The sequence below is a fragment of the Notothenia rossii genome (assembly GCF_949606895.1).
Source record: "Notothenia rossii genome assembly, chromosome: 11".
Classification (NCBI taxonomy): domain Eukaryota; kingdom Metazoa; phylum Chordata; class Actinopteri; order Perciformes; family Nototheniidae; genus Notothenia; species Notothenia rossii.
In genome coordinates, this window is record NC_136910.1 from 25,136,869 (window position 1) to 25,208,957 (window position 72,089).

Here is a 72,089-nt window from a genome sequence, read left to right on the forward strand (position 1 = left end):
ATTCACACTAGTTTTTAATTGTAGCCGAGCGTCTTCCTTCCCTCCTTGTTGACATGCATGGGCTACAAAAGGCGCCTTCTGTCGCCCCGGTGGATTGTGGGAAAGGTCAAAGTAATTCAGCCGGATGTGGATATGATGTGCAGCATGTAGCAGCTCCGAAGATGTTCTCTAATAAGGAACCCTTTCCTTAAACGGCATAGTGCATGCGACAGCGTGGTTTTAAATATGAATACCTATTTACAGACTCTTAGGAAGCCTAATTATCTTTACACTGTGCCAGAGATGGAAGAAGTACTCATATCTTGTACTTGGGTAAGAGCAACAATACTACATCGTAAAAGTACTTTGTTAGAAGTAAAAGTCTTGCATTCAAATTTGTACTCAAGTAAAAGCACAAAAGTGTTGACATCAAAATATACTCAAGTACAAAAAGTCAAACTACTAATTGTTCAGTATTGCCCATATATGGTTTCAAAATATTACATTTTAGTATTATAATTATTATGTATTAAGTCAATATTGCACTTGGTAAAGGTGGGGAATATTTAAATGACTAGATATAGCCTATGGATAGCTTAACCTATAATAGTAGATAATGATTTATTGCTTCATAATTTAGAATATAAAATTCTATATTATTAATCCATACCTGGAAAGTAGCTAGTTTTCTACAAAAAAAAGTGAAAAATGTAACATAACATGAAAATGCTCAATTGAAATACAAGTACCTCAAAATTGTACTTAAGTAAAGCACTTGGGTAAGTTTACTTATATTAGTAACTTTCTACCACTGCATTCTGTTAATCTTATTATCATTATGTTTATCTTGTCCTATTTCCTATCTTTTCCTTGTAGCATTATTTCTAATGGACTATTTAGACTTTTTATTTTATGTTCAAATTATTGTATAGTTCAAAGAGGTTCAAAGAGACTTTTCTAAACTGTCATTGCTAAAACTAAGCTGTGCATATGACATAAAGATTTGTAATCCTTTAATCCAATCATTGTCTATGCCACATGTACATAGGCAAGGTCATTAAACAATGTAATAATAATCTTTATGTAATACTACAATATCAATAATTGTCAATCTAAAAATTATAGCAACCTTTCTCATACAAAATTGCAGTTTAGTTCAACTTTATTTAACTGATATTTGACTGTTAAGAAGAATGAAATATAATAATGAATCATGTTTAATGTATATCACTGATGTTATTATAATGGTTACTGTTGCACACAAAACATTTGATATACTATATTAGATATTTGTGAATGATTATGAAATTATTTGTAAACCTTTTAAATGTTAAAGCTTTGCAAATTTTAGGCCCATCTCCCAGCTACCATTTTTATCTAAAGCCCTGGAGCGAGTACTCTACTCCCAGCTGCAGTCTTTTTTAACCACACATGGAATCCATGAAAAGTTTCAGTCTGGCTTCAAACCCATGCACAGCACTGAAACAGCCCTTTTAAGAGTTTTTAATGATCTGCTCCTAGCCGCCGACTCAGGTAGCCTGACGTTTCCCTGTGTTTGATTTTTATATTTGCTGTTGTAATTTATTGTCTTCTGTTTGTGACTGTAGTAATGTGATATTTATTATTTGCATGTACAGCACTTTGGCTCGGCCAAAAATCGTTTTTTAAATATGCTATATAAATAAAACCTGATTTGATTTGAACAAATGAAAACGCAAATGGAGCAAATACTTTTTACAATTAGTTGATGATTATTAAACTGTGCATTATTTGGATGGCTGTAATGTTAAAACTTATAATACCTTTAAATGTTTATAAATACTTATAGCATCTCTATACATTGAGATTGGTCAAAGGTAAATATTAGTTATCTGATCTATTTAAGGATTTAATGTTTAAGGTTATCATTAACAAATACTTAACACAGAATCTAAACTGTTATTAGTAATGATCTTTTCTTTTTGCTAGAAGATACAACACTGAATTCAGAATACAGATGTACTTTTGGAAATATGCACCATAAAAACATAGCAATGGTAACAATAAATGTATAATACCTTCACACATCAAATTAAGCTCAGTGATCCAAACCATAAAGTCGGGATAAAAACGGTACCTTTCTTTAATTCAGTACAAAAGGTGCCACACAGGCCTCAAAGACACAAGTGAGACTATTTACACAGGAAAAAACAAATACATTTTCAACACTTTTATAACATAGATGGATATATAGATGAACACATGTAACCCTTTATTACAGGTCAGTCAGTCAGTGGATTCAAATCTCTTCTTTGTTCCTGTGTAAAACCAACCAAAAAGCCAACGTCACTTCTACTCTCAGGGGAAAAGAGGACATCATTTGAATGACAGATTTACATAGTGATAACTCTAATTTAAATGAAATATCCAAGACGATTTTAATGCTATACAATTAGTAATACGTGACTTGTAATTTCTCCTGTTTTCAGGGAAACAGTACATTGTTTCATTCCACTTCGTCTGCTACAAGATGCAAAAAAATAAATAAATAAACCTTGATCACCCACTACATGACATGTGTCAGAATGTTGGGCTCACATATTTGGCATTCACCCATCCACATTTCCATGGTTGGGGGTTTTCTGCAGCTGATGCTGCAGCAGGGACTGAACGTGGGCTATTCCTCTCCAGGAGCAGCTAGCATGTATGCTACTCAATCACTCGGCTCCTCTGGAAAAAAAGGCTTCTCGCTGAATGGCATCTGTTGGGATTTAAATCCTACAATCTACTAGTCTTACTTCAAAAATGAAGAATGCAATTTGTAATAACTTGAGTTATAAATAAAAATTCCTTGATGCAAGAACAACATGCTTCTTAGAAACATCATCGTCCATATAGCGACCGCAGGGAATCATTCTCTTCTGCTTCCTTTCAAAAACAATCAATGTACATGTCATGGATTAATGATATTGTTAATGACAGTTCAGTTTGATGGAAGTTACCTAGGATTACTTAATGATTCCATACTATAATGTACAGTGTGTTGTGACTTTAAAAAAAAAGGAAGGAAAAAGGAAAATTCTCAGCATGTTTTCTTCTTTTTTTCTTTACATGGCGTACTTTTGGGTCCAATCTTTTGCTAGTTTGTTGTATCTGAGGAGAGAAAAGACGAGAGTGGATGATTGGACAACAGGTCAACACATGTCACATGATTGATATCAGAGGACGTCTCGTTGACACTCACTTGTCTTTGTCGTTCTTGTACATGTGTGCTATATCTGGAACTAAGGGGTCATCTGGGTTCGGATCACACAGCAATGAACATATGGACAATAAAACTGCAATGAAAAGGAATACCAATTAACTTTGAGGGGATAAAAACTGTGATTATTGAAGTTAAAAAAAGTTCATTGTTTTCCTTGTAAACACCTTCATTTAGATTTTGTTCATTATTTAAACATACTGTAAATACATATTGCAACATACTACCTCATAGGATATATGAGAGAGTACACTCTGTTTATATGTTTACTTGTAGATTGGTATATTCTAAATTATTCACATTTATTGCGTATATTTTATAGTGTTTAGATACTCCTTTGAAAATCTATATTTTTTACTTAGAATATGTAATTATATTTTTTTAAATGTGTAATGTTTACCTTTATTATATTTGTATTTAATTCTATTTTGAAGACATTTTGTAATTCTTGTTGATTGACTTTCAAAATTCTGCAGAGACCGATTTCCCAACTTGGGATAAACAAAGTATTACTATCTTAAAGCAAATATATTTTACAAATGTATTATTCATGTTGTATTTGTTCTTATTTGTGCACGGCAATATTGTATGTCATTTCAGTCTTGCCAATAAAGCTTTTTGAAATTTGGATTACAGGATATTATTACATTAATTTAGTAATATAGATAGGCCCTGCTGGAAAGCACCACCACTGCTTTTATAAAAAAAAATTAAAAAAAGTACAGTTTAATAGGTTCATTATTTTTCCTTTTACAGACAAAAATAAAATAAAACTGATAACATAAAAAACACAAGACATTAGATAAAGTGGATAGCACAGTGCTGTTGGAGTCGTAGTTACCTTTAGACACTGTAAGTGCTGGAGACCACTGGGACCGTAGAATGTCCAAACAGATACTCCCGTTGCTGTTTATATTTGGGTGATAAATCTTTGTTGTAAATGCTACCTGTAAAAAGATAAGAGATATACATTATAAATCCTATAATGTACAACTTATCAGGTGTTATGGTTTACATCATTTAGGTCAGTGGTTCCCAACCTGGGGGGCGCGCCCCCAAAGATTGCAGGGGGGGGCGCCAGGCCTCAGATGATTTGAGGCCAAATATCATATTTTAGACTTTTCTTTTACATATAAATTGTAAAGCAATACATGATTGTCACTAAAAGCCTTGTCTCTACATTACAATAAAATATTAAAAATAATTGATTAATTAATTTGAATAACAATTCAAGTTAGTAGCTATTAAAGGCATAAAAAGACAGAAATGTATAATTCTTTCTTTAATAGAAATGTTTCTTCTGCCCGTAAAGTGTCCAAACCGAGCTTTTCTGGATAAGCGCATTTTTAAAACAGTCATTGTCCATGCCGGATTTAGTTGGATTATTTGTCACAGTTGCTCCGATCAGATCGGTCTCCTCCATTTTGTAGATTATTTACGACTTTTGAATTCACATAAACACATCGGCAAAATCCGGCTTACTTTGAGCATGTGTTTTAAACAGTTTAATCCCTTTGTGAATTGTTTCCACTTGCGCCGTCCTTTAATTTATTCATACAGCGGGAATCCAAATGAATTAATCCTGAGTCCAATAACCATCAAAGTCACTCCAATAGTGCTCCTTAATTACGCTTTCATCCTCCTTTAACAAAATACTTCACATTCATCCAGTTTGGGACAGTAGTTGTAACATTTTTGAGACTTTTAAACTGTAATTTCGCTGGGGCGCAACTTCCAACAGGAGTCATTTGGGGGGGCTCTTGGGAAAAAAGGTTGGGAACCACTGATTTAGGTGATAAGAGAGAGTCTAGGACCAGAGGACTTCCTGACAGTAAGGTCCACAGTAGGACTCTCCCTTAGGTGATAAGAGAGAGTCTAGGACCAGAGGACTTCCTGACAGTAAGGTCCACAGTAGGACAGAAACGTGAGCAGCTCTTACCTTTGGAGGCTTGAATGGGTAGTCGGTGGGGAAGTGGATTGTGAGGAAGAACACTCCTCCTTGGTAAGGACTGTCACCCTGACATGAACACATGGGAGTCATAGCTGATAGTCAAACATGGAAACAGCTGCTAACCAACTTGAGTGTGTCCACATTGAAAAAGTAACATTCGTTATTACAAGCACATAACAAACAACGCTGACAAATCCAGAGCAGTAATCTGATTAATCAATTCATGAAAATTACTTCAGCAGTGTACAATATTTAGAATTTAAAAACAACTAGAATAGAATAACATGCAACAAATACCAAACATGACCTATTTGCCAAGCTTAAAGAGGGTCTGTCAGTGTCATGACTAATAAGCACTTCATAGGTTGCCATGGTAAAGGTAAGCCAGCTGTGAAATAATGATTGTAGTAAAGCACATTTATACTTCTTATGTATATATTAAATGTTTTATTCTATTTGATCTTTTACTGGATATTTGATTTCATGTCTTATGTTTATTAAATATGTTTATTTAATGTTGTTATTGTTAAAGGACACCTATTATGCTATATTTAAATGATATATTGTAGGGCTATGCCTATAAGGTATATTTATATGTTTCTGTTTTCAAAATACCAAACAGATCCTGCATTTTAGCCATGACTAATTTCGCTCTATTTGCTGTTCTCCAGCCCTGTTTTTGCAGGGGGCTGATTCTGTGAGCTGCAACTGACCACACCCCCCTGCAGGAGAGGGGAGCGTGCTCTGATCAAGTCAGAAGAGGGGGAGAAAAATATATGAGGGGCTATACAGGAAATTATTCAGAAATACCGTTCACACTAGGGCTGTGCGATTATGGCAAAAATCATAATCACGATTATTTGGGTCAATAATTGATATCACGATTATTTTGACGATTATTCATTGACCATTTATTGAACTTTAAAACAAATAATATTTTACCAATAAACAAGATCAACAAATATGTCGGAGCGCACTTCCAAAACCATACTAAACATATATTAATATGATAAATAAAAATAAATTAGACCAAAATAAATTAAATCAAATATGTTGCAGTGCACTGTCGCAACCTACTGAAAACTCCTTAACATAGCCAACATTTTGGTAAAAAATATTCAACATATTCCACTCAGTTAAACGTTGAAGGCTGGCCAACCGTCGTGGCCCAGAAGTAACAGGAAATAAATGTTGAACTACAATTTAAGACCAAATACAAATGTTTTGGCCACCATGGCAAATGCTGGTAGGGCTGCTCATGTCATCTCTTAAAGATTTTTTGCAAGAAACACCAACCTGTTTACATGGTCTGATTTCAGAGATGAGCGCAGGCAGGTGACAATATTGCCACCTGTACTGAAGACCCTCTCTGAAGAGGAACTTGTGGCAGTGCTGCCACATATGACACAGGGAAAAAAGAAAAGACACTGAACCCTTTCTTTGCCATAATATAAAAATAGTGTTGCTACAAAAAAAAAATGCCTTTAAAATAGGATGCAAGCAACACTAGTTTCTTAACCTGAATTGATAATAGACTATAATCAATTTAAGTTTGCATTCTTATACCATTTTGTACAATAATTATAATGAATAAGTTCAAACAAACTAAAACTTACAGCTGATTAATAACGGTATCTAACTTGAGTTTTTATTATATCAAAAACCTGTTGAAATGCTACTGTTATTTTTACTGTCCCCAAAAGCGCGTCGGCAGCCTCCAGGAATGCTTCTTTCACAACTTCGCCGTCTTTGAAAGACTTCATGTGTTTCACAAGAATGTGACTGACACGATAAGATGCTATGGTTGCAGCCTTGCTCTTGTTGTTGGGCCTGGTGAAAATAGACTGCTGTGCATTTAGCTGTCCTTTCAGGTCCCTCCCCTTTTGGGAGCCTAGGGCAGAATTAGGAGGGAATTCCGTCTCGTAGCGTTTGTGCACTGTTTTGAAATGCCGCTCCTAAATTACCCTTCTTCGATAAAGCCACGCTCGCATTGCAGATGAGACAGATGGACTTTGAATTGGAATAGATACAAAAATAATCATCCTCCCACTCGGAGTGAAAATGATATATTTTGGGATTTTTTGCTTCTGCCATAATTGCAGTCTTGTGTGTGTGCGGACTGTCACTCCTGTTGACATGGACAACGTCAGCGAAATAGTGCCCACTGCCCACCAGCCACGCCCCGACACATGGGGTCACGCCGGCCAATCACAAAGCTTTGATGCGTTCAAGTGCATTATTCTGGCACAGGAAGATTATGTTATAGGACATTAACGATAAAACAGAATATTCTTGTTCTATTTTTAAACACATCTCGCGATCGACTGGGAATCTCCCCGCGACCCTTCTTTTTAACGAGTTGCTGCCCTTGTTCTGACATCTTCGCTCGCGCTGAACACTCAACACATGTCACTCCCACGTGGCCAAGTGGGCTTTTAGGGAGGGGCGAAAGCGCACCCAGCAAAATAATCGTATTTTGTAAATTATGCTGTTTTCATAATCGTCGCAAACCATAATCGCGATTAAAATACGATTAATTGCACAGCCCTAGTTCACACACACATATGAAACACACTCACACACGAAACTCACTTATATATTCCACACACACACACACACACACACACACACACACACACACCACACACATTTCAGTATGATGTGTGAGAGGGATTTCAGTTGAAACGGAAGGCATCTCAGTTGAAAAGGAATATTTTTCGTATTTTCGTTTGCAATTGTTCCATTCCATCATGTCTGCTCAGCAGCCTGCAAAAAGCTTAACTGATGCAGCAGCGTTGTTAAGTAATATCCTGGCCTCAGCTGAGACTTTTCGAACGCGGCAATAACCGGGCCGCAAACGACTGTTGGAGCTGCAAGTGGGAACACCATGGACGGTCAGCTGTCGTCCCTCTTCCCGTCCCGCAACGGCCCACTACAGCCCACTACAGCCCACTACAGCTCCCCTTGTAGGGAGAGACTGTGCACCCCGATATCAAGCACAACTCTGCTTTGCTCTGCAATTGATTTAGTGGTATTGAGGGGAAACAATAAATAAAGATTAAAAAAGCACAAAAGCATTATAATGGAGAATCATAGATAAGAGACAAAGAGGAAAGATGATAAATGCTAGTCATTTCCGATGTATGACATCTTATTGTGTTACCTGCATTGAGTTTTTTTAAAACTTTTTCTTCCATATTGAAGAATGAAAGCATTTCTTAATCGAATGTATACACTTTTATTCTACTGCGGTCAAGCCAGCCAGCCGCCCGCATGTTATATTGCGGTGCGCGAATATCCTATGCATTACGGTAGAGGCCTGGAAAAACTGCCTTCAAAATAAAAGTGCTTACTCTGTCAATAACAAATATACCAAACATATTCATATATACTGGAGATTAAATTAAGAAATATGTACAATATAATGAGATCAATAATCATTTAAAACAAACTACGTATAACTAACACATTCTAACTGAGTGAATGTAAAACTTAAGGAGTTTAAAAATAAAATACTTTTGAAATCTCATATGGGCCTTCTGTTTTTAGATAAGAATAAATACAAAACTGTCAATCATCAAATACTTATTTCACTTCAGGGTGATAGCAGGACACCCCACTCAGAGAAAATCTGAACATTCTGGTGTAGAGTTTCAAAATAAAAGACCTTTGAAATCTCTATTATATGAGCTGTCATCCCTCTGTTTTTAGATAAGAATAAAACAAAAACCCTCCAGTATCAAAGACTCATTTCACTTCAGGGTGATAGCATCATTCACCCTGGAGTGAAATAAGTCTATGATACTGGGGAGTTTTGATTGTTCATATATAATAGAGATTTCAAAGCTGGTCTTTTATTTTGAAACTCTACATCAGAATGTCCTGATTTTCCTTCATGTGACAGGGAGGCCTTCCTTTTTTAACTGAAAAGCAAATTAATTCAATACTGAACCCAGCGTTTCACATGTGTGTGTGAGAGCGTTTCACATGTGTGTGTGAGAGCGTTTCACATGTGTGTGTGAGAGCGTTTCACATGTGTGTGTGAGAGCGTTTCACATGTGTATGTGAGAGCATTTTCACATGTGTTTGTGAGAGCGTTTCATGTGTGTGTGAGATCGTTTCACATGTGTGTGAGAGCGTTTCACATGTGTGTGTGAGAGCGTTTCACATGTGTGTGTGTGAGAGCGTTTCACATGTGTGTGAGAGCGTTTCACATGTGTGTGTGAGAGCGTTTCACATGTGTGTGTGAGAGCGTTTCACATGTATGTGTGAGAGCGTTTCACATGTGTGTGTGTGAGAGCGTTTCACATGTGTGTGAGAGCGTTTCACATGTGTGTGTGAGAGCGTTTCACATGTGTGTGTGAGAGCGTTTCACATGTGTGTGTGAGAGCGTTTCACATGTATGTGTGAGAGCGTTTCACATGTGTTTGTGAGAGCGTTTCATGTGTGTGTGAGAGCGTTTCACATGTGTGAGAGCGTTTCATGTGTGTGTGAGAGCGTTTCACATGTGTGTGTGAGAGCGTTTCACATGTGTGTGTGAGAGCGTTTCACATGTGTGTGTGAGAGCGTTTCACATGTGTGTGTGAGAGCGTTTCACATGTATGTGTGAGAGCGTTTCACATGTGTACGTGAGAGCGTTTCACGTGTGTACGTGAGAGCGTTTCATGTGTGTGTGAGATCGTTTCACATGTGTGTGAGAGCGTTTCATATGTGTATGTGAACGGTATTTCGGCCCCTCATAAAAATAGATCTCCGTCCTCCGTGTTTTATTATATTATTATATAGAGTCGTTATTCATTTGTTTTAAAGCTCAATAAATAACAAAGAAGATCTTTGACCGGCACTTTTCTAATTTTGTCCGGAAGATATAAACTTTAACTGGGTTAGGGTTCAACTGAAACTCTGCCGCACTGTCCCCTCGTTCCTTGGAAGAGGCGGAGAGGTGGGTGTTTGTCATCTGCTGGTGGACTACCGGAGAGAATTACAGCGCTTGCCTCGACGGGGAAGGATTGCTTTGAATTAAAGCAGCGGGAGCAAACGCTTGAAGGGCAACCATGGCAACCATGCGCGGGAAGTCTTCTTCGCTGCTTTTGTGGCAGACTACAGCGCCACTTACAGGCCTGGCATATGTACTACAGCGTCTCCAGCGCTTTCGAGCCGGCAATGGCCCAACCCCAAATTCATGTACAAAAGACGTACAAAAGTGCATTTTGCATGATAGGTCCCCTTCTTACTTTAACTTTGTATGTCTTTAGAAATATATATATTTTTGAATAATTAGTATTATTTTCATTCTTAAATGAAGCGTATGTCTAGAAATCCAATTTCCCCAGGTCAATTTTATTTGCTCATTTCACTTTGGTAAATGTGTTCAACCTGTTCAAACACACAGTCGGACTGTGCAATTCATCCTATTTTAAACGCAATTACAATTTTGGCCTGCCACAATTACGAAAACAACATAATCGAAAAAACATTTATTTTGCTTTGCTAGGTTGTGACAGTGCAACATATTTCATCTCATTTATTTTAGTCTAATTTATTTTTATTTATCATATTTATATATGTTTAGTAGCGTGTTGAAGTGCGCTCCAAAATATTTGTTGATCTTGTTTATCGGTATTTATTATTTTGATATTATTTATTTAAATGTGAATATAAATGTATCATTTATTTTAGTATTGGTTTTTCAGTTGAATTATACGTCCAGGGTAACCAACAGTTAAAAAGATACTGTTCAAATTATTATTTGTATTTGTTTTAAAGTTCAATAAATGGATGTTTTCAAAGTCAATGAATAATTGTATTTAATAATCATGATATCAATTATTGACAAAAATAATCGTGATTAGAATTGTTGCCATAATCGAGCAGCCCTAACACACAGGCTTATATTTCAACATTACATTCATGTGAACCTGTCCACCACAGTATTGAATCAGTTTTTCATAGTTCAGTTTTTATATGAGCATCGAGAAAATATGCTTCTCAGTTCAACGTGAATACAATAGCTTGTTTAGATGCCTTACAGCGTAACCGCAATGAGCCAAGTAATATGAGGAGATGCAAAACTATTAAAAGGAAATGCAAAAGTGTTCCAAACAAATCCCTACAGTGGTTTTAAAGGCCTACGTCAAGCAATGGTAATCATTTCCAATAGCAGCAATTAAGAGACTATTTCCAGTGTAGCAGAAGTGTGTATGAGAGGACTGATGCTGTGATACTCACCGGACCCATTATGGTCGCCTGCCAGTGAAACACTAAAAGCATTTCAGGGAGAAAGACAGACAGAGGAGAATTTAAGACACTATGTTCATCATCCATCATCCATCAGTTACACCGCACTGTGTCTAAAGAAGCTCATTACTCCCCACAACTATTATTTCTGTTTCAAACTTTCAGGTGAAGCTAACCTTATAATGTACCTCTAAGAGAAAGTCACATGCTGCAAATAAAGGTGAGCTAACATCCTCACAGCTCTAAGCTCATTTAGTCAGTTCCAATGGTGATTCAGTATAGAGTTGCGCAGTGATGACGTATTTTTGTACGCCATCAGGGAAGTTAGCGTTGCATCGTCAAAAAGCAATGGGATTTTTTTTGTGGAATTCAGAAAATAAAATCTGCGGCAAACATGCATTTCTGATACACTTACAAATTTTGTTAGCAGGATAAAATGGAAAAATGGGAATGTGTACTACACTCAAAGTAGTTTACAACACTTGGTGCTGTCTCAGATAGCATTATCTGCACAACAGATATGCTGGATTGGAATATTCATCCCCACTTTCTCCATTGACTATACCTGTACACCATTTAAAAGAATACAATGACAAAATAATCATTTAAAAAAACACATGACATGCATGTGTACTCACAGTCTTCCCCCACTGGTCCAGCAGAGCACTGAGCTGGAGGGTCTCTCTGCAGGTCATGCAGCTCCTGCTCAATGCAACAGAAACACAACTCTTAGTTATTCAGCTCAATCATATCTATTACTTAGTCTTTAATTTCAATAACAAGATGAGATCACATTTTGAAATTTAAAATTGTGCAGGCACTCAAGGTCAACTAAATGTGACTTTTGCTCTCCAGTTCATCTCATGGTATTCCTCAAGTGAAAGAGAAAGTTGGCACTTGAATCCAAGTTCAAACCCCAGTTTTCACACAGGCTAACTGTTATTATTTCCAAGGACATTTCACAGCATGTATATGATGCCCCTTAGGAACAAAATGTTTGTAAAACAACTGATCCAGCAGAGAACCATTGCCCAAAACCAGCTCAGATGGACTGGCCATGTTATCTACATGCCTGACTCTCGCCTCCCAAAACAAGTCCTTTATTCCCAGCTTGTTAAAGGGAAACGAGCCCCTGGAGGCCAAAAGAAGAGGTACAAAGATCACATAAAAACAAACCTAAAGAAGTGCCACATAGACCTAAAAGCTTGGGAAGACATGGCAACAGACAGGGCGACCTGGAGAAACCTTGTCTGTGAGGGTGCTGCACTATATAATGATGACCTAGCATGCTGCACAAGACAAGCGCAGACTCAGGAAGGAGAGAGCAACCACCAAACTGGTCCAACCCACACAGGTCCAACCCACACCCTCCACCAATACATTCCCCTGTCCACACCGCACAAGAATAATCGGGTCCAGAATCGGCCTCTATGCCCACCTGAAGACCCACAAGGACCAAGAAGTAGGACAGTCATACTCGACTACGAGTGACCGCCGATGATGATGAATGTGACTACTAATTCACAAACACTAGCAGAATCAGCTGGACTATGCATTAACTACTGGTTATTGGCGGGTATCAGTTTTTAAATTGCCACTTCACCGAATAGCAGACATTGCTTCTTGATGATTCAATGGCAAATAACTTGTCTCAAGAGGCCTGCACTTTGCCTCAGCCCTCCTGCCCTCAGATTACTTCCTGGTTAGAACGGAGCGGCATGAAGGAGCAGCTATACCTATTAAACCTATATGTTCAAGCTTATATTAAAGGTCCCATGTCATGGCCATTTTTACTGATCATAATTCCATTGTTGGGGTCTACTAGAATAGATTTATACTGTGCAATTTTCCAAACTCACATTGGTTTCTCATACAGCATCTCTGTATAGTATGTGTATTCACTCTCTGTCCTACACGGCTTGTTGGAGCGCCTGTGTTAGAGTGTTACTCGCTACAGGGTGTACTTTGAGGGTTTGTGACTTTGCAGACCGTTTACATGCATAAAAACTAGGAATGCACCGAATATTCGGCCACCGAAAATTATTGGCCGAAAATGGTTAAAAAGGCCAGCACCGAAAAAATATCACCGAATGTCAGAGAACAGGGTTACGTTGATCATACTCCGCATATTTGTCCGGTGTTTTTGATTTCAAGTGGTGGAATAATTCCGAAGTGGTGAAAGTCTTTGCAGTTACACCCCCTCGAGAAATGTCAGCTGAACACGTTTTACAAATCGCTATCCGCGCCTCTTTCTCTGATATTTTGAAATGTCTCCAAGCGGCAGACATGTTGGCTGTGAGCCAGCCGCGAGCATGGTCGCGCGCCGTGCTTGTCGCCGCGTTTTGATTACGTCATCATCACCACAACACGTTAGGTTACCAAACTTATAGGTGCATTTGTTGTTGTTGAAGGCCTAGCTGTTACAGTCTTTATTTACACTATTTTGTTGTAGGCTTACTGGCCTAGATGTTTATGTAGTTTTAAAGCAGCTTGGCTTTGTTGTGAATGCACTTTGTTTTAGTTATCCTACAGAGAAAAGAAAATGCACCTGACTTGGAATTAATGTACTGTATGCATTCAAAAGTGCTGAATAAATGTTTTATGGACCCATAATAGTTAAGTTAAGTTAAGTTAAGTTAAGTTAAGTTAAGTTAAGTTAAGTTAAGTTAAGTTAAGTTAAGTTAAGTTAAGTTAAGTTAAGTTAAGTTAAGTTAAGTTAAGTTAAGTTAAGTTAAGTTAAGTTAAGTTAAGTTAAGTTAAGTTAAGTTTTGCCATAATCATGTCTTTTTCCATAATCAGGTAGCTGAACAACATTGGTAAAAAATGTATACATTATATATATTTCTATTAATCATTTTCGGCCTTTCGGCATTCAGGCCAACTGTTTCCTATTTTCGGTATCGGCCAAGAATTTCCCATTCGGTGCACCCCTAATAAAAACCTTCATAAAACACAAGGGGACGGGTAATAACCGGAAAAGCATGACATGGGACCTTTAAGGGATTCATTTCCGGTAAAAGTTCCTTCAAAATAAGAGTCCCGATCTTATTACTACCAAAATAAAAGTGCAAAACGAAACTTTACCATAGGAAAATATTGGCATACAAATGTAAATCACTTCCATTTAAAAAGGTAACACATTTTAAATATAGTTTGACATATTAAAAGGTAATTTACAGTATTAATAATTAATATCTAATTCTGTGAATGGTTTTCATTTATTTAACATTAGAAATGTATTAGTCTGGCCAATCCAAGACTTCAATGCTGAAGGGCCAATGGATCTATGGTGGGGATCAGTACAAAGGTCAAGAAAATCCACATTTGAAAGGGAGACAACAGATGACCAATAAACTAGTGATCTGTGAAGAACAGCTGCACTACTGGTATTTAGTATACCAGCAATTGAGGGTGGACAAGTTTCCTACCACTTTAGTTTCAAATAATTGTGTTAATTACTTATTGTAAAGCATTTGAACATTCTTTTGTGTCACATATTCATTGTTAAGTTGATTTATAAATGTATAGTATCTTAATTATTTAAAATATAAGGCGACTAAAAATGGCAACCGTATTTTCAGTTTTGGCAACCAAAAGCAGATGCCAGGTTGCCAGCCGGGCAACCACTTTTAAAAGTTAGCGTTGAGCCCTGAGTGGTGTAATGTAGTGAAGGACATTTACTTAAGTATTGTACTAAAGTACGATTTTGGGCTTCTTATACTTTACTTAAGTATTTTTATACTTCTACTTCACTACAATTTGGAAACCAATATTGTACTTTTGACTCCACTACATTAACTTGACAAACTGATTTACTAGTTACTTTACAGATTCAGATTATTAGCAAATGCACAATATAGATAAACAAAGAAATAAACTATGCTATATCGTTATAGGTACAATATTCAGCAGCAGTATATAAAGTGATTACAAGTTGCTCCACTTTTACCAGCTGTGAAGAACACGCTATTAATAAAACAATTCAAATCTAGTTATTTAGTACACTTTTTTTTAATGAAATGGGACAGAATAAGTACTTTTACTTTTGGAACGTTAAGTATTTTTCTGAGGCCAATACTTTTGTTCTTTTACTTAAGTTAAGATTATGAATACAGGACTTTTACTTGTCAGAGTATTTTTACAGTTTAGTTTTTCTACTTTTACCTAAATCAAAATATCTGAATACTTCTTCCACCACTATAAACAATAAAATGGAGGACAGTGAGGCTTTCTTCTTAATGCAGTATGTGTTTACCACAAAGAGGAAAAGTACAAATGGACTGTTGTCCTGTTACTTTAAAGAACACACAGTGACAGATTGTCAGGGAGTAGTTACTGCGCTAGCTAAACTGTTAGCAGGCTAGCCCGAAACTTTGAAGTTGACACCGGCTGTTAGCTGTTCTAGGCGGTGTCAACAGACAAGTTCTTTGCAAAAAGCTAAAAAGTTAGATATAAAAATGCTTCAATGCGAGGGTAGCGTTGAAAATGTTGTTAATAAGCCTTTTTGTGGAAATTAACTCTTTACGTTAGCCTCTGCTGTTAGCTACAGTTAGCTGGCAACCGTAGCTAGCCAGTCACATTACCTTCTGTATTCTTTTCAGTGCCATGATGCCCGGTGCCGTGTTCTCCTCCACACAGGTCGACTCGCTTTTTATCTGGTTTTAATATTATTGCTGGCGATTTCAATGGCTGTAGTTTATTCCCTGAGTGCTTCGAGAGCCGGTGATGTGTTTTCAGAAAACCTCTTTTGTTTCCGCTTTTGTTTCCGCTTTCTCCTTCTCCTTCTCCTTCTCCTTCTCCTTCTCCTTCTCCTTCTCCTTCTCCTTCTTCTTCTTCTTCTTCTTCGTCTCCTCTGGTTTATTGTAAACTTCAAGATGCATACCGCCACCTACCGTCCAAAGAGTTTAATATCCTGTTTTAAATTCCATATCAGGTCTGATGTCTCAGTTGTATTCGTTTGAAGAAAAGGTGTCTATTAACTTTGGTTGCACATTTTCAAAAATGTACTTAGGCCAAACGCAAATGATACAAAAAAAGTAGTTTAAATCACTCAATTTCCCCATTCACAATATCTCCGAGATAAAGGCAATATTTAATACATATACTTACCTTTCTACATTTGTCTTCAGTAATTTCTTCAAATTATGCAGATATTTATCATCTCATGAAGCTTGTTTGTTTTTTGTAAATTCACAGTTGACTTCATGTTTGTGTTCTTTATTGTCAAAGTGACATTACCATTTAATCAATTGTTCATCTCCTCATAAAACACAAAGAAAGAGAAATGTAATGAAATTCATTGATTTGTTACAACTTACTGGTATGTATTTGACATTGTAACATTCAGAATATAATTACAATTTGTTATTTGTTAAATAAAATACAGTAACCACAGCAACAACAAAACAACCAGATGCAAAGGTAATGCCATGTTGATTGTCTACTTTAAAGGGCCAGTGTGAAATATATATGCAAAATAATAATATGAGCACTTAAGGAGTGGGTCCTCTTCTAACGCCAGCCACCGGCTGAATTCCATTTCTTCTAAAGTATGGTGTCATGGTCTTAACGAAGAGGCAAAGGTCCTCGACAGGCCCATGTCGTAAACACTATCATGATATTGTTTGGAACCAGAGAACTGACTGTAAACAGAGCTGCAATCTGTTTACTGTTCCCAGAACTTGTGTTTATGGGACTGCATGCTGGTATGAGTGATAACATAATCGTTCTAACAGATAAAGGCAGCCTAATTGTCAGAGCAATTATGAACATGGACCTTTCTGGATGTATGAGGAGTGGAAGCTCTTAAAGTGTCTGACAGAGAAAGTCTCATGGGGGATCATTTGATGTCAGGAAAACAGATTATTTATTTCACATGCATTCCACACTAGACTGTCGTGCTATATTTCAATAAAACAGTTGTTTTGTCAAACTGGGATAAATAATCAACAGTTATCCATCATAACACTGAGGTGTTTTATCGTAAGAAAAGGCTACCCTTGCTTCTTACATGTTATTGAAGGGTCATGAAGCAAACCCCAAAATGAAATGCATTGTTCAAAGTTTAAACAAATAAGAGGCCCAGAAGATTCAAACCTATCCCTTACAAGTTATGTTCATATGCAGTTAACTTTGAGTTGAGACTCATGATCACTCACAACATTCAGTTTCAATTCAGGAAGAAGTGTGACATGTAAATGGCTCAATCAAACATATCTATGACATGTTCTACTCCCACAGCAGGGAGAAGAGTAACATATTAAATACAGAGGGAAGCTTGAGTTAATGAAAGGAAATCAAATAACTAAACATCCATTGTAAATTATAATATATAAGTAAACATATATTAGTACTGAGGTAGCAGCAAGTGACAACATTAAGTGTGTAAAAAGTGTATATTCCACATGGCAAAGTCTTTTTTTCAACCGTGGTGTTACAATCGGAGTATTGAAATAGCATCCAAAAATACATTCTATATATTGCACATAAAGTGGGGTTACACTCTGGTTTACCAAGGGCTGTAATGGTGATACAGTCTGACTGCTGCAGGGAGAAAGGACACCAGCCTGCTGTTGCTGAAGGAGCAGAGTACCCTCTGGTGGGTGGGACATGATGTCCAGCAGTGAAGACAGATTGGCCATCACCCTCCTGTCCCCCACCACCTCCACAGTGTCAAGCGGGCTCCCCAGGACAGAGCTGGCCTTCACTTTTGACAGCTGGACTATAGATTTTATATTATGAAGGGCCAAGAGTGAGAAAGGAGGCACAGACCGACTATAATATGTACTGATGTTCTGGCTGATACAAGAGAGAGACATCTCAAACTCACTGTTGAAAACATACAGTATTTTACTTGATACAGTGTTTGAGAATAGCTTCTAAAATATTGAGAGTTGCTAGATTTCTTACGAATTACCGACTAAGTGTTTCTTTTAACTTCATGCAGCATAGAGAGAACACCCAGTTTTTCTTTGGAGGACTTTCAGAATGTCTTGCCTTATCAGTTAACAAGTCCACAACTGATTACGAGGGTGATTCATTCAGTCATTCATCTTCCACTATTTAGCGACTAATCATTGCCTGCATGTACTAGCCTATGTGTATATTTGACCACTAATCTCCATTTCCAACATTAACATGATGAATCATCTTCTGTGGATCTGTTTCCTGCTCCTCTCAAGATCACCTGCATATCCAATAATCTACGTTAAATTAATGAATTTACAAAGAGTACTGTAAAGGCTATAAGGTCTCTATAATGAAGTTGTCATTTGGGATATGTTTTGATTATTTTGCGATATTCCTCAGCACAAAGAGATTTTACAGTTACTTCTCAGTGACTGCCTTTTTCCAAATGAAACACAGAGAATCACATAGGCATCAACAACATTAATACATTGATTCCATACTCAAAAATGCTTATTACACATGGGCGACATGTCCCCCCACTTTTCAAAATCCCATTTGTGTCCCCCCCCACTTTTTAAATTTGTTAAATTTGTTACGCAAGCGGTCATCGTCACGGAGGAGTGTCTGTGCGTGTGTGTGTGTTTGTGTGTGTGTGTGTGTGTGTGTGTGTGTGTGGCACGAGCGCATCTTGTGTGAGAGAGATAGAGAGATAGAGAGAGAGAAAGATAGAGAGAGAGAGAGAGAGAGAGAGAGAGAGAGAGAGAGAGTTACGGGGGGTGTTGTTAGCATCTGGTGCTAGCTCGGAGCTAACTGGTTCAACAATAAGGAGAGGGAGAGCTCTCTCCTGTGGGACTGAGAGAGATAACGTCAGCTCAGGGAGGTAAAGGACCCTGAGTGATTAGGTTGTAAACTTTAGTCTAAGTTATCTCAGCGGGTCTCAAACGGTTTGGTCATCTTTGTAAACAAATATTTCCATCTATGTAATATTAGTTGTATATAAAATAAGTTAATAAATCCTTCCAATGTGTACTATAGGTCAGTTTGATTTTTATGCATAAATAAAAATAAAGAATGCAGACTGGTAAGATGAAGATAGGAGAGGAGTTTATCAATAATGTGTTATTGGTTGTGAGCATACTCTGGTTTTTTGTTTCTTGAAATATATATACAGTTCTGTATCATATGAGTGTTGAGAACTATCCGTAAATCTCTTAATGTTGCCCTCAAAGTGCACCAGGTTGATGCTTTAACTTCAATTTAAAGAAAAAAATCTTCCCGGGGTTGCATGCCCCCGGACCCCCCTAGAGGATGTGAGGCCATCACAAATAAAACAGGTTCACATGGACAGGATACTAGATAAGTGTGCACAGTCATTATATACACTACACATTTGTCTTGGATTTGTTAACACTATAGTCCCTAATATATTTGTAGAAAGGCAGGAAATGGAATTAAATTGAGAAAATGTTTAATCCCCGACACTTCTCAAACCAAAGTTACACCTTGTCCCTTGTTATTACCCATCATTCACCAAACATAAACAAATGTGGAAATGGTTTTACTGGTAACAATAATATCCTTAAAATATAGATGTATTATTTTGAGAAATGAATGAATGGATTAGAAAAGGAGCCTACAATATAAAAAGGCACTATCGTTTCCATGCAGTAGACTTGAAAGAGCCTCCTACGTGAGGACCATAGTTGTCAAATTTCAGAGTGGGTGGAAAAAACAGCAGCAGTCTTTACTGCGGACCCATTGTTCATCAGTCCCTCTGCTGCACAGAGCTTTTTGCTATTTCACTTCCGAATGGAATTCCATTGCCATTTGAGGCCCAATGTACCATGGATGATCCAGTGCCTACTGGAGCCACACTGAATTGTCATTATTCCTCTCTTTTGAGGCGTGTTGCCTTTACAGTCCAACTACTAACTGGAGTTCCACTTTTGCTTGGATACCATTGATTTTGCTCTAGACTAAAAGGCTGCTGAGATATTGCTGGAGTTTTATCACCAATGTAGGTTGAGCTCACGGGTTCCATAGCTCTATTGGACATTTTGGTGTGGTGGTCAATGTAATAACGTAACCAGATGAGTGATTACAGCGCCCGGTATCATTTTACACACATTTGTATCATACAGATGCAGGACTTACACACGCCTGTTATCTGACCGAATGGTCCGCACGCACTCTCCAGCCGAAACTCTAATAAGCATTCATTCACAAACTAAATCAGGAGACCTTTAACGTTTTACGTCCGGTTCGCTCCTTTGTTCCTCGCTGTACACAGTTACAGTTTGGGCATTGGCCTGTCATCAGATTGTATTTGTTGTTGCTGCTGCAGCGGAAGTTTAGTACAATTATTTTTGATTAAATACTCCAAATCTCCACCCTCCATAATTGCACTTGCTTCAGTTGCTTGCTACTTTCTAACGGCGGTGAAAGTGGTGCAGTGACGCTATCTATCTTCTATAGATTAGATTTATGATTCGAAAATTATAAAAGTAGGGTAGACATGTGGGTATTATCCGACTGAACAAAACGTGCATTTACCTAACAGGTTCGTTTTCCACTGACCTTTTTTCGAGCTATTTTCCAAAATCCTATGGAGAAATCCCATTGCTATTTTGTCGAGGGAAACCGGGCGCAGCTTACTTCCGCTTTTTGGGACGCGTCACTGCACCACTAAGTTGATGCGATTTGATTGGATTGTGAGGCAAGGGAAGCCAGCCGCCTCTGGCTTCCCTTGGCATGGCCCTGACCAATCACAGGTTGGCAGGAGCATGACGTGAGCCTCATCTGATTGGTCAATCCCTCCATTTTTTTTCACCAAGGGAAGCAAATTTCGGCTGGCCTCCTCTCGCAACAGAGAGTGCAATCTACTGGTTCACCATAACATCTAGAGGGGCGCTGTTTCACTCCTTGTAAAATACTCAATGAGAATGGGGGAGAGACGGGCCGGCAGCAACACACAACAAAGAATTTCCGAAACTAAACGAAATGTTTTTATTTATTTATTAAAATTATAACTACAATCCGAAAAAACAGGGGAAGCCTGGCTTCCCTTGGCCTCCAGGAGAAAACGCCACTGATTATAACCTCATATTTTTTTTAACTTAGGATCATACCTGTGTTTAGTCTAGAAAAAGGTAAGCGTGTGCATTTTATTATAAAGTTGTGTATATTTACAGATTGTTGCAAAAACTAAGAAGCTTATAAAAATCAGGTTTAAAACTAAAAGAGCTTTACAGAAGAAGTAACACAATTAAAGATGTTTGGAGTTTTATTTTAGTTATTATTCTTTATTTTTTGTCAAATAAATGCTGATTTGACACCGTTATTACACACAGTTACGGCATTTCCTGTTTCTGCCGGAGAGAGGGGAGGCCGTCCCAAAGCTTGCCGCTGTATTTACTGAGTGTCACTAATGGGCTGCAGTCGAATAGTCCATTTAGCTTAGGAACCTTCCTAACCGAGTGAAATGACCCGGAAGTCCCTCAGTGGCAGCCATGATAAGTGCCGTTCAAATTCTCTAGAATGATAGGAAAGGAGGTTTCAAACTTCCTTTATAACCTCCTTTAGCTTAGGAACCACTGGACCTCCCTAACCGAAAGGAGAGGAGAAAATGCTGCCCCACAATGCCTTGCAGCCGCAGCATTTGACGTCACACAACAGTCGGCCGTTCACGGACACAAACGATTATGACGGAGAAATTATATCATGAAAGATACGGTGCTTATTAAGCATTTAAAAACGTATGTGGTAAGTTGCCAAAGTGCTTTTTTTTTTAACGTTAATCAGTATTATCATCAAAAAGAGAAATAGGAACGTTAGTTTTTACTGAAATTATCATAGAAAGTCAACATTTCACTGAGCTGTGTGGGGTTTGTTCAACTTTTAAAAGATGTTTGAATGGTGATAGGCCTAGGTGTTAAAGACTAACGTTTATAATAAATACATTTGTATTGATTTTAAGATATTTTCATAGTTCATACAATCATACGTATTGGGATCATTTGTATTAATGTGGACTGGAGGGAGAGGGTGATGAGCATAAGTTTCACTTTTTTATCTCAATTCCAGCTTTGGTCATGAAGAATATGTTTCTCTGTTGTTCATAAAGCATAAAGCAACAGCATCAGAGCACGGTGCAGTCTCTAGATGAGTCCGTCGTTCTTATTATACATCCATGTTGTAGTCCGCTGTATAGAAAAATGTAGTTTCCATAGTTTCCCCACAGCAACAGACGCACAAAATGACGTCCGCTGGCTCATCATAAACAAGTCGGATAGTGAAAGTACATTCGGATTCTCTAAAGTACCGCAGTCTCTTCTCCTAAATCCTTTTGAATTCTCCTATCCACTATCCCTTAACCCCGTGACGTTTCACTCAGAGGTCAAGGAATTGGAGATAGGGTTAGAACTTAGGAGCTGCTTTTTAAACTATCCGAACTCAACCATGGTGTCACTCCACGGAGTTCACTCCGTCACGGAAGGGTAGTGTGTAGGGCTTGGTTTGGGATTGGGCCGAACGGTCAGTTGATGTGAAGGAATGATTTGCGGCACTATTGGAAACTGTCGCAAACGTGTGGGAGGCTTTGGGCGCTGTTCGGTAAGGAGAGGTAGCCGCCTACTCTCACCTGGATATCTATAACTGAGATACAATCCCATACAATATGATGGATTTAAGGACGATAATGCATATTTTTTGTGATCATCTTGAACGGGTTGCCTTTCGTCTAGAGGACGGTTGTACAACAAGTGTCAGGTCCCTCTGTTGTGCCGAATTGTGACGCGAGGAAGGGCTCGCTTAGCAGCCTAATGGACAGTATCGATGACTTAGCAAACACAAGGACTGATGAATGGCCCTTTATGCAATTTCGACACTTTATTGTCTCCATTCGCCCCACCTGCTTCTCTATTTGATGACTGGAACTGGATATCACTGATAAGTGTGTCGTAATATCACCATTACTGAGAGACAACAGTATTTACTTCTCTGGACCGAGGAAGTGAAGTTGCGTCAGGTTAGCAGAACGTGATCAAGTTGAGACCGGAAGTGGGTGGACCTTGCCTTCACAATAAATGTGCCAAATATATTTGGTTTGCTTTTGATCAACATCGTTTGAGATTGGACAGAGTCTAAACACTTGGACACAACGACAGGCGGCTCCAATAGCAACATACATCTCCGATGTATTAATACCGTGGTACACTGCAGATTCGATATATATCTCCATTCGCTTTATTTTGGAAGTTGCAAACGGAAGTCGGCCTTGCCTTCACACTATTTGACACTAGTAGGAAGTGGGATGTGGCCAGGGTGTATTTATGCTTCTGTTTAAGATATGAAAATCACTCAATTCACGCTGGTTCGGGAGCCCTGTTTCGCAACCGGACACAGCGGGGGGAACGACACTGTTGCCGCCCGTGACTGTGCCTGTTGTCGGTGGTCGAACACGGCAGACACGACCGAAGCTGCTGTGCTGGTTTCGCCTGGACCGGACCATTTCCATGAGGGCTTCTCAAACTCACGCCCTAACAATTTGTGTTCTAGGCTGTATTGTGTGCTTACATAATAACATTATGTGAATCAATTCAGTCACCAGGTTGATTTTTTATTTTATTTTTTTCTTAGACAAAGACTGTTTCCCCCATTTTTTAAAACATTTTTTTGCAAATGTCAACAACCCAGCGTCAAATGATGATGGAGTCCTCTCTAGCCCTTGGAAGACTGGAACTGACCCCCAGCTCAGGCGCTGTTGGGGTCAACCTGACCCCGCGGCTCTCAGCCGGGCACCCCGGGAAAGAGAAGTCCGGTCAACGGCCAACGGGGCTACAAGGCCAGGCTCACCTGAACGGCTGCGTCCCGCTGTCACATCAGGTGGCGGGTCACAAGTATGGAGTGGATACAGTGGGTAAGTAACATGGACAAGACCTTTCCTATGATTAAAGCTTCTGTCATTAAAATAATAGATCAATTTGTTTACACCTGGCTGCCAACTGTTGCTTGTCACCCTTGTGAATTGGACAATATATTGTTTTCAGATTGGGGGGAACATTTAGCCCACAAACAACCCACCAACTTTTTTTTATCTACAACTTTCCTCAGACTGCACCCCCCACAGTGTGTTATTGGAAAACCTGTGTGGGAAGATCAGTTAACCTAAACAATGAAAGAGAAGAAATTCACAAAAGGCCTAACTCTACTAATTCTATAAAATTGCTGTCTGCAAGAGTGAATTAGGAGATGTCATTTAAGGGGGCAGCATGCAAATTGTATCAGAATCAGGTTTATCGCCAAGTAGTTTTACACTTACAAGGATTTTGCTTTTGGTGTACAGTGGTGCATACATAAACACAATGTGAGGAATTCAGTTGTAAAACAGGAACAAATATAAAAATGACGCAAGGCTACATCAAAGGGTTAAACAGGTGCTATTCAGCCAGATCAACTTATGGACAGAGCAGGACCAACTTGTAAAAGCTCTAAAAGCTCTGCACTACATATGATCAAACAGATACTTTGTGCCTTTGTAGTCACCTTTACTGTCTCACACTCCTATAGGCTACGCAGGACATCTGACACTATTAAAGGACCCATTATGTGTTATCAGGCGAGGTGCAGAGCTGAATTGGTTGAGCATGATACTGGAAGTAAATGTGCCTTTCAGATATGTGAGTCATAGCTGATCAGTCGGTTACCTCCATGAATGGCAACCAAAGACTGTATATATAAACTTCCTGGAACACACATGGTAATGGTGTGTGTTAATCGTCCTCAGGAGTGTCCTGTAGCCTGCCCTCAGCAGGACCAACCTGTCTGTCCACAAGTTGATCCGGCTGAATTGTACCTGTTTAACTTGAGCCCTTTGATGTAGCCTTGCGTCACAGTTTTCTTTGGAATGACAAACATTTAATTTCCTTTTGGTTCATCTATGTTCACTGTGTTAAGTTAATGGGCTTTCCAGCAAATCTTTCCTGTTTTGACCTGTATGTTATTAATATGGTGTTTTAACTCCAGTTTCAGTCTAATAATGCTACTAGCAAATCATGATCCATGTTTGTTTAATGTATCTTTGCTCTGGGTTAGTTTGAAATGATTCGGTGTGTGAACACCGAGTGGGACAGAACTAAAAGGCCATAATATCACTAACACTACTTCTGGAGCTAAAATGATTGAAAAAAAGCCTTACTTTTAAAGTGTAGTTATAATTCGTTCTCTGGTTCCAGCTTCTCACTGTGAATATTCACTTTTTTAAATGTTATATTTATTTAATTAGTGCATTGACTATTTCTCTGTCATGCCAAACACTTGCCCTCTCCCACATGGTAGCACATGAATACATTCTTTTTCATTTTACATACATATACGTATATGTTTTGGGCTGTTTTTCAGGCAGAACAAGATATGTTAAGACATGCCTCTCATGTGGGGATTTCTCACTGTATTCTCCCTTTTGAACTTAACAAAAATAATGATTGATTGAATATATAATAATGAAAAATAATGACAGGCTATATATAAAATAATTTCAGCCCAAAGTGTGTAATATTGCATTTTATTTATTTCCTAGTTGATTTCCTACCGAAAGTAAAAGTGACAGCTAAAGCAGTTTTTGATGAAATGAAGCAATAAACTGCCATGGAACATGTTTGCACGCAGTAAATGAAACATCAAATGTATAAGCTATCTTAATATGTAATCTGATCAATGCAATCTAAATGTGTGCAATGATGCGTGAGTGTTTTTCTGTAGATTATAGCTGTGTTGATTTCTCCGGAATGTCTCATGTCTCATCTGCATGATCCACCCGCAAACAGGAGTAGAGAATGCCTTTCTAACAGTAATGATCTTATCTGAGTCCCTCCTTGGGCTTGGTAGCGAACAATCATTAACACAGGCCGCATATTATAGCATGTTGAAACTAACAGCCAGGATAGAGAGAGTACATTGTTTTGCAGTCTCTGTAACCAATCAAGCAGTGGATCCTGTTCAGCTTGAACCGATACTGACTGAGAATCAGCCTGTTTCCTCAGGCCTTCAGTTTGTAGGTCTGTGTTTAAATATGTGCAAGTGACGGGCAGTTATTTGCCATAAAGTGCAGAAAAGTGGAGATTCTCATAGACTGAGGCAGGTTTCATTAGTTCCAATGAAAGCAGGGGCAAGCAGTGTTTAACAAGCTATATATAAAAAGGGTTGTGTCAGGAAACGTGCCTTTTTACATGCAAATCTGATGTGTGTGTGTGTGGATCATAATGTAGTTACAGGATCTGATGCAACACAGAAAGGCAAAGGTGAAAGTCCGGCTGCCGCTGTGTTACTCAGTGTTCACCTGTCCGCTGCTGCATGCTAATTCTTAATGGTGAAGGCGGGGCAGGACTTTAAATCTCAAAGCTACAAACTACTGAATTGTTGCCACTCAGTTCTGTTTTACACTTTAAAATATCTCACAAGAATGGCAAAATAAGGTGAACCAATATGAGTGCTTTCATAATAAGGCTGCAGACATTACAACCATTATTGTGTTCTCTGACCAACCTGGGTGGCAAAGTCACTGGGCAATAATAAGATCCACTATAATGCTGCAGGAAGGACATCTTTGTGTGGGTTCAACCTGGAAGTTAGCATCATACTGGTCATCTCGACAAAATATCTAATATGATTTTGGATTATTGCAAAAAATGGGCTAGCATACGTTTATGAAACTCACACAGTTTGTCCACAAAGGAAAAGCACTTGTTTTTGCAGCCTAAATGCCTTGGTTGCTTGACTGACTATTTCAAAGAAAAACATGAATCAGTTCTAATGCAGTTTTACTCAGGCCATCTGTTCATTACTGATTACTGCAGTTATTAATTGAATACAACACAACACCTTTTTAAACTTATCCTCATTCTCATATAAGAAACAGTTATATTGCAGTGTTCAAGTAATGGCTGGATCTTATAATAGCTTGTGGTGTGGCCTGTACAAACACATTATGAGTTATGTTTACACTTTGGTCTTATTCGCAGTATTAATCTGGACTGTCAGATTCCCTCCTTGCTTAATGTACAGTTAAAACACTACTTATTCAGTTAGTAATTTGACTCTTTGCAACTATTCTAGTAGGCCCTATAGAATCTCCGTGTCTTACATCCCTATATTAGAGCTATATATACTGTTACTTCATACTGAATGATGTGGAAGTGTGAATTGCTTTAGTTGTTTGTGTGAATTACATTTTGATGTATTCTTTTGAAAGTGTGACTGACCCAAGTCCTTGCTGTTGAAAAGCTGCATCCTGATGTTGGACTGTTAATCAGGCCTGACCTGGCAGATTACTTGAACCTTGCTCATCACCTGAGAACTCCTCACAGCTGTAGACCTCAGTGCAATGTGTTGTCTGATAAACCATAATATTCATGTATCTGTCAGTCAACTGGCATCCCTGGTTGTGATGAATGAATACAACCCCACCAAATCAGCCAACATTTATTTGCCTGGTGGTAACTCTAAACATTTTAGGATTTCTCTGCAGCTCTCCTACATATGAACAGAGGAAGAAAGCAAGCTCATGACACTTCCATCCTAATCAAGCTGCAACCTAGGAGTCTAAACATGGATTCCTTAAACCCTAATTATTTCTAATGGCCAGCAGGGAGCGACTTCACTTGTAGCTAAAATAGGTTTGATTGTATAGAAGTGTATGAGAAAAGGACCCGACTTGGCAGTTGATTAACTACATGGGTTAACATTGTACAAATCCGTTTAAAGTCTCAATTGCTATTTAGAGTCTTGACTTCATTATGTGTGTCAGCAGGTAGTGTAAACTAAAGGGTAATGATGGCATGAGAGGTTCTCTTTGAAAGCTCATCCATACAAAATGTCATTGGCTTATCTCTTTTAGAGATAAGTCCCTTATGCTGCTCTCTCTACTTCTTTGAAATGTTCCTCTCAGTTAGACATTTCCTAATAAATACAATCACCCCCATATTGACGGATTCTACTCAAACTGTGTCTACATAGTGCTCCTTCTTTCTCTCTTGACTTTAGTGCTGCTGTCCATGTTGTGTTTGATAGATGACAGCAGGTTGTATGATTCACTGTGTAACATTAACCTCACACACAGTGAGAACCCAGTGAACTGTTAATGTTTACTCTTTACAACCACTCCTGTTCTGAATAAAGTGCTGACCACATTACCAATGATACAGTCTGCTGAGAACGGATGACTAACTCCTCATTTCATTAACTGTTACTTATTATTTGACTGTACTTTAAGTTGATCAACTTAGTTTTTTTTTTTTTTCACTTTAGTTTTTATTACATAAAAGCATTACAACAACAGCTGTGCACGTACATAGCAACCAAAATAAACAATGCGATACAGCTAAAGATACAAATACAGAGATAATACAAAATAAAAATGCAGTCGGGAGTCACATTCTCATTTGTCAGAACAGTTCTTCTTATTCAATCAGTCCGTATTCCTTGTCGCTTTTTAGTATCTTAAACATTGACCATTTCTCCCATTTCTCTTCATATTGTGTTTCTTGTAATCTCAGTCGATATGTCATTTTTTCCATTATATGAATCTCCTCCACGATCTCCATCCACTGCTCCACAGTAGGAGGCTCCACCTTGTACCATTTCTTAGTTATGGCTTTCTTGCCAGCAATCAACAGTATTTTTACAAGATCTATGTATCTATGATCTATGTAGTGAACGATCAACTTTGTTTTAATTATCAGTGGGGTCTTTGTATTTGTTGCAGGGATTTTGCAGCACCCAGATGGGACGGTCCTGAAGCAGCTCCAGCCCCCACCCAGAGGGCCCAGAGAGATGCAGTTTTACAGCATGGTAACACTGATGCATTCAATACTACTCTCACACAGTCACATGCTAAACAATATCATCACCTGCAAAATATACTTAAGGCTCACATGTAGCTTCATTATTTCTTTAGAGCATGAGCTGTCATCGTGTTAGAAAGAACGGGTGAAAATCAATGTAGTCTGCAAAATGAATAGATTTTGAACCATCTAAGGTTAAAGGTTTGTTTGATGACTAAGCAGTTCAGAACAGGTTGATATTGCAATGTATTCATCATCACTTTTTGTATTGCGTAATATCATTCTTTGACATTGTTAACCCACTTCTCTAAAAAGCCGTCATGAAATTTATTTTTTAATTATTATTTTATATAGACAATATTATTTTGCAAAACACGCATTAAGCACAAAGACCAGATGCACCATGATTAATGTTTAAAGCGAAAAGCCAATTTACAGCATGCATGTAAATAGATCCATAAAACTACATGCACAAATACCAAAAGGAAATACACAAAAAACAGGTGTCTGCATCTACATGTTTGTTAGATCTCTTTCAGCTTTAATTGAATATGTATTCAAATCAAATTGTTTTGTATTTTCAATTCAATTTGTAAGAAGAGCTTTCAGCCTTTACATACAGCTGCAATACAGTTTGAATTATAGCCACTTAAATACATGTTTTACATCACTTTCCATACGCAGTGGCTGCTGGAGAATTGTACAGTCTTAATGCTCAGTAAAGATATCAGACATCCCATAGCGGACTATGTCATTCTCTGTGACAGGTGTGTGTGCTGCTCAGTATTTGATTTAGAGCTTAGCATCTCTGTCAGCCTCAGCAACTCTCAAACAAACTGAGTGAGTCATGTTATCACGTCCGCCTTCACCCAACCAGCCCCACTAATCCCAACATCTCAAACCACCCGACTCACGACTCTAGGTGAAGTAACTATAACAGGACAAGCTGCTGAGAAATGTTCGCAGAATTTTCCCCATTTTCATCTTACAAATTCAGATTGTGCTTCCTGACCAAACACCCCTCTGTCATTAGTTCAGTGATCCCATGAACTGAAGTGTATCCATGTTTAATGTCTGTCAGAAAAAGGGCACCGTGGACTTAAAATTAAAAAATATTTTCCAGAATTTTCTTATTTTCCTATTTCCCAGATTCCTTTCAGAATATCTGTTAATAGGCTGAACTAACACTGGGGAACCAAAAAGCAACCAGAGTAAAGCATAATGAAGAGAATGGTTAGTTGCAGCCAGTGTTCCATTGTATTTACCAGACTCTGACCGGGAACATCTGTTGGAATCTGACATGTATTAATATAGTGTCTAGTTAAAAATCATAAAAAGCCTGCTGTATAGATGAGTCAGCATGAGATCCTTTCACTGACGCCACAAGCATGCAACAAGATACCATCACTGTGATGACAGCGTTATGGAAACTTGGATTTCTCAACGGCCTGTGAAGTCCTCAGAAGTGCCAGACTTGCTGTCAGCTCGTCTCTAGTGCCGGCAGAGAGAGGATTCTGCAAAAGCAACCCTAATTCAAATATGATCAGCCAGACAGCCCTACATGGTTTGTTTTGTTTGTTTACAAAGGGGTTTTTATTCAGTATATTTTATATTAAAAACAAAATGAAGGCTTCAAACTGGGTTACGGCGTCATTGTAAATAGCCTTCCTATCAATTGTTTCTAAATTCAATTGTACATACACTGAACAAAAATATAAATGCAACACTTTTGTTTTTGCTCCCATTTTTCATGAGATGAACTCAAAGATCTAAAACATTTTCTATATACACAAAATAAGCATTTCTCTCATATTGTTCACAAATCTGAAAAAATCTGTGATAGTGAGCACTTCTCCTTTGCCGAGATAATCCATCCCACCTCACAGGTGTGGCATATCAAGATGCTGATTAGACAGCATGATTATTGCACAGGTGTGCTGGCTACAATAAAAGACCACTCTGAAACGTGCATTTGTGCTTTATTGGGGGGGTCTGGGGGGGTCCGAAAACCCGAGGGTTAAACCAGTCAGTATCTGGTATGACCACCATTTGCCTCACGCAGTGCAACACATCTCCTTCGCATAGAGTTGATCAGGTTGTAGATTGTGGCCTGTGGGATGTTGGTCCACTCCTCTTCAATGGCTGTGCGAAGTTGCTGGATATTGGCAGGAACTGGAACACGCTGTCGTATACGCCGATCCAGATCATCCCAAACATGCTCAATGGGTGACATGTTAGGGTTAGGGTTTAACCCTAGGGTTTTCGGACCCCCCCAGACCCCCCAATAAAGCAAAACTGCACGTTTCAGAGTGGCCTTTTATTGTGGCCAGCCTAAGGCACACCTGTGCAATGATCATGCTGTCTAATCAGCATCTTGATATGCCACACCTGTGAGGTGGGATGGATTATCTCGGCAAAGGAGAAGTGCTCACTATCACAGATTTGTTCAGATTTGTGAACAATATATCTGAGAGAAATGGTTATTTTGTGGATATAGAAAATGTTTTAGATCTTTCAGTTCATCTCATGAAAAATGGGAGCAAAAACAAAAGTGTTGCATTTATATTTTTGTTCAGTGTAGATAATATTCGACCAGAATTTCTCCTCCAATGTCCAGGACTTTAACATCTTTCCAGACAAACTGACTGGCACCAATTTTTTCAGAACAGAAATGACGGTGACAGATATATAGTTTTCTATCCATCTGTATGTACTGTATAGTAAAGGTGGCTGTGTGTGTGTGTGTGTGTGTGTGTGTGTGTGTGTGTGTGTGTGTGTGTGTGTGTGTGTGTGTGTGTGTGTGTGTGTGTGTGTGTGTGTGTGTGTGTGTGTGTGTGTGTGTGTGTGTGTGTGTGTGTGTGTGTGTGTGTGTGTGTGTGTGTGTGTGTGTGTGTGTGTGTGTGTGTGTGTGTGTGTGTGTGTGTGTGTGTGTGTGTGTGTGTGTGTGTGTGTGTGTGTGCGCGCTAGGTGTATGCAGAGGACTGCTGTGATCCATGCCTTCTGGAGCTCCAGAGCCATCTGCCCAAGTACTACGGCACCTGGTCCTCTCCTGACAGCCCCAACGGTGAGACTCAGAGATGGAGATGTGGAGAAACCTGTTAACATGCAGTCCATGTTCAGGGAAAAGCTTCTTTCTTACCATTCACATGAGTCATATGTTTTTTAAATAAAAAGCCAACATCAGTCTCCTATAAAAACACTATCGATAACTTCCCATCACTACTCTTCTACACAACCATATCAACATCTGCAAAGTATACCTTGGGCTCATTCTTTATACGTCTTTATAAATATCAGAACATGAGCTGTCAACATTTTAAAGAAACCATGGGAAAGGAAGTTCTGTGTGAACAGTTTTTTTCTTAACCAACAAATGGACTCAGCAGCTCAGTACAAGTTGATGATGCATTCTCTGTTCAGTATGACTTTGCATATTAATGCTTAACTTGTAATAACATCACCCCCCCCCCCCCCCCCCCCGCCTCAGACCTGTACCTGAAGCTGGAGGACGTGACGCGGCGCTTTGTGAAGCCGTGCATCATGGACGTGAAGCTGGGCCAGAGGAGCTACGACCCGTTCGCCTCGCAGGAGAAACGGGAGCAGCAGATCAGGAAGTACCCGCTGATGGAGGAGATCGGCTTCCTGGTGCTCGGCATGAGGGTGAGCGCACGTTGAGCCTCAATAACCCCACCAGGGGGGCTAGGTTTTTAGTTAGGTTTACAGCAGGATTACTGTAAACATTTCAAGAGGGGTTTCTGCTCTGAAAAAACTGAAACGTTGACTTTAGTTAAATGTAATATGTCAACAGATTTCACATAACTGTAATAGTATTACGTTTAATAAAACAAAAGATCAGGTTCAACAGAATCAGGTTTATTGCCAGGTACATTTACACATACAAGGAATGTGCTTTGGTAACGGGTGGTGCCAACATAATAACACAAGAAAATAAGTTGCAAAAGTAGGTCAAAAAAACCACTACATTTAAATATACAAAGAACCTTAAAAGCTAAAACACTTAAGACAATGAAAATATGACAATACATTGCAAACTACAGTGAATGATATTTGAAAGTGGAGGGCTGTGCAGATGTGCAAAAATGTCATGTGCATACTATTATTGCTTTTAACAAACCTAATACAGTTACGTGACATTTGTTGACATAATACATTGAATTCAAGTTAACAGTTCAGTTTTCTCAGCGTATGAAGTATGCCCAGATCAATTGGCGCTGCAGTTTCTATAAAGGCAACTTAGAAGAGCCAAGAAATGCTGAGCTTAAAGAGCCTGTGACACAAGTTTCCCCCATCATCTAAACCCATCAATTTGAGTAAATGTTGTCCCCTTGAAAACCGTTACTGAACTGATTTTGGATATTTGTACTTTGATAACCATTAATCTGCCCTTCAATGTTGACAATTTTCTAGATCTTCTCGGGGATTCTTCAAGTCCCGCCAAATTATATGTGACGTCATTGCGGGCACAGCGCTCCAGCTGCACCGTTCAGGATCCCAGCATCTGCATGTAAACGCACGATGCAAGCTCAGACAGCGATGACAGTTTAATTTTGAACGTGTCTGAGAGCTCATATGAGGCTGAAGGATCGGTTTATGTTGTATCTGTTAGAAGTTTAGGAATTAGGTGCGTCAATATGGGCGATCATACGGTCATGTAGCCAGTGGTGGATTGGGACTAAAAATCAGCCCGGGACTCTCGACCGGCCCACTTCGGTACCACTAGTAAATTGTCAACGGGGGGAGTGGGGGATGTGCTAGTGACTTATCCGACCGGCCCACTTCGGTACCGGCCCATCGGGATTCGTCCCGATGGTCAGTCCGCTACTGCACCAAGCCCAGCCCACGTAAACTGTCAACGGGGGGAGCCTCGCTGCGGGGAAACGGTGGACCTAGTGTCCCGATCGGAAGTGGGAATAATAATAATAATCCGTGCATTTTATTCATTAATTTCCCCAACATTGTGGTAAAAAAAAACACACGTTTAATCCATGTTGGTGTACTACTACAACCAGTGGTGTAGTGAGGATGTTTTTACTGGGTGGACGGGAGACACTATGGACGCGCTCGTGAACTGTCAACGGGGGGGGGGGCTTGGGGACCTCTGTGTCGCCTGTCAGCGCAATTTACATGATGCCGTTTAGACAATATAATAATAAAGGGCGGTGCCGGCTGTCAGCGAACCGATCCGGCCTTTCTGCGCGACTATCACTCAAATGCGGGACATAGTCTCAATGTGTGGGACGCGGGACAAATAATAAAAATGCTGTGTGTGCAGTCCCGCACAGTGTGGGACACCTGGTCACCCTACACACACAGTTCTGCCCCTCACACACACACGCTTCAAATCAAGTTGCATAAATGCTTGAGCTACGTTTTTATTATAATTACTGTGAAATCTGCCTATTATGTTTTCGTCATTATTACAACAAACACACAACTGCAACTGATTACACTGGCAATGATTTTAGATGTATTAGACTATTAAAAAAAGAAATCATGCTTCAAATAAGTGGGGGTACGGCGTACCCCCGCGTCCAACGCCCACTACACCACTGACTGCAACTACAAAAAGCTAAGGTTTGTTTTTTCATCAGGAAATGGAGACCGGCTCAAACAAAAGATTTTTAAATCATCATCCTCACGATCATTTAATGTATCATATGTTCGCCGAATTGACATGAAAGCACTAATAAATGTAGTTTCATCCACTTGAGTTTACAACTACAAAAATAATCGATTTGTTTTTATATCACATCCTACGGGAGGAAATTCAGCAGCTCTCACTACCGATTTGTAATCCTAATTTAATCATCATCTTCACCACGAGCATTTATGTTTATGTTCGCCGAATTGACATGAAAGCACTGACAAATATGAATATACTGTAGTCAACTTCATTAAAACGTTATTAACGTGCCTAAACTCAGTAATTCACCATTTCTACGCATGACAACACACTTTGTCCGTGTTTGGCTCTCTCGCCGCACAGTGAAGCGTTCCCGCATTGACGTCACTTCCGGCTTCCCCCAAAACCTCAAAATGAGTCGAAGGAATTTTCCCGCGACGTTCGAAATTATTGATATTTATCGGAATGGTATCGCTTTTTCTTTTTTAAACTGACGGTTCGAGATTACTAGTAGCCCACTATTTCATTGCACAACAGTTGTTGGGTTCGTGTCACAGGCTCTTTAAAGGGCCAAGCAGGAGTCGAGTCTCTAAGAAACATTTCAAAGTATATGCTGAGTCCTGGTTTGCTGTCATTATGTCCCTGCTAGGTTCTCCGTCCTCTCCTCACACGCACACAAACACACATGTAAATATCTGTTGTTGATCTGAGCTGTTTGTTGACTCAGGGTGATGAGCAGCATCATTTATTTTTCCATATGAGTGAAAAAGATATATATCAGGAGAGAAACAGAAATTCTTATCTGTTTGGAAGGAAGAGAGTCATAGTGAAACCATTATCGCTCTGATCAGTTTCCATTGCAACGTTCATCAGTATCATCATCAGTAAATATCCTGCTTTGGGTTTGTTCTGCCTGCAGCGGGAAACAAACAAAAAACACCCAACTGTTTCTGTGTAGAGTAAGAATGTCTGTGAAGTTATTGGTATGTTTACAGTGATTTCAAACACTGGACATGGTTTGAAATCCGACTGATACCACACAGTTTTATACTGCATTTTCAATCCTGAAGACAGAATGATACTTTTGAATACTTTTATCCGCTGAGTATAAACACACTTTATGACGTTTCATTAAATATAGCAACACCATCGTTTCATAGGCAACATTTGTGTTATATGTTAGTCATTTAATTCATTTTGTCATTGGACAACATTCAAAAGTTATTCAGCACTTAGAGCAGGTGATAAACTGTGTTTCGAGGAAATAAGTGATATATTTCGACCTGCCCTTCTTTGTGTAGTATGTGAGAAACGGCCCATTGATTGGTGCTCTGTGCTCAGAGGCTTGGCAGTGTTTGTGTAAGCTAACCTTAGAGTAAGTGACCGTGACTGGTGAGACAGCAGCTTTGTGACTGTATGTCCGCACCCTACGGATCATAAACGTCCACTGAATGACGTCTGCTCATACGATCTCTATAGAGACCAGTGGAGATAAAGACCTGAACCTCTTCTTAGATCTGTGCTCACTTCCACTAAGTTCTGTAGCTGGAACTGTAACAGTCTTGTTCCTACAAATTAAAAGTGAAACCCATCAAATCCAGCAAAACACAATTGTGTAATTCATTAAACACATGAGTTGTTACAGCTTTAAATGCTCTGATATGCTCTGGGGCTGCACGGTGTAGAAAACGACTTGCGATCATTTTGACTGATATTACAATTAAGATATAATTAGTAAAAATAAGAGGGAATGATCATTTTTAAAACATTACTATCAATGTAAGATATAATAACACTTGGAATGATTTTTTTTCTGATATCTTCGCCTTTACCAAAATGTTTGTGTTGGGTAGAATTCTTAACAGTGTGATTTTGATATTGCACTACTCCATATTACCATTTAGAGTGACATGTTGTCTATACACAGTAGTTGATGTTGGCTGATTTCAACACGTCTTAAAGAGGTTTATCAGAGCGGTGTAACTGGTGGTGCATTGCAGCATCACTTATTCTCTGTTGGATGAAGACTCGTCTTAACCTTTAGGACTTTATATTTATTTTCATTTAATAGGCTGACAAATCTGCTGAGACACTTCTGCATGAAGAGGTCAAAACTCCAGAAACACTTGCAGTATAAAGAAGAACACTTTTAGTATTAAGAAGAAAAATGTTTAGTATGAGGAACAATTACAATCTTCTTGTACATTTTGTAATTTATTCTCAGAAAATCTCAGTTTTTCCCTTCAGAACATATCAAAGTGTTTTTCTTGTAACTATATAACTTTAATCTGAGAGTTTTCAATAGTACCCAGCGAGGCTGTCTCCATCACTTTGTATTGTTATTAACATGCATTCATAGCATTCTAATCTGATGGTTTAAAAAAAAAGGAAAATAAGTGATATTGACGTACCTCAGGACAGGGAGGGTACTGGCACTGGGAACATTCCCTTACTAATCTCTGCATTGTGTTTGTTTACATAGAGGAGACTAATTGGTGCTAATGATCTTCCTGGTGGAAACATGATAAAGTGGGAGGAGAGAGATTGAAACAGGTGATTACGAGTCCTTCTTCCTGCTCTGAATAACTGAAGCTGCTCTGACAGCAGAGACTCCTGTAGTGTGGCTGTAGTGTCACACAGGGGCGTCAGCTGACCCAATACTATACAGGGGCACAACAGGGGCACAGAAAAAAAAAATGTTTTGCAGTTATTTCTTTGAAAAAAGCATGGGCACAGATAATTAATGCAAGCACGCGAGCAAACATTTTTTTGCACTTATTTATTATAATAAAGTGTCATAAATAAATAGTACAATCAGATTGTTATTTTCTGCATCATTAAATATCTAGCCTACCTGAACCAAACTGAATTGAATTGGCCTACTTGTGAACTTAACTGTATACAGTATCTCTAAATCACTAACTGATGAAGGCAAAAGAGGCACAATGAATCTTCATGAAATATCTGTCAGCAAACATGGACTTGAAAACTGAAAACTGAAAGAGAACCCCCCATCCTATGATGGTGTGATGGTGACTATCCTATGAGGTGTGTACATGGTCAGAGAGATGGGAGAGGTCTATGTTCATTTTTTTAAAAGTAAACTGTAACGTCTCGGTTTCAGTTTTGCAAAGCTATCAATCAATTGACAGTGGCTTAACTTGGAGAGTGCTCCTCTCTCAACAGACATGATGGCAAGATGGTGGAGTCTGTCTTGCCCCATTGTGCTTCTTAACCACGTGTGGAGGCGTCTCAGCACGCTGAATGTACGTTCACAAGTGCAGCTGGACACTGGAATGGTCAGAGATATCTGAATGACCTGTGTCAATGTTGGGAACATGACATGATCCAGCAAACTGAAAAGACATTGCATGTCAGTGATTGGAAGGCTTTCCTGCTTTCTGGCCAGATAGTTTTTAGCCACCAGCACTTCCTCTTGCTTTAGATCCACATTATAATGATCTGCCAGACCTCTGAGGTCCTCCTCACAGAGAAAGTTGCTAGATCCTGGATTACAGGCCTGAACACCTTTTAGAACTGTGCTGTTGAGAGATGAAAAACGCTGCTCCATCTCAGCAACCATCCTGTCAAGGCAAGGTAGATACACTGCGGTTCTCAACTTCTCGGCATTCCCTAGGTCACTCGCTGCCCCACAACTAGACTCGACTACATACTCCTCCATGCGTCTCTGCTTCTGCCTTTGTCTTGGTACAGCACATGACTCAGGGATTTGGTGTGTTTCGCACAAGGCCTTTGCGCGGTCATAAACCTCAGCTACTTTGTCATCAGTGCGCATTTCTTGTAGAGTGGCGCACACAGCGCATTTGAACTCCTCAGCTTTTGCCAGGTCCACAGTTTCACTTTGTAGGTATTTGTGTAGACTTTCTGTCACAGATAAAAAAGTCTTGAACATCATCAATAGATAAACTGTGGAGAACCTTGCAAGGTTGGCATGCAGACCCACAGCCGTAGGGTTGCTGATATTGGACAGGCACGTGAGAACTGCTGGGAAATTCTCTATCATAGCGTTGATAGACCTCAGCTGGCAAGACCATCGGGTCTTGGACAGCTGTACAAGCTCAGAAGCTTGTAAGCCAAGCTGTTTCTGAGTCTCCTTAAACTTGTCATGGTTCACAAGGGAGCCAGAAAAGAATGTATAGACATTCTGCAGGAGGTCAAATAACTTCCTGGCCTCTGGTATGGCCAGACATGTGGAACAGAGCACTAAATTCAATTGATGTGCATAGCAGTGCACATAAATGGCCATGGGATGGTTCTCTCGGAACTTTGCTTGGACCCCTCCAACAGCCCCACTCATGACTGAGGCGCCATCATAAGCCTGTGCAACCACCTTCACATGGTCCATGCCATTCAACCTTAGCTGTTGTTCAATGGCAGTTGTAATGGACTCCGCGTCAAAACCCTTCAAATCTACCATAGCTAGTAAATGTTCTTGCACACTCCCCCCATCAACATATCGGACACACACAGCTAGCTGCTCAGTGCTGCCATCTCTTGCTTCGTCAGCCATCACTGAAAACATTCCAGCCTCCTTAATGTCTTTACTGATAGCTTTTGTTATCTCCTGGGCACAGCACTGAATTACTTCATTTTGTGATGAAGGTGACAAGTATGTAGTGTGTGATGGTGCTGAATATGTCTGAAGGAAAGGGTCGAACTCTTTCAAGAGGTTCATGCATTCCAGAAAGTTCCCCTGGTTGTCGCTGGACATGCCCTCATCATGGCCACGGAATGGGATATTTTGTTTTCCCAAAAACTTGGTAACAGCTACAACCCGGCTGAGGTACTCCCGTCTCTCTTTTATTTCATGCTCACTGGCAGAATCCAAATGGTCGACAACACTGCCATGAGCCTCACTGGCTTTATAACTACACCAAGACTGCATGCTTGCCTTATGTGCTGGTGATTTCTCATGCTCTCTATAGACATCCAGAGCTTTTTTCCAATTTTGAAAGCCAGTGTTTACAAAGGTGTCATTCTTCAAATGTTTCCCAAATATTCTACAGGGAAAACAAAACGCTGCATCTTTAGCCTTGGAATATTCCAGCCATGTAAAGCTTTCAAACCAGTTGGCGTTAAATGATCGATTCTTTGCACCAAAGTTGTGCTGGGGATATTTTGACAACTTAACTTGGTTTGGGCCAGACTCCTTTCCCCCAAGATCACTTGTATGTCCCTCAAGATTGTGGACACTGCTTTTTTCTCTTGCCCCCAGTCTAATGTTCTCTGCCACTGTGGCAACTGTTTTCTCAGTCTCATCTCTGGGGTGTGATCTCTCCGGCCTGTCTGTCTCTTGTTGTCCTTCCTTCTCTCTCTGCCTTTCCCCTGCCTCAACCAGCTCAATCTCTTCTGCCCTCTGACTCTCCTGTCTGGTGCAACGTACAAAAAAATAATATGCTCAATAGTTACCTCAGATAACCATTAAAAGTTCAAATAACATTCATCACATCTATAAGTAGGGACATTTACAGTAGCTAACTACATTGTCAGCTGAGTCTCACTCTCACCTGTCAGTGTCATCTCTCAGTGTCATCCCTTCCTGTGTCCCTTCAATCTCCTCCTCTCCTCCTCTGCACTCTGCTGCACTGAGTCTTGAAACAACATGAACATATTACAGTCTAATGTCTGCATTTTCATTATCTACATTTTTACATATGCAGATGTAAGGTTACTTGTGTATAACCTGTTTGCAGTTATTCCTAATTAATATTAAATTAATAGCCATATCACCTCTGCTCGTGCTCATCAACATCCCTCTCTCCTTCACCTCCTCCGACACTCTGCTGCTCCTCTTTGTCTGGACAGATATGTAACTGTTAGGCTAGTGACCAGTGGTGAACTCAACTTGTGGGTTGTTACCTAAAAGTGGTTTGGGTTGCCTTGTTACCTAGCTTACCTCTCTCATTTCTCCTTGCTGCTTTATCCCTGCTCCGAGCAAATAACTTTCTGATGTCCATTTACAAGATACTAAATACTAAAATACAGAATACTATCAAATCAATCAAATCGTGAAGTGATAAATAATGGGAAACCAACGCCGGAGCTAAAAGGTATGTTTCAAAAGACGGTTAGGATAACTCCATCGACTACTCACGTTCAAAGCCACATTTCTTTGAAAATGTTTCACCTCAATAATAGATTTCGTGATTTAAGATACTTGGGTTTATATATTTCTAAATCTGACACTGAAACTATCAGTGCCTCACCAGCCACGAACCTCAGCGCATGTCACTGCTATTCACATCTCCATCCATTTAGCCTAGTCTATTATGTTTTATAAATTATTAAAAAGTGCTATTTATACAAATCACATAACATTTAACAGTGTAGCCTATACGATTAGCTTCCAGGCAAACTCATAAAAAATATATAGCCTACTCCTGTGTGACCTTCACTTCTAAAACTAAGATTATGTTCATCGTAAAATTACGTTGCTTACCAGATTGACCGCAAGCTTTATTTCATGGTATCCTGAACTACCAAGGCAAAACACGCATCAACACTACGGGTTATCAGAAGGGACAAAAAACATTCGAATAAACAAATGAAAGCAGCGTGTGCTGAATAGGACTAGTCTTATGCTGTGCAAGAGAGGTTTACAGTAGCAAAATTGAGCTCGCATTGACGGCCACAATGCTTGTAAAAGACGCTCCGTGCAAAGGGGTTATAAAGTTACCAGACACACGGGCAGGCAAGTGCATAGAGTTACTAGTCCGATAGGAAAGTTACTAGACCCGGGCGTGCGGGCGTGTCGCCATTTCGAACCCTGAATAAATTCATAAATTAATTAAAAAATCAGTGACCCAGGCATACCGGGGCACCTCAGATCTACAGGGGGGCACGTGCCCCCGTGAAAAGGGTCTCGCGACGCCGATGGTGTCACAGGCAGGCTGTCGGCAGGCAAATGATCTTTGTCATTTGCTAATTCTCTTATTTCAACATAGTTTGAGGATGTCATTGTTAATCCTGGATTACGTTTTATTAAATAATAGTTAGACTTATTTATATATTATTATTTGTTCCTTTTCCCTCAACAACATAACAGCTTGATAGTCCATTCAGTGCATAATACAGAACTGTGTGTTTTGTCCATTTGTTTCTATATCCCCCACCCAAAAAACAAAAACATGTCGTTAAAATTGAATAAAAAACTAAAAATAACATTTTAGAGTTGAAATAATACATTGAAATAAATATATGTACAAATACATATATGTACAGACACAATAATTATTAACAAACAGTATGTACAAGTACATTTTCAAACATAGATAATTTGCTCTTATGTTGTTGTTTTTTAAATTCATTGAGCACAGGCTTAAAGGTCCCATGTCATGCTTTTCCGGTTATTACCCGTCCCCTTGTGTGTTATGAAGGTTTTTCTGCATGTAAACGGTGTGCAGAGTCAAAACCCTTACAGTACACCCTGTAGCGAGTAAGGGTGCGTTCACACCTGTCTTGTATAGTCCGGTTGAATCGAACCCTGGTGCGTTTAGCCGCTTGGTGCGGTTCATTTCGGTCGGTGTGAACACAGTCCGAGACCTCTTAAGTGAACTAAACAACCGGACTCTGGTCCGCTAAAATAGGTGGTCTCCGAGCGCTTGCTTGCGAACTCTGGAGCGGTTAATTGCTGGTGTGAACGCAGTCCGCACCAAAACAAAGGAAGCGCAGTATTTACGTGTCACAAGAACGCGGATATCTTCAAAAATCTTTAGCGAAAGAGTCTTTCAAGACATCCGCGGTTGTTTAGTTAAAGAGTAAAGCAGAATTAATTGTTGAACAGTGTCGTGTAAAGTAAAAATTCTCCGTCAGCTACATAAACGTAAGAACACCTCTCATCGGTGAAACGCCCCTCCTTACTGCAGAACGTCTCTCATGAACAAGAACATGCCGATCTAGATCCCTCCCCTTCACGTTGGGCTCCTGATCAGCCTGTCGGTGTTATTTTCCCCATAATGACCGCGCCGCTGCACATTATCCCGCTTATTACATGGCCACATTCTCAACAAACTAACGACATGACTCCCAATATTAATTGAAATGCTTTTGTGGATTTAGAAAATGATTATTTTATGTATTGATTTAAATTGGCACGCATCCGCTAAGAAAAATAGTCCGTTGTTACTGTTTGCACTAACGTAGCAACGGCAGGAAGTGATTCGATAGCGTTTTTGAGGAGCTTTTTGATTACAGATTTGAAAACATCGTTGCTTGCTTTAAAAGTAGCACAATTCATTATGTCAAACCTTGGAAAGTATCTAGATATCCCTGCCCTAATGCCAAAGTAACTGGCAACTGAATATGTGTCGCCGTCTGATGTCTGTGTCTGGACCGTTGCGTAAAAAGGAGGATTTCTGCCCGTTACTTCTCCGCTGTTTTTTAACGGACGTTGTCTGATTATATAATCATATGCGCGGGCCGCTAGTGTCTGTTGATCTCCAGATTAACAGCTGCATGAGAATAACCTGCCGAAAGTGCCGATGCTCCATGGCGGAGGCTCCGCTAGAAATTGCCGGGATTTGCGTTTTTCCCCCCTTAATGTCTGACCAATGGTTGAACAGCATTTCCGAGCACATGACTTGTGTTTAAAGTTTATAGTCCGTTTGAGTTTTGCCCGTGTGAACCTGGTGTGAACGCAAACCGAACCTTCTGAAAAATGAAACAATGTAACAAACTGTGGTCTGGTACGCAACAGAGAGCGGACTATTAGGTGTGAATGCACCCTAAAACTCTAACACAGAAATAACCTCCCCAAAACGCCTCGTTGGTGAAACGTCATCATCCATTTGATTCTTCGGGGTACTATAGGTCGATTATTTTAGTGTAAAAACCTATATTTGATTATATATAATTATAGGAATAATGTTTATTGACTTTCATCCATCCATCCATCTTCTCCCGCTTATCCGTGGTCGGGTCGCGGAGGTAGCAGTTCCAGCAGAGAGCCCCAAACTTTCTTTTCCCTGGCCACATCAACCAGCTCCGACTGGGGGATCCCAAAGCGCTCCCAGGCCAGCGAATAGACATAATCCCTCTGCCTGGTCCTAGGTCTACCCCTTGGTCTCTCCCCAGCTGGATGTGCCTGGAACACCTCCCTAGGTAGGCGCCCAGGTGGCATCCTAACTAGGTGCCCAAACCACCTCAACTGGCTCCTTTCAACGCGAAGGAGGAGCGGTTCAACTCAGAGTCCCTCCCGGATGACCGAACTTCTCACCTTATCCCTAAGGGAGACACCAGCCACCCTGCAGAGAAAACCTATCTTGGCCGCTTGTACCCGCGATCTCGTTCTTTCGGTCATGACCCATCCTTCATGACCATAGGTGAGGGTAGGAAAGATAATGGCGCGGTAGACAGAGAGCTTTGCCTTCTGGCTCAGCTCCCTTTTCGTCACAACGGTGCGGTAAAGCGACTGCAGTACCGCTCCCGCTGCTCCGATTGTCCGACCCATCTCACGCTCCATTGTTCCCTCACTCGAGAAAACAAGACCCCGAGATACTTGAACTCCTTCACTTGGGGTAAGGACTCATTCCCTACTTGGAGTGGACAGTCCATCGGTTTCCTGCTGAGAACCATGGCCTCAGATTTGGAGGTGCTGATCCTCATCCCAGCCGCTTCACACTCGGTTGCGAACCGATCCAGTGAGTGCTGAAGGTCGCAGACCGATGAAGCCATTAGAAACACATCATCTGCAAAAAGCAGTGGTGCAATCCTTAGTCCACCGAACTGCAGACCCCCTCCCCCACGACTACGCCTCGAAATCCGATCCATGTATATTACAAACAGGGTTGGTGACAAAGCGCAGCCCTGGCGGAGGCCAACCCTCACCTGAAATGGGTCCGACTTACTGCCGAGGAGCCGGACACAGCTCTCGCTTTGGGAGTACAGAGATTGGATGGCCCTGAGTAGAGACCCCCTCACCCCATACTCCCGCAGCACCTCCCACAGTGACTCCCTGGGAACCCGGTCATACGCCTTCTCCAAGTCTACAAAACACATGTAGACTGGATAAGCGTACTCCCAGGCCCCCTCCAGGATCCTTGCGAGAGTAAAAAGCTGATCCGTCGTTCCACGACCAGGACGGAATCCGCATTGTTCCTCCTCAATCTGAGGTTCGACAATCGGCCTGACCCTCCTTTCGAGTACCTTAGAGTAAACTTTCCCGGGGAGGCTGAGTCGTGTGATGCCTCTGTAATTGGCACACACCCTCTGATCCCCCTTTTTAAAAAGGGGAACCACCACCCCGGTCTGCCACTCCTTCTGTACTGTTTCCGACTTCCACGCAACGTTGATGAGACGTGTCAACCATGACAGTCCCTCAACACACAGAGCCTTCAGCATTTCTGGGCTGATCTCATCCACCCCCGGGGCTTTGCCACTGTGAAGTTGTTTGACGACCTCAGTGACCTCCCCCCGGGAGATTGGTGTCGATCCCCCGTCATACTCCAGCTCTGCCTCTAACATAGAGGACGGAGTTGTCGGGTTCAGGAGTTCCTCAAAGTGCTCCTTCCAACGCCCTAACACTCCATCAGTTGAGGTCAACAATGTCCCATCCTTACTGTACACAGCTTGGATGGTTCCCTGCTTCCCCCTCCTGAGGTGTCGGACAGTTTTCCAGAACAACTTTGGTGCCGCCCGAAAGTCCTTATTGGCTTTCGATCATGAAAATGAATTTGTGATATTTAGCTGATAGTTCAGATGATCTCCATGCTCCATGCTCCATGCTCCATGATTTAAAGTCCTCATTCTTTGGATTTGAACGTCAGAAAGCGAGCCAGAGTTCTGATCCAGCTGACTCTCACTACGCTGCACCCTAGCCGCTTTGTGTTTAAGGACTCATTTTTCTGTTAAAGCGTCAGAGAACCAAAAAATTCCAGACACAAACTTGACCGCTCGGGTCCCGGAGTCAGCGTGTGTTCCAGCGTGTGTTCCAGCGTGTGTTCCAGCGTGTGTTCCAGCGTGTGTTCCAGCGTGTGTTCCAGCGTGTGTTCCAGCGTGCGTTCCAGCGTGCGTTCCAGCGTGCGAAAAAAACTCACCCTGCTGGAGACGTTCTGCTCAGAGCCGCTTCGCTCTGCAGTCAGAGCCGCTTCCCTCTGCAGTCAGAGCGGCTCAGGTTCTGCTCTGAGATTTGAGGCAGCTGAGGAACACCAGAGGGAGGCAGAGTCTGATCACTGAGAGAGAACCTGGTCAGCATGTTCATGATGCTATGGGTGCGTTTCACTTCTTATTTTTCATTTCCTCGCTCGTCGGTCCTCTGTCTCACCGGAAGTTGATTTGTCTGCGCCATCTTGAGTAGCATCCCAATGGCCTTATTTGTGCCGGAGGATTGAGGAGCGAGGAGCGATAATGGAGGAGCGATAATGGAAGATCCACCAGACCATCCTTCGATGAAATCCTCAGGCACTCGCTCCGCCCCCTTACTGTGTATCGCTCACTGATTGGACGTTGCAGTGCATGCACTGATCTGATGCTTCTTGACATGAGAGCAGTTTCCCAGCGGAGTGAAGAAAATACATGAACCTCACGGGAGTCACTCCTCAGTTTACACCGTGTTTTGTTTCAATTAATGTATCATTTAGTTACAAATATGTGATATATCTGAACAACAAAGTGGACAAAAAATGTTTTATTCATTTATTGGAAACATTTTCATGATCGCTTTTTTCGTTTATTCATTTTAAGAATGGCGTTTATCTTTTTTGAGTTCTTATTATTTTTATTTTATTTATTTGGGTCTACAACAGATGATACAAATGTTTGTGTCATTAAATGTGTACTAACAGAGGCGGGGGTGCGTGTGGAAATAACAGGGACAGAGCTGGCTGCTGTCAGATGATCAGCTGTGCAGCGTCATCACAAACGGACGTCGCTTCACGTGACGTTCCGGAGGAAAGGACGTCCCATTGCTCTTAAAACTCATTTCCCTGCTTCTCGTGGTTTCCTTGCGTCTCTCCATGCTTCCCTGGTGGGAGGGACTAAACGCAGGGAAACGACGCAAGTGAGGGACGCAAGGAATCCATTTAACCGAAATGAAACGCACCCTATGTGAATCATCGGAGTACTTTATTTATCCCGCGGGATTGACTTTCTTGACATTTGCTGAATTTGAGAAATAAATACAATTAAATAAAATATGTATACAAACATAACAATTTGTAGTAAAACATCTAATAAAGGATCAAATAACAAATAAAATATTGATATAAACTTTAAATGTTAAAGTAAAGTGCGTAATACAAATATTTAAATAAAGTAAAAATATGTATATGGACATAAAATGTCCAATAAACGATTAAATAAAATGAAATGTATAAATACAAATATTTATATAACCATAACAAGTTAATGTAACATATCCAATAAAAGATCAGATAAAGTAGAATAAAAACATTCATATAAATATAGGAAGTTAAACAAATATTATTTTAATAAAAACATAAAAAAGAAAATATGTTTATATAAACATAAGAGTAATAATGTCCAAACATTGAAAGAATGAAAATATCTATATAAACATCAGAAGGTACAGTATTATAATGTACTGTCAACAGTGGTTTATTAACATTGTTAAGGTATCACCTCTGAGTTTTACAGTGAGGTTAGTTGTGAGTTTTTGAGACACAATAACAGGATCAGACGTCCGGCAGCAGCAGAATGTCTTTTATTTGTTATGGTTTGTTTCCTTCAGTATGAACTGCTCTTGTTTATTATGTGATGATTTATGAGGGTTGATCTGAGCCAGACAAGCTGTGTGACTATCTGTCAAACAACTAAAGGAATATTAGTTCAGTTGTGAGCAAGGTATGACACATGTATGTACGCACAAAGAGACAACAGCACATTGTGTGTTTTAAGTACCAACGCAGTGCACACACTACTAACACAATTCATCTCTTCTGTTTCAGGTGTATAAGATGTGCAGTGACACCTTCGACACCTACGACCAGCACTATGGGAGGGGGCTGCTGAAAGACTCCATTAAAGATGGTACGTGTGTGTATGGTTCACGTACAGAGGCATGGGGGGGCAAGGGACAACAATCTATTAAATTATGTCCAAGTCTGATCTAATTTGTGTTTCCTGTGTTTATGAATGAAGGGCACATAAAAAAAAGGTTTTGCTAGGATGATCTTTGTTAGCTAAGTTCCCTATTTTTTGCCATTTGTGAAAACAGGTGAGAAAATGTATTTACAGAAAGAGTGTGTTGTTGTAATACTCATTGTGTCCACCAGAGGCTGATGTGCACATAGCATTGAATGTTTTAGCACTAACTAGCACTAAAAACATTCATGTTCCCTTCCATGTGAGTTTACATTTCTCCCTGCACTCTACACAGACAGGACGTATTGTTTGTTCTGCAAAGCAGCCTTTATGGAAAACATATGTATTGAAACTACAAACACACTCGATGACAATGATCCTGGGAAAAGGAAATAGCTTCTGTGAAGGACCAGGGTACGCAAAGACTAGGAGAGCAAATAGGGATTTTATTTAACCAAAATACATAACACTTTTTATTATATAAACAGATATATAAATGAATAAACACAGAGCTTCCAAAAAATGGGTGAACTGCCGAGTGCTCTTCCTCCCAAGTGCCACTGCCTTCCTCCACACTGCAGGAATGTATAGCAGTGCTGGACAGTCCGCTGTTGAGTAAAGGGGAGAGAAGACTCTGAAGATGGGTGGATTAGCTTGAGTGGCTTCTTTAAACACCCTTCAAGTTTTAGGGGAATGCTTCCGTAACTATATATAACTAATATAAGACATTTAAACTTAATGCGACTGACTATGGAGTTTATTAGGAGTCTTTTGGAATAATCCTCAATTTAAAACAGCAATTCAGTCTCCATATCTAACTGTCTCCTCTCCTCTCGTCTCCTCTCCTCTCTTCCAGGTCTGGCTAAATTCTTCCATAACGGTGTGAGTCTGAGGAAGGATGCGGTGTCGGCGAGTATCCGCAGAGTGCAGCGAATCCTCTGCTGGTTTGAGTCTCAGCAGCAGCTGGCCTTCTACGCCAGCTCCCTGCTGTTCGTCTACGAGGGCCTCCCCTCCTCTTCGTCCCCTCTTTCCTCCCTGCTCGGCACGCCATCCATGAGCCCGACTGCAGGGCACACCGCCACGCTGTCATCGGCAGGTCACAGCGATCAGCGTGGGGAGGGGGACGCCAGACCGGAAGGGGCGAGGCAGGAAGAGGAAGTGGCCGAGTTCAACAACAACAACAACATTCAGGCACCCTGGGACTACAGCCTGGAAACCATTTACACCAATCACAGAAAAGGACGCCACCAACACTGTGCCAAGGGTTGCCTAGGCAACAGTGGAGACGGGGATGGCGCGGAGACGAAGGCGAGCTTGGACTCTGCACCTTGTGAGGAAGATAACTCTGCGTGGAAAAGAACAGGTGAGTCGCTACCAGCGCCCAATGCAAACGGAAACAAATCACAACTGGAAGGGAAGGGCGAGGACGGAGAGGGGGGGAGGAGGAGAGAGGAGGAGGAACTAAAAGGACGAGGAGGCGGGGCAACAGAGGGGGCGGGCGGAGACACGGAGGTGGAGGTCAGGATGATCGACTTCGCCCACGTGTTCCCAAGCGAATGCCACGACCGCGGCTACAGCTACGGCCTCAGACACCTGCTGATGGTGCTGGAGCAGATCCTCTGCGACACCGCGTAGAGGTCTCACTCCTCCCCAGATCTCTTTACCTCCTGTGAACCTCATCCCTCCTGACTTCTCAATTAAAAACAGAGATGGAGAATCAAAGACGTGAATATAAAAAACATCATCGTCATCATCTCACCGTCGGGGATGGTTCGTCAATTGTGTGTGTGTGTGTCTGTATGTCTCTGTGTGTCTGTGTTTGTGTGTAAGCGAGGTGGAGACAGTAGAAGCTGACCGTTGTGTGTTCCCTGTGATCAGCAGCACTACATGCACTAATCAATCCATGAAGGCATTGCGACCCGGAACTTAAACGCAACGTCTCCAGATGCAAGATTTACAGATGCTCACACAACTCAATGTGACTTTAGTCTATTTGAAATGCAGCAATAGGGCATTTTTATATCATGGCCAAATATATATATATATATATATATATATATATGTATATATTTATATATAATATCAAAACATATATATATATATATATATGTATATATTTATATATAATATCAAAACATATATATATAATATATCATTAGAATTTGTCAGATTTTTCTACACCGCTTATACTGTTATAGCTGTTCCGTTTAAATATCTCTGGTTGTATCAGCCTATTGCAGTGCTGCAAATCAATACGCAGCAGTGTAATGGCAATATCCATTTTACATGATTTTTCCATTTATTTATTTAAAGTAGTTAGATTTACTGTTATGCAATTCACTAGAAAAGTCTGAAGCAAATATTGCCAATTGTGTGTATTTGGTTACAGAGAGGTGTACTGTTGGATATGCAGTCAAACTACAAAACTACCCAACTTTTAGACCACTTTCTTATCCTCATCTTGGATTTGGTTCATATAGGTTAAATAATTCAACGAAAAGAAGTGTTTCCGTTGGTACCCATTGAACCCAACAACAGAAAAGGCACATTAATGGCCTCTTGAAGTGTGGGCAGCGCGTAAAACAGGAAGTCTGGAGGCGTTGAGGTTTAAGTCGGGTCGTCATTTTGTGTTTTTGTTTAAACACTGTCTACAGGTATCTAACTCAGGTAAATGTACTGTAAGAAATAAATACTTAATATTACTACTATGACCGTGTCCGCAGGATGATCCTCATGCTGTGTGCTCGTTCAGCTTGATGTGTTGTGTACTCCATGTTTCTCTGATCTCAAGTCATGTTCCTGCCTCTCATGACCTTCCACGTCTTATTAGCTTTTACCATGGCTGTTTTAATCGTTGTACATGTTCAGCTGCCAAACCCCCCCCCCCCCCCAACCTCTTCTGAGACCCTGAGCTCTGTGCTGTGTTTATTGCAGTTACTTGGTGCCCCCCCTCTCTTTCTATTGTTGTACTCATTTGTTTAAAGAAAAGCTATATCAGAAGATAACACTGCTCATTGGTTGGTCTTTAGTTCCGTTGCTCTGGCGTTACCCATGAGCTTTTCTATGATTGAGTTGTTATAATGTGAGTTATTACTGGGCAACAATAGGAACTACTTCCCTCCCAAGTTCTGGATAGTTTTTCTGTGTTTAAGGGCAAAAGAGAGATGTTATACTGGAAAAGACATGATGCTGTGCTTGGTTGTCATGACGATACATACTAGTGTGATAAAACTTCCCTGAGGATTTTAAGATTGTAGATATTTGAAACGTGCTGCTTTATGCGAGCCGCCTGACAGACTCAGCAGAGGGACAGAATGCTAAAGAGAGAAGACAGCCAACGAATGCTTTCATGTCATGTTCATTTTATTTGACTTTGATTTGGTTCTGGCCTGGTGCAGATGGGCAGTCATTTTAATGTACTGGTTGTGAGAAGTCAGCACGTCCTTTTTACACTAATATCAGTTGAACTGATTTATGTTGCTTTTTTATTTTGTTGGGTTGAATAATATAGTTTTTTAGGCGAATGCACCCTCTGAATCTGCAGATATTCTGTATGCATATCACAGTTCTTACTACTATCCTGCCAGGTATGTTAAAGATTAGCAAACGTTCCATTTCCACCGATGATATTCATTGAGCTGTGAATTGATGGAAGCCCAAAGCTGCCTCAGTTGCTACCAATATTTTCTATATTTTCTTGAGAATATGTTTTCATTCAATTGTGAGTTCCATTTCTCATAGCTTAGTTTGATTACAAACATTTTATCTCCAGTTTCTGGAGCTTTCAGCCACATCTCATCGTCTTCATCAGCAGATTGTGTTTCCTCAATTAAAGGACACTGTAGGCTTTGGAAAATAAATAGTAAGTGGAACAAATTATTATAAGCAGCTGTTTCCATTTTCTATATATAAACCTTAACCTTTATTTTTTTTATCCTGAGATTGACATGATTTGTTTACAATCTGAATTACTTCATGATGAAACACACTCAAAATGAGAATATAAGGCAGAGGGATTGGATTTGAGTCCAAACATGTTTGGAAATATCCACCACTAAATTACAAAGGAGTGGTGCAGGAATGAGTCCTTAAAACCCAGAAATGAGTCAGCATTTTACCGCTTCTGGATCCCTCGTCTCGGAGAGTTGTTGTAACATGTTTGTGATTAGATGCCTGAAATAAGGTCTGTGGTTAACGCCACCGGAAGAGACTTTTTGCGTTTTGTTTTATGACATCAAATATGTCAGTAAATACCCCACTGGTAAATATTCAAAGCTTCTACATCTCATTAAAAACTGGCTAAATGAGACAACTAAACGTCATCACGCTGACCGTTAGCCGCTAGCTAAAGCTGCTAGCTAAGGAGGTTAGCTTTTTACTGTTGGAAATTGTATTTGAAAATCCTGAAAGTAGAGATAATATGTGGAGATGATGCTCCGGAACCCAGAGTTTATTTCTTGTAATTACCGATATTCCTCTTGAACAATCCCATTAGTCTTGTGGAGGAAGCCGATTGCGATGCTAACTGTGCGCCGCTCATCACTGCACCACTCTCTTTAAGATCTGAAAGTGAGATGTTGAATACATGTAGATCCTCACATTAGAGCTGCAGTTACACCTCTAGAGTCCAGCCCTACTTTAACAGGACAGACTTGTAACGGTTTGATTTCCTTAAGACAGCCATCCTGGTGTTTTTAGGATCATTTGCTATATATTGTTTTCTCTTCGTGAGCAGTTGCTGTGCCCTGTCTGTTCTCCACACTAACATGGAGCTGGATTTAAACTTGACACCCCCCCCCCCCCCTTCCCTCAGCCTCTCTTTGATTTTAACCCATCACTTGTCTCTTCAGTTTATGTAGCTTGTTATATGTGAATAGAATGAAAATGCTGATATTTTGTAAATGAACTCGAATCATGATTTTATTCTATACCAAAAGAGACTGCAAACTATTAGAATATCATATTTTCTCTAAGGTTTTTTTTCCTTTTATAATAAATTGATGTTTGAAGTAATCAAATCTTTTAAAGGATGTTTACAGGAGATAGAGATTTCTTTTAATCACTGCCTTTTTCTCTGTTGATGTCTCCTCTTTGTGTTGAATATGATTTATTTGTATCATTCCGGCAGCTTTGTGAATCTCCTCTGTGTTTAGGCTGTGTCGTCATGGCTACATAACAAATAACATATCATGCATTTGTATACTGGGCATTGTTAATGGAATGAGTTGAATGATAAACTGAATTATAGTGATGATGCAATGTTTGATTTTCTGCAGGAGAATCCCAAATCAGCTAACATTGATCTCAGTGTAGGTGGGCACATTAACTAAGGACCAAAGCAGGTTTATTATACTTATCATTAATTACCAAGACCTTTTAAATTTAGACTGATTTAAAAACGTTTGAATCTCTTAATCATCAGAAAGAAAAGCAAAGTCTGCCTGGAGTGTGCCACTAAAGGCTTTTACAGTGTATGTCAAATGATATCAAATGATTAAACACATTTTACAAAACAGTAAAACACATTTGCATTTGAATCATTTTTGCTTTATTCTGTATTTAAATGTGATAATCGTTAGAATGAAAATGTAATTGTTTATTTTTTACATTTAATGCCTATCATATTCACTCTCTATTGGCAGTTTTTATTTAATGTTTCGACTATTGAAACTCACTGAGCAGCACGGGGAGCTCTGATTGGCTGGTTGTTCTGAATCTGACCAATCAGAGCTCCTGCTTCTGCCTCATTCCTTGTACAGTGATACAAATGCAAAAATGACAGCAAGAAGAAAGTATAATGTGGAATATGGTAAGCCGACAAGGTGAACAAAAACGATTATAATTGAAATATGGAATAAAGAAATATAATTTTTGGCAATTTTTTATTTGTGTTTTAATCTATTTTATTGAGTCAATTTATCATTAAAATACAAATCAATGTATTGTATTTTTGAATCATATATGATTGATTTGGTCATAATAAAACCATGTAAAGGTCATTCATTATTTCAGTGGCACGGTCCAGGCTGCCTTCAGGTTACTAGGGGACAGTCATTTGATAAAGTACATGCTATTTGTTCAAACATGCATAAATATGAATATGGTCATACAGACATTTAGTGACATCTGCCTGAGACATGTCCCATGCTATCCTGTAACATTTGAAGCCAAACAAACCAAACATCTTGCATAATGTGGATGTTTGGAATGTATATCGGAGTTACACTGCTCACCTTCTCCGCGTCAAATTGTTGCACATTAACCATACTGGAAAGTGATAGTGATTAGACCGACTTCATGCTCTATGCTTTACTGTGTTTACATCTCAACTGCCACAACTTTTCTTTTTTTTAACTCCAGGTTGTTAGTGACTTTATTCCTGTTATTTGTATTTGTCTATCATGCACCGCAGACTGATGGAATAGTTTGTGACTTTTCGCTCTCCTGTGAACAAAATGCCGAACCAGTCGCTCTCCATTAAAGAATCGTGAAGCTGGTTTGACGTGTTTTAGATAATTGGCCACAAATACTGTACGTTACTTCCAGCAGATTTCAAAGCACATGCTCTCTGTAAAATCCATACAACTATATTTCATCCACTCTTTTCTGTTGGCACGATTCCTGTAACTTAATACATTTTCACTTAAATCATGAAGTAAACACTTTCTTCAGATCTTAGAGTGAGTTCACTCCAACGGATTCAAGTAGTATAATACATGTATTGATGATCGTGCATGGGCATTGCAAGCTTACTAGTGTTTACTTTCTGCCTTTTATTGGCTTCAAAATGGCAAAGAAGGTCCTTTTTATCATTTTGAAATGTAAATAGTGGGTGCTGTGATCAGACTTAACAGCAGCTGGTAAGAAGAGTGAAAATCAGTCTTCAGAACTGGTGCTTTGAAAAATGGACAGCAGTACTGGACAAATCAGTGGAAATGAAAAAACAGCCATGCTTCCTTAATGGGGTCCAGCGTGAAAAGAGTGAAGGCAGAGTAATGGAAGACGAGTGTCTGTAGTGGGTAATGCTGCATTTATGTCATTTAGGAAGGAACCATATCTTTCTCTACATTTATCAGAGGGTTTGAATTCATCATTTCAAAGCTGAGGTGAACTGCATTTTTTAAATACATATTTTCCCATTAGACATAAATGCAGCATTATCCGAGTGCACACAATCTCTGTTTCTGATTGGCTGAGCTGCCTCCAACTCTTTTCTTCTGGGTGACGACTTTTGATCCACTTAAGTGTCTTCATGAGGCCTGATGGAGCGTTCAGGTGTAAATGCAGTCAGTAGGTCATTGGGGTGTCGGAGCTGATCAGTGTGAATGATTTGTCATGGTGTCGTTGGACTGCCAGCATTCAAACATAGAACCTGTAATTGGAAGTTAAAGGGACTGACCCTGTAATGGACATGTATCTCTTTAACTCCTTTATTGTGGATATTGGAGTGTTTGAATTTTGATATACTGGGTTTAAAATGTCTTACAAATGAGCCTGAGCAGGAAATCTCATCAGTGTACATAAAGAGAGGAACTCCTGTTGAAGTCCCTCCACAACTACGAACCTGATACTCGTTATTTTTTCAACAATAAAAATATTAATCAAACTGATGATGTCTTGTTTCTGGAGTCCCCTTTGTATTAGTGTTTAAAAAACAAAATGTGATTCATCATGTATCTGCTTTCTCACAGCGCTTTTTTAATTGCTTTATATTTTCAAAAGCAATCTATTACTCACTCTGGGATTACTTTTGGTTAAGCACTTTCAAAATCTAGTTTAATAGATGCCTATACTCCAGCTTAAATCATCCCATAGGCCCTCAAATTCATCTGGTTTCCCTTTCGTGTTTGGAATACACTTAAGTAGTTATATTCATGCCGCATTCGTCTCATTAGTATGCATAAAAAAGTGACAGGTCACACCTCCCCCAATTATGCAAATGAGCTAAGTCCCGCCTCCCATTTGGTCGAGGTGTGATATCCCGAGTTGGTGTGAGATCCGTCGACAGGAGGGGGTGATGTGTATTCACAGGTGTGAAAAAGCCCCCACGGTAGCGCCTTATGGCATAAAAAAAAAGAAAAGAAAAAAAAATGCTGTTTCCATCAAATTAGTATGCATAAAAAGTGACAGATGGACTCGCCCCGTGTGTGTGTGTGTGTGTGTGTGTGTGTGTGTGTGTGTGTGTGTGTGTGTGTGTGTGTGTGTGTGTGTGTGTGTGTGTGTGTGTGTGTGTGTGTGTGTGTGTGTGTGTGTGTGTGTGGACCTTCACTGCTGTCCCCCCATGGAGCTACAGGTGCCTGTTAGGCTCTTAAGCGCCCGGGGTCCTGCAGTCGGCCTGAGGCTGTAAAAGTACAGAAAAGCAGACAGGGGGGTTGCGAGTTGACTATGTATTAGAGAACCTGAGGAGACACATTTTACCGCCCATGCCTGACTGTTTATCTGTGCATTTTTAACTGTACACAATACAACACAAAAATGTCCAGTGCTGCTAAGAAATAACTTCAGAAAGCTCTGACTCCAGTGGAACACTGTTAGAATCAAAAGTAACTCTCACTGTATTCAGACAGAGTATGCAGATTCGGGCTGATCAGAACAAAGAGAGCACCTTTTGCCTTCCTAGTCAAAAGTGTTGATTAAGTTAGTCTGCACACACTCCCTTACTGTCACCCTTACCTCTTCCTATGCAGGGTCGGCGTCATGGGTGGGCATTCGCGGGCCATGCCCCCCCAAATGAGTCACTGTGCCCCCCTTGCCAGGCCAGGCAAGCCCTGCCACTTTGCCGTTTTTTTTATTTATTTTTGTATCATATTATAGGTGAAAACGTTTCCACTAAATCTTTTTTGTGTGAAATAAATCAGAAATAAAGAATATAAATAAAAAACACAGCCTGAGGTGTGCTCACTGGTGATTGATGTGTTTCTTGACCAATGACCGCGGCCTTTGATTTGTTGTTATTAATTCAAAAAATGCGCGCATAATTAGCAAGTCAGTGAGACGAAGCTAATGCTCGGACTGTCGGACAGTAATAAAGTAATGGATATACGTAAATGGCTGCAAGGTGCAGCTGCTACACGGCCTCCTCCAACTCCTCCACCTCCTAAAAACGAAGGGAATAATGCACCCATCTCCAGCATCGCCGGCGGCACCACCTCTGAAGAGCTGGAGCCAGTGGTGTAGTCCAGGGTATACGCAGGTACAGGGGCGCAGCTGCCCTGTGTCAGGGGGGTATGCAGCAACAATTTTGGCGCCCCCCCCCCAAAAAAATTGTTTTTATATATATATTATATATATATATATATATAGTAATAATAAATAAATAAGTCTGCTGGACATGGCCTTTAAATAATAAGGGTTTATTTTAAAGCATATCAGCCACTGTAGGTCTACCATCATTAAATAATAAACAAATTTACACATTTACAATCATTATAATCAATGCAACATAAAACATTAAAACATTAAAATGCAAAAGTAAGCTTACAAAGATCCATTAGAACACACTCTGTTAACAACAACCACAGATGTAAATCACTTTATAGCTAACTCTGGTACCTGAACTGTCTTGTACACGGCCCCTGACAAATAAGCTAATAAATACAATTTTTTTAAAAATGATGTAGCTTATGTAACAATGTTGCTACCAGAGATTGTAGTAGAGCACTCTTTAGTTGCTACTAGATCGTAACATGGCGTGCCTTTGCACTTGGCCATTTATCTAGTATTGCATCGAATGAAACAGTTCGTGCCACACTGTTTTCAATTGAAATGACTGCTAATTGGGTTAAGCGATCATTGCTCATGTTGGAACGAAGGTATGTTTTAATCAGCTTTAGCTTGCTGAATGATCTCTCGGCAGAGGCAACTGTCATAGGCATTGTCAGGAAAACTCTCAGGGCTACTGTCAGATTTGGGAAAACCAAATCAAGGTTCTCCTGTAGGAGGACATTTAGTTTATCCAGAGCCTTTTCATGCCCCCTAAGTAGACGGCTTGCTGGGTAAATTTCCTGAATGATATCCCTTGAAACATCATCGGTAGCCAGTGCATATCTTGTCACTGATTCCTCCAACTCAGCTTTTGTCATGTGTTCCATTTTGTAAATGAACTTAAACTTTTCGGACACAAGCTGAAGATTGCAAAATCTGTCAGACAACTCCTGAATTACAGTGTCAACAATAACATTAAAAACCATGCACCTAAAATGGGTCTCAGGTTCCTGTTCAAAATGGCCAGTGCTTGAATCATCTCCATGAAATCTCTTTTGCTTTCTGCAACGTCTTTCCTTAAAGTCAGGGGAAGCATCCATCTCAATGGCTAGTCTGCGTGCAATGTCAAGGGATTTCTGAAACCCCTCCTCTCTATACTTACAGAAGAATTCTTTCAGAGAATCGATCATCCTTATGGCAGTGTCCATCGAAATGTTCACTGCTTGCATTGCCTTGCTAACAAACGTGATCTCTGACAATAGATCATACCAAATCAAGAGGCACATCAGAAACTCCATGGTAACAATCTCGCCAGAGAGCGACTTTGCCTCTGAGACTGTTTTGCCGTCTTTTTCCACTTCCTCAAGCTTTTCCAAAGCGTCAAGAATCCCCCCTAACTGGAAACGCACAGCTTTGACAGAGTCTATTTTCGCCTCCCACCTGGTTTCACTGAGAGGCTTTAGAGTAATGTCCACAAACTCTTTGAGGATATCCCACCTCTTCACCGAAGCTGAAAAAATGGTGTACAGTCTCTGGATAGTGCCAAAAAAGGTAAGACACACTCTGTTTGATGATGCAGCATCACATAGGAGAAGGTTGAGACTGTGGCTACAGCAGGGGATAAATAGTGCCTCTGGACACTTCTGCTGCACCAAGGCTTGAACACCTTTGTGTATACCTCTCATATTTGAGCCATTGTCATAACTCTGTCCCCTACAATTCTTCAACTCCAACCCCAGGCTATCCAGCACCCCAGTCAGTGTTTCTGTGAGACCTTTACCAGTGGTGTCCTTCACAACTATGAAGCCAACAAAAGACTCATTGATGGTGGCTTTCTTTTTGTCGTCCGTATGAACATACCGGATTATGACTGAGGCCTGCTCCTGCTTTGAAATGTCAGGAGTGCAATCCAACTCCACAGCAAAGTACTTGGAGGCTTTGACCTGGGCACAAATTTTACCAAGTACACAGTCTGCAACTGAATCTAAAAATTCATTCTGAGTGCACCAGGAAAGATATCCTGTGGTTTTTTTAGCCGCTACCTTTCTAAGATGCTCTGCTAGTGTGACATCATATCGTGCTATGACCTCAAGGACACCCAGAAAATTTCCATTTTTAGGATCTCCTAATGTAGCATTCTTCCCCCTCAGTGGCAAGTTCCTTTCTGCGAGAAAGAGTATGCAATCGATCACTCTCGTTAACACGCTTCTCCAGTGTGCCTTTTCAGCTTCTATGGCTTTTTGCAAGGTACTGTCAATTGTCTTACCAAGGCGTAAGCGAGATGTTAATTCTTTCCACAAAAGATACGCGTTGATGTGTAAACCACTGGTTTCATGGTGCTGCAGCGTTTTTGAAAGACTCTGCCAGTTATTATATCCCACCACAAAGCGTGTGTCAACAACGCTAGCTCCACCGAAAAGTTTACACGCAAAACAATACACCTTATTCGTACTTTTAGAATACAGTAACCAATCTCGTGCAACTTTCTCTCCATTTGACATTGTGCGAAAACAATACGCTTTCGAAAAACACCTTCTAGACTTCTCTGATCTTGGATATGGCCCATCAGGACATTTGTGTGGGCCATTTTCAACAACACACTGCCTAAATGAGTCCCCAATCTGATGTGGTGGTGGCCAGTCTGATGGATCTTCTGAGTAAGGCCTTGACTCAGCCCTCTCCTCTTCACCTCTCTGTTCCACAACCTCATCTTCACCTCTCTGTTCGACATTCTCTTCCACCTCATCTTCACCTCTCTGTTCCACATTCTCTTCCACCTCATCTTCACCTCTCGGTTCGACATTCTCTTCCACCTCATCTTCACCTCTCTGTTCCACATTCTCTTCCACCTCATCTTCACCTCTCGGTTCGACATTCTCTTCCACCTCATCGTCACCTCTCGGTTCGACAATCTCCTCAAATTCCACCTCTGTGGTGAGTGGCTCTCCATCTCTGTCTGCACTATTATCCCCAAAAAGGACACAGTGAATAGGTTGGTCAACAGAACTTCAAACCATACTGGACATTGAGTTTTGTGTGGTCAAACTAATAGAACTCCTACTACCTGACATCATCACTGGTCTCATCTCTACTTGATGCCATCGCCGACCTCATGTCTGTCTCATTCACTCCTTGCCTGTGTTCTTTTCCACTAAGATATATTGTCAAACAAACATTATGAAATAGATTTTCCATATTAGTTTTTCCTTATTAATAATATTAAAATAATATTAAGAAATGAATCTGTTGGTATCAAGACCCCTACACTTACACCTAATGTTAGACCTACCTGTTGCCTTCCCCTGTCTTTCCTGAGCCACCATCCTCACACCTGAATAAAATGAATTCACTGTTAAAGCAGCTGTCTAAATTAAATTATTATATCAGCCCAGTGATAAGGCAACTTAATAATAAAAAAAACAACACTATTATGCCGTGTAAGGTTGTGCTGCAGTTGAAAGTACATTCACATTTTGGATTTTAAAAGAACAAATAAAAAACACTATTATGCCGTGTAAGGTTGTGCTGCTGTTGAAAGTACATTCACATTTTGAATTTTAAAAGAACAAATACGGAAAGCTACTTAGCACAGACCTGTAAAGAGATGTGACCCTGTAATAACAGCTTCTGTGTCACCAAACAGATGTATCCTGTATGTCTGACAGCACAGCTAACATAGACAGCTAATGGCAGCACAACATATTTAAATGATTCCATGGTTAGCTATGTTTTCCAGCTTCTTGACATTTATTGTGCATGCTACCTTATATTTACCAGTTGTTATTTTACCTTAATACAATTTGGACGTGACATGCATGGGGTTTAACCAAAATCTAAATGTAGCTATCAGAAACATCGGTTTGCATTAAAGCTAGCCGTAAACCACACTTCAGCTGCTAGTGTTAGCAAACACTAGCCAATCTGAGAACAGTCTGTTAACATGAACTGACATTTGCAAGCCTCTTATTTGGTAGCAAATGTGTGCATGATTCCATGATAAACCAGAGTTATTGCATTAGTTATGTTTTCCAGATTCTTGTCATTTATTGTACATGCTACCTCATACTTTCCATGTCAGCGCTGGCGCAGCAACATTGGTTTGCATATTCTAAGCTAGCCATAAACCCACCCACCTTTGGCTGCTACATGCCCAGTGTTAGCATACGCTAGCCAGTCAACATTTCCAAGCACAGACAGACGTCACACTTTAAATCATCCTATTCCTACCTGTTGCCTTTCAACATCCACTTATTTAGCTGTTGTCGCATCCCTTGACACGCCGTCTCCTTTTCCCTCTTTCTTTTTCTATTTTCTGCCCCCGACCGCTTTTTTGGTTTATCCATGATTTCTTTTTGACGTTAACTCACAACGAGCGCCTGCTCCTCAGTGTTCACGGCGTCCCTGCTCGTGCTCCCTCCTCTATGTCAAAATTCTATGATGGAATCTTATGAGATAGGGCGCCCTTCTCTAGCATATTACTCCTCTAAAATGTTTTAAAACCTTAAGGAAATGCAGAAACTATTTAGAAACATAAAGAAAATACCATTTTATTTTTATTTAATTTAATTTTTTTTTTTTACCATCGCTTGTTGGGCGCCCCCACTGGTGTGGCGCCCCTATGCGTCGCATATAGTGCATACCCACTTTTTGCGCCACTGCGCAGGTATACGGCGTATACCCACTTATTTTTCAGACAGCATGGCGTATACCCACTTCTCAATCACCGCTGGTGCGCATTATTTAGTAGTGGCTCAATGTCATTTCATAGTACTGTGAAGACTCATGACACAAACCTACTCTGCCTCATATTGGCTAACTCTATGCCTTCGCTGGTTAGATTGGTCAGGTTTTCAGCGCGAGAACTGATGAAAAACCAATCAGAGGCAGAGTAGGGTGGGTCTTAATAAGGGAAAAAAACTGAATATAGACAAATGTTAATTTACTTTCAACTATTTGCCATTACAAAAATTGTATGAACTGTTAAAATGAAGCGAGCCATTCAGACTAAAATTTCCTTTTACAATAAACGTCCTTGTGGAACTACATCGGCCAGCAGCTCAGCTACAGATAGTGAGGCTAGAACACCGGAGCTGTTAGCTGATAGCCCTGTTATCATCAGCCCTGACATCAGCCCAACACCTGCGCTCCCTCCGTCCCCCTCATCCGTTGAAGAGGATGCTGACAGGGAAGGAGATGAAGACGACAATAACGGTGGGTCTCACTTCTATATTTTAAGATTTTTGTAACAAATCGTAGCTAGGTAGTCATATATACTAACATAAAAGTAGTAATAGCATTATTTTCGTTAATAGTTGGTTTCAACTTTTAAATTTAGTATTTCTGATTCTAGTGGCGCTAGTTAGCTATTATAGCTTCATGGCAATGAGCACAGCACACCTTAGTGAGACAGAAAGACATTTGGAAAATACATCCATTATTTGCTGCAATCCATATTTATTACTCTGAACTTTATTGTGTCCCTTATGCTAAGTGTCTGCCCCAACTTTATTTTCCCGACATTTACATTTATCTTGTACACAAAATCCATCCCCATACACCAGAGATAGCCTGAAGGCTTTTCAAGAGCATAGCTAGGTACCACGCAATCTGAAGAACGTTAGCGCTTAGCTAACGTTAGCTAACATAATGCTAAGATCATCGTGTGTTTGGTGACGTGACACAGCTATCTGCTTAATTGTAACATTAGCTGTGGCAACTGAAGATTAGTGTTTTGGATTGTCAGCGTTTTCCTGTCAAATGGAGATAAAAAATTAGCTAGCTAGCACTAGCAGCTACATAATTTGAGGTCAAATGTAGCTAGTGCTAATTTATAGGAGACTGCACAATCTGAGGGTAGATGTTGGCTGCCAGTGGTCTCTTCTAATTAAAGACAGCCATTTATCCCGCCGATCTACCTCTTTTAGGATTGAATAAATTCTTATATCTGTGTTACTTTGGCGACTGTTGTTTCAGCCAACAGCTTAAAAATAGCAAGGGCATTTTGACCTTGTGCGACGCACAGCCAGATTCGGGCATAGCGACGCTACGTGGAATCCACGAATTTGGATACATTATGAAAATGGGTACTTTTATTTTGAAGGCAGGATGCGGTAGGAAGTAAAAGACGTATATGACGGTAAAAGTTTAAAAGTGTGTCTTCCTCACGAAAGGAAACGTGCTGTTGTTTACCAAGGACCTGGTTGAAAAGGGCACAAGGTTTGTCTGTGTTTAGGTCTAATTTGTGTGCAACATTGAGTCACGTCATAACGCCTTTTCTTAGAAGAGTTTTCACACTTTGTATTGACACAGCCATGGATAAAGCTACAGCTAGGCCCTGTGTAATTGACTATTTGACTATTTGGGGGCTAAAATGAAAAAATCTAATAATGCAGATTATGAAGGTGACAACTTTACACTTTTGAATAGGTTATGGTCATTGTTCCCCTTTTATAGCCTATAATTCAATCACTTTTGTTGTTTTTCCCTTAGACATCAATAATGACTGGCCTGACCTGTGGACTGTCAATCAAAAAGAGGATTTTAAATCCAAGAACCCCTGGTGGGGTTTCCAAAAACAAAAAACTTGGTAAGTTTAGGTATCTTGTTAGTTTAGGTAGCTTCTGAAACAGTGGACACACATTAATATTGTGTGCGTGTGTGTGTGTGTGTCCTTTTATGTATATGGGAAAAATAGACCATGCACACATACAGCTGTGGATACAGTAGTTACATTGTATGTTTATGCTTCACAGGATGTCTGGTTTGTAGCAGTGTGAACTCCATTGGGATCAAGGAGCAAGGTGTATCACTCTCAAGAGAATGGATGAACTTTGAAATTCAAGTGTCTTCTCAGGGAAGTAGAGAAACAAGTCTGTCAGTCTTGAGAAATAAGATCAGGAAACATGCTTTGTCCAAGGCACACTCTCAGGCTGTGAAGGTGGCAGAACAACAAAAAGAATCGGCCATTGAGAATGCAGTGGAGGTTATGACTGAGTCCTACAAGAAGGAAACTGATGCTGTGTTCCGAACAGCCTACCATTTGGCCAAAAAGAACAGACCCTTTTCTGACCATGAGAGCCTCATTGAGCTGCAGGAACTGAATGGTGTTAAGATGGGCTCAATAATTCATTCACGTTACAGTGCAACACAAATCATACAACATGTTGCCAGTGAGATGCAGAGCAAAATTGTGAGTAACATAATAGCATCATCCACGAAGTTAGCTGTCCTTATTGACGAGGCCTCTTCTTTAAGTCACAAACCTGTCATGACAGTTTCTGTAAAAGCGTCAATTGAAGGAGCAAGCCCTGAGTTCATATTCCTTGATCTAGTTGAATTAGACAATCAGAGAGCAGATGGCATAGAACAGGCTTTACTCACCTGTTTAATGAAGGCTGGCTTTACAGAAGAGTGGCTTCTTGAAAACTGGGTAACATTTGTGTCTGATGGAGCCAGTGTCATGCTAGGAAAGAAGTCAGGAGTAGCAACCAGGTTGACCTCGAGATTCCCAAGGCTCTTTGTGTTGCACTGTATGAACCATAGGCTGGAACTAGCTGTGTCAAATGCTGTTGATGAGGTGACGGGTGTCAACCACTTTAAAATATTTATGCAGAAGCTATATTCACTTTATAGTATGTCGAACAAAAATGAGCGTGAACTCAAAGATGCAGCAGCTGAAGTAGGCTCACAACTTCTTCGCATTGGCAGAGTTTTAGATGTACGCTGGGTGGACAGTAGCTTTCGTACTGTTCGTGCTGTGTGGACATCCCTGGGAGGTCTTGTGCAGCACTTTAAGAATGCGTCTTCCGATGAGATGAGGTCCACCAAAGAGAAACAAATGTACAGAGGTTTATTATACCGTCTTCAAAGTCCTGAATTTATCTGTGACCTTGGGCTCATGTATGACACTCTCCATGAACTAAGTGTCCTGTCACTGGAGCTTCAAGCTCATTCTATAACTCTCCTCAGAGCAGAGCATCTGCTGAAACGCTCAATCAGAGTGATACAGTCTTTCAAAGAGAGTCCAGGTGAAAAATACTGTGAGGCTTTAGAGGCAAAAGAGGCTGGGGAGTATCGCTCTATAGCTCTAGTAGGAAATGCAAAGCTGAAGTCAATCAATCCAGGCCTGTTCTTACAAAGCCTTGTGAACAATCTTGAGCAACGCTTGTCTTTCGAAGATGCGGTCATCAAGGACTTCAGCATCCTTGATCAGAGTAAATGGCCATCAAACCCCAGCATTCGCCATGGTGAAGACCAGGTTAAGCGACTGTGCAAGCGATTTAACTTGTGCACAGACCAAGCACTGAATGGGATGCGAGACCTACTGGAAGAGCCCAATAGTGAGCCCAAGGACCTAAAACCACTCATGAACTGTATGAAGACATTCCCTGTCAGCACAGCAGAGTGTGAGAGGAACTTTAGCCTTATGAACAATATAAGCTCAGACAAAAGGGCTGTACTACTGATCTCAAACATATCAAACTTGATGATGATTAATATCAACGGCCACCCTACTTCTATGTTTGATCCTCAAAAGTATATGAGGACCTGGTTGAAGAGACACCGTGCTGCCACTTCTATGCGTTCAAGGCAATGCGGTGTGAAAACTCCTGCAGAAAGCAAGTCTGTCTGGAAAATACTGTAATATGAGCACTTACTTAGAAACCCAGCACTGGGTTGAGAGAGTCACTTTGGTTTTCATGGATATGTTGTAAAATGTATATATTTTTGTTCATTGTTAACTATATATTGTTGTTTTGTAACATATCGTTTTGAATTTATTGTTGAATTATTTGAATGATGATATTCAATATTTGTGGTGATATTTATATATTACTATATTGCCAAAAGTTTTGGGTCACCTGCCTTGATGTGCATATGAACTTAAGTGACATCCCATTCTTAATCCATAGGGTTTCATATGACGTCGGTCCACCCTTTGCATCTATAACAGCTTCAACTCTTATGGGAAGGCTTTCCACCAGGTTTAGGAGTGTGTTTATGGAAATATTTGAACATTCTTCCAGAAGCGGCAACTGAAGTTGGATGAAGAGACTGGCTCTCAGGCTGTGCTCCTAATTCATCCCAAGGGTGTTCTATTGGTTTGAGGTCAGGACTCTGTGCAGGCCAGTCAAGTTCATCCACACCAAACTCTGTCATCCATGTCTTTATGGACCTTGCTTTGTGCACTGGTGCACGGTCATGTTGGAACATGAAGGGGCCATTCCCAAACTGTTTTCAAAGTTGGGAGTATGGAATTGTCCAAAATCTCTTGGTTAAATTACCTCACAAATGCGCTTCTGGAAGAATGGTCAAAAATTCCCATAAACACACTCCTAAACCTTGTGGAACGCTCTGCTTATTTATATAACAAATAATTCACTCATGAGAAGGAACCACAGATGTCCCGTAATGTAGTGGAGTAAAAGTAAGATATTTTACTTTGAAATGTAGTGGAGTAAAAGTAAAAAGTCCCCCAAAATGGAAATACTTAAGTAAAGTACAGATACTTCAAAAAAGTACTTAAGTACAGTAACGAATTACATTTACTTCGTTACTGTCCACCACTGTGTGTAAGTAATACTGAGTAACTATACTGGGTTAATATTTTTGGGGTGAACTAAATAGAGTATGTCACTATAAAACAGGGCGATAATCCTTTGCACTATGGGCTGCTTAAAAAAAATTGCAAAACTAAGAGTATACCCACTTCTCCAGGGACCACTACACCACTGGCTGGAGCCGTGCTCTTCGACCAGCCAACCTGCTAGCCAAGCCCATCCACCTGCTGCAGCTAACGTTAGCGCTAGAATTCAACAACCCATATATGATCTTGGAAATGATCGGCCCAAACAAATCTTCTTAAAACAGTACCCTTACAGCATCCTCACTGGCAGGAGGCGTTCGTTTGTCTCTGCGTCACAACCGAGACTGGCTTGAATACAGTGTCAAGGCCGATGCTGCATTTTGTTTCTGCTGTCGGCAGTCTAGCAAAACCCGTAGAATGGATGCATTTATGTCTGTTGGCTTCCGTAAGTGGAAAAATGCGGTGGAGAGAGACAAGGGGTTTCAGAAACATGCAAATTCAAAGGAGCATCTCTCTTGCTATGCAATGTGGAAGGAGTGAGAGAGGCGTGCCAGCACTGGAAATGAGATTTCTACACTTGTTAACGCAGACCAACTACGAAAAAACAGGTATTATATCTCCCCTCTTATTGATGTGGTTGGATTTCTGTTGGAAAACCAGCTGCCTTTACGAGGGAAGATAGAGGCTTTTGATAACATGTCAGAGGGGGCAGTGGCCTTTTCCTCTCCCTGCTGGACTATACGATACAAAAAAGACCCCAAATTGGCTGATGTAGTGAAATCAATCCCTCGAAACGCCACTTACACTTGTTACGAAATGCAAAATAAACTCATAAGTACACTCAGCAATGTGGTGACTGAGGCTATCGTGGAGGAAATAGGAGACTCCTTTTACACACTGAAAGTAGATGGAACCCGACCAATAATTTCACCATATATGTAAATAATCTCTGTAATAATTTATCAAAGGCTGCTTTCCATTTTTATGCAGATGATACTGTTATTTATTGTTCATCCTCTTCTATAGAGCAAAGTCTTGATTTCCTCCAGTCTGCCTTTGATTTTATTCCATCTAATTTATCTCAACTCAAGTTAGTATTAAATGCAGACAAATCCAAACTCATTATATTTTCAAATGGCAAAAAGTTAACTTATTTTCTCCCCAACATTTGTAGGCCTACTGTTCAAGGGACTGACATTGATATTGAAAGGGTCACTCACTACATACAAATATCTAGGTTTTATTATTGATCAGAACTTATCTTTCAAGTCAAACACTGAAAATGTTGTTTTAAAATTAGGTTTCTCCTTTCAGACAAGGAAACATTTGATCTCTGTAACGTTTTGACCAGTATTGGATTCTGGCGATCTGCTTTAAATGAATGCCTCTAACCAGTGCCTAAAGACTTTGGATACTGTGTACCATTGCATTGTGCATTACGTTTTATTACTGGAAGGATATATATATTGTGAGTTTGGAATAAATATGCACTTTATGAAAATTATTAGTTGGTTACTGTTAGTAAAAACAGTAAGGTTCATATACTGGATGTTTGTTTTGCTAGTGGATCGCCAGGCCCTCTGACCTGATCTGTGGAGTCTCAGCTGTTCATATGAACAGGGCTCGACATTATAAATGGCCCGCTGGCCCGGAAGCATTATTTAGACACCCCGGCCAGCATAACGTACTTTAAAATCGCCCCACAGCTGTTTGCTGCGGAGCGCAGCACGAGCAGTCTCCGGTGAGCGGGAGCGCACTCATTCACTACAGCAGGGTTCCCACGGTACCTGGAAAACATGGAAAACATGGAATTAATGTTTTCATTTTCCAGGTATGGAAAAGTCATGGAAACTGAGCAAAAGTGAACACTTACATGGAAATAGAAACAGTTGTCCTGGAAATTTTTATTGGATGAGGTGTAAAATAGTAATACAATGAAACTACTGAGCAAAGAATTAAGATGACTTTATAAAAACCCTTTACATGTGAACAGCTTTTACTGTAGATATAAATGGATGATCCCATGTTGTAGAGCATGCTCTTGGCATCCTATATGGTATATTGGATGTTGGAATTTGATGCCTGCAACTTGGTGATATGGACTTTAAAAGTATAGTTTCGGATTGGTGGACTTCAGGAATAATAACGTTACTCGCGATCTCAATAGAAGGGTCAAATACATGCATTTCCCAGCCAACACGGGAGCCTTGACATCTACAGTGAAACTTCTTATGTAAGTTCATCCTCAAATGTAAGTAGCTGTGTTTTAACTGTGGTAAACTTGGGTTTATCAACGTTAGTTAGTTAGCAGTGCAATCTTGCTAACTAGCTAGAATTTGGATTTGTTAATGATGGTTAGCAAGCACATGGAGTGCAATCTTGCCCGCCAACATTCAGTTTGCTAACTAACTAGCTAGTGTTGGCTAGCTTGCATTGCTAGCTAACTACCAATACATTTTCACATTAGGCTGTGACATTACTTCTATACTACTTGACATGAATAGTCTAGTCTTGATACATTTTGTAACATTCATTCTTATATCTACTTTTAGCTATTTTGTGATTTTTCATTTTTTTCTTAAAAAAAAATGATACGACTAAATAGGAACATTTGGGGTGAGACATTTTTGAAAAATCATTGATCATGCCTAAACTGATTCTATACATCTATACTGTTAAGCTAAGCTTACTAGTGGGGTTGCTGTACTGAGGAACCACAGGGGAACCAGCCTTATGTTTTCCCTTTTAGGTTCATTAGTTTGATTTACAAAAGCTTTTACAGAGTAAGAGTAGGCATACCTACCTACCCTTCTACGTAAGACTCATAATCTCAAATGTGTGATGCATTACAGGAGTGAGTGACAATGACACGCGGCAGATTCAAGTCACATTGGAAAGATGACTCTCAATACAAGGACTGGATTGGAGAGGTACCAGGAGATGTCCACAAGGCTTATTGCAAGTTTTGCCGCAAGTCATTTGACATTAGCAATATGGGGGTCGCTTCCCTCAAGAGCCATTCAAAAGGACAAACCCACACCAAGTTAGCTGGACAGCTAAATAATGAAAGAAGAATGACAGATTTCTTGACTACAAAAACAGGAGTGGGAAGAAGCGGCCCAACAAGCCAGGATATCGAAACTGACAGTCAGGTGTCCAGTACCAGCAGTGAACAGCCTACGGAAAAAGGCTCTGGAGCTCAGGAGAAAACATTTTTTTCAAGCCAAGCTGTATTTGAAGCAGAGTTTCGCTGGGTCATGAAGATGGTCAGGTCACACTTCTCGTTCAACTCCAACTCTGACATTTCAAACACTTTTGCTCAGATGTTCCCAAACAGCGAAATGGCCGAAACAATTTACATCTGGCTCAACAAAATCGGCTTACCTTATATGTTTTGGCTTGTATCTTCATTTTAAAGAGCAGCTGATCGAAGACGTAAGAAAAGCAAAGTGTCATGTAGTGTCTTTTGACGAATGCCTTAACAAAGTGACACAAACAGAACAGATGGATATCATTCTGCGCTACTGGAGTGAACGCGAAGGGAAAGTAGCTGTGCGTTACTTCACTTCAGAGTTCTTAGGACACACTCAGGCAGAGAAGCTCTTGGAGAGTATCAACAGATCCCTGTCACCTCTGGACCCCAAGAAGCTCCTGCAAATATCAATGGACGTCCCTACAGTGAATTGGAAGTTCTTAAGAATATTCCAAGAGGACAAGAGCAAAGAGGACCCAGACGCACCAAAGCTCATCAACCTGGGAGGTTGTGGTCTGCATGTTGTGCATGGAAGTTTCCAGACCGGAGAGAGGGAAACAGGTTGGAAAATCGGAGATGCGCTGAGAGCGCTTTGGCAGGTGTTCCATGACTCGCCAGCAAGGCGAGAGGATTTCAGTGAGCCGAATAAAACGGCAAGATTTCCTCTGAAGTTCTGTGCCACTCAATGGGTTGAAGACTTGCAAGTTGCTGAGCGGGCAATCGAAGTGTGGCCAGCTGTGATGGCGTACATCCACAGCCACAAGAAACTTCCGAAGAGTAAAGTGCCAACATCTGCGTCCTACTTGACAGTCAAGAAGGCAACCAAAGACCCTCTTTTCCTGGCTAAACTTGAGTTTTTCGCTTTTGTTGCAAGACAGCTGAAGCCTTTTTTTAGGTATTTCAGACAGATGCCCCAATGGTGCCATTCTTGGCAAAGGAGCTCCAAAGCAACCTGACAGGCCTGCTGTCATGCTTTATCAAGAGAGAAGAGCTGGCAAAGATCAATACACCTCTCCAGCTCACTAAACTGGACCCCCAAGAGAAGCAAATCCATGTCCCACTCAAACACCTGGACATAGGATTTTCAACCAAGCAGGCTTTGCAGAAGGCATCTGAGAAGCTCCAGGAAAATCCAGTGAAAATCGTGGAGTTCAAAAAAGAATGTGTCTCCTTACTCGCAATGACCGGCAAGAAAATTATGGAGAGAAGTCCTCTCATGTATCCAGATGTGCGGCATATGAGGTCCCTTGACCCTGTGATGATTGTGACGGAAACCGAAAGTACAACAGCAATGTTTGAGAAACTCCTTCAGGTTCTCCTCAATGCTGGATGGTGCCCTGCCACAGAGTGTGACAAAGTCCTTTCTCAGTATAAAGCATTCTCACTCGATGTCAACACAAACCACAAAGCAGAGTTCCAAGAATTTGTTTACAGCTGCAGACTTGAAGAATTCTTCGGAAGATATCTCAGTGGCAAAGAAGAGTATGCAGAACTGTGGAACATCATGCAATGTCTCTTCACGCTGTCTCATGGACAAGCTGCAGTAGAAAGGGGGTACTCTGTTAACAAGGATATGCTTGTTGAAAACCTACAGGAGAAGATGCTAATAGCAATGCGCTTGGTCCACGATGCAATGGCTGGGCACACTCAATCAATCAATCAATGTTTATTTATATAGCCCAATATCACAAATGTTACATTTGTCTCAGTGGACTTCACAGTTTGTACAGAATATCAGTATGACAATACGACACCCTCTGTCCTTAGACCCTCACATCGTACAAGGAAAAACTTCCAGAGAAAACCCCACAGTTTAAAGGGAAAAATGGGAGAAACCTCAGGGAGAGCAACAGAGGGGGGATCCCTCTCCCAGGACGGACAGACGTGCAATAGATGCCGTGTGTAAATTGAAAAGATAATACATTTGCAACATAGGTAGTCCAAATGTTTTGAAATGCATGTGTGTATAATAAGAAGATGAATCCACGAGGATATCCATCCAGGACTTATGATCCAGGACCGCAGCCACGACTCAAGATCCAGGACTCGCAATCCATGACACAGGACCGCAGGATCATCCATGACTCCGGATCCCGGCGTATATAGACACCAAAAAGAAAGAAATTTGGGGAAGCTGGGTTAATCGGAACATGAGAGTACACAGGTATAGACAGAGAGAAGGAAGAAG

General features: G+C 40.4%; 3 protein-coding genes across 3 annotated transcripts in view; 1 reads left to right on the forward strand and 2 right to left on the reverse strand.

Moving 5' to 3' along the window:
- Window positions 1-114, reverse strand: part of tfam (transcription factor A, mitochondrial) — a 13,508-nt gene extending 13,394 nt beyond the window's left edge. The window contains exon 1 of the mRNA XM_079659919.1: window positions 1-114. This exon is cut by the window's left edge and continues 158 nt beyond it. The gene's annotated coding sequence lies outside the window, so the exon portion shown is untranslated.
- Window positions 115-2,083: 1,969 nt separating this feature from the next.
- On the reverse strand, window positions 2,084-16,231 carry ube2d1b (ubiquitin-conjugating enzyme E2D 1b). The gene is made up of 7 exons (XM_079660618.1): window positions 15,992-16,231; window positions 12,047-12,110; window positions 11,400-11,431; window positions 5,160-5,237; window positions 4,062-4,167; window positions 3,203-3,296; window positions 2,084-3,111 (listed from the first exon to the last, which is right to left on the reverse strand). Exons 1-7 carry the CDS (start codon window positions 16,013-16,015, stop codon window positions 3,066-3,068), a joined length of 444 nt encoding a protein of 147 aa, XP_079516744.1. The 5' UTR covers window positions 16,016-16,231; the 3' UTR covers window positions 2,084-3,065.
- A 6,653-nt stretch (window positions 16,232-22,884) lies between these two features.
- Window positions 22,885-53,379, forward strand: ipmkb (inositol polyphosphate multikinase b). The gene is made up of 6 exons (XM_079658580.1): window positions 22,885-24,234; window positions 29,077-29,162; window positions 32,123-32,219; window positions 32,643-32,815; window positions 47,723-47,804; window positions 48,715-53,379. Exons 1-6 carry the CDS (start codon window positions 23,997-23,999, stop codon window positions 49,491-49,493), a joined length of 1,455 nt encoding a protein of 484 aa, XP_079514706.1. The 5' UTR covers window positions 22,885-23,996; the 3' UTR covers window positions 49,494-53,379.
- The last annotated feature ends 18,710 nt before the right edge of the window (window positions 53,380-72,089 follow it).

Excerpts from the sequence above, each read along its gene's own strand:
- ube2d1b (XM_079660618.1), bottom strand. The coding sequence starts at position 16,015 with ATGGCACTGAAAAGAATACAGAAG. Across the intron at positions 5,238-11,399 it reads AGGCGACCATAATGGGTCCG|GGTGACAGTCCTTACCAAGG; the intron begins GTGAGTATCACA and ends TGTTCATGTCAG. Across the intron at positions 3,297-4,061 it reads AGCACTTACAGTGTCTAAAG|TTTTATTGTCCATATGTTCA; the intron begins GTAACTACGACT and ends TTTTCATTGCAG.
- ipmkb (XM_079658580.1), top strand. The coding sequence starts at position 23,997 with ATGTCAACAACCCAGCGTCAAATGATGATGGAGTCCTCTCTAGCCCTT. Across the intron at positions 24,235-29,076 it reads GTATGGAGTGGATACAGTGG|GGATTTTGCAGCACCCAGAT; the intron begins GTAAGTAACATG and ends TATTTGTTGCAG. Across the intron at positions 32,220-32,642 it reads CTCTCCTGACAGCCCCAACG|ACCTGTACCTGAAGCTGGAG; the intron begins GTGAGACTCAGA and ends CCCCCGCCTCAG.